General features: G+C 40.5%; 1 protein-coding gene across 1 annotated transcript; it reads right to left on the bottom strand.

The window, feature by feature from the left end:
• Nucleotides 1–7,175: 7,175 nt before the first annotated feature.
• TMEM203 (transmembrane protein 203) lies at nucleotides 7,176–42,586 on the bottom strand. Its single transcript, XM_044057791.1, has 2 exons — nucleotides 42,337–42,586; nucleotides 7,176–8,236 (listed from the first exon to the last, which is right to left on the bottom strand). The coding sequence occupies exon 2, from the start codon at nucleotides 8,126–8,128 to the stop codon at nucleotides 7,721–7,723; it is 408 nt and encodes a 135-aa protein (XP_043913726.1). The 5' UTR covers nucleotides 8,129–8,236; nucleotides 42,337–42,586; the 3' UTR covers nucleotides 7,176–7,720.
• Nucleotides 42,587–72,089: the final 29,503 nt, after the last annotated feature.

The raw sequence follows: 72,089 nt of genomic DNA on the forward strand, positions 1-72,089 counted from the left end.
GGTGGCTCTTGATGCAGAGAAAGCACCTGACAGAGTAGACTGGGACTTTGTGAACAGGGCAATGGAAGCATTTGCTTTCCCTGATACAATTATAAGGTTGATTAGGAGTATATGTGAAGTAGATAGAGTCCTCTCTGAAAACCTACTCGAGTAGAGGAACTAGGCAGGTTTGTCTGCTTTTACCTAGGTTTGCATTATATTTAGAACCATTGGCAAAGAAAATAAGGGACTCAGAAATTCAAGGATACAACTGGTATGGTAGTCAGGAAAAGCTGGCTCCATTTCCAGATATTATTTAATACATGTCAAAACCAGAAAGGGACATTACAGTGTTGTGGAACATTTTAACAGTTTCATATCTTTTAGGGGTACAAATGTTTGAAGCTAAAACAAAGGTAATAGTGGTAAACTATATACCCACACACAAACTGGTCCAACAAGATTCATATTTATGGGTTCATGATAAAAATTAAGTACTTCATGGATTAGAAATGACTCTGTTGTGGCAGCTAGGGATATGTGGGAAGAGACTAAACAGAAGAGAATACAAAAACTGAGAAACTGGAAGCTTTGTTATATGGATATGGATACAGATGCTAAGATACAAGCAATTAAAATGGTTTTTAGTCCCTTTAGTCTTATACACAGGTCAGGCATATTTTTATCAACCAAAGGAGAAGCTATGGATAGCAATTAAAAAAAAAAAAAAAAAAAAAAAAGTAGTTGAAGGATTTTATCTGGGAAGGAATGACAGCAAGGGTCAAGTGGGATAAGCCGATTATCTAATTTGAGGGTAGAGCAACTAAACTCTTACACACAGCACAAGCAGAAAACTATAATTCAAAGTGGAAAGGAATGATGATGATACAAGGAGAAAGATCAACTAATAAGGAGAGATTGGGATCTTGGATACAGACTTTTAAGGATAACAACAAAATTCGTTCAGAGTATTATATTCATAAAACAGCAGGGAGTATTGGAAAAACTAAACCAGCACGAGAATGAAGAAAAGAGTCTGCCAATAGGGATGACTGGTTAGGGATACAGATAACAGGCAAGAAGGGCTGGAATGTATTGGAGAAACTAGCAAAGAAACCAAGGTATTGGTAGCAAATAACTAGAAAAAGAAAGGTAATATAATGGGAAGAGGCCAAAAATGTATTTGCACTGCAGGTTAGATATTACTTTCCCTATTAAGGAGTGATAACAGGGTATAGGCAAAAAGAAAGAAATAAGGGGGGAGGGCCCTAAATGAAAAAAACAGCACTGGTAGAGTTCTTAACAAAATCTAGAACAGAAGCTGCCATTAGTAAAGCATATAAAATATTGCATGATAATTATAAGAATCAATCAGAGGAGGGCTTGGGAAAGAGACTGTATAAGCAATTCAGAGAGACAATGGGAAGATATCTCTCAAATATGCAACAAAGTCTAGAAGACTTGGGTATTTTTACACCCTAGGTGGATAGCAAATGTTGGAAGTGTGATGGGCAAGAAAGAGGTGGCTGGGAACATTTTTCGGGAGTGTGATGAGCTGGCATACTTTAGGGATTCCTTGCGGACTGCTCTGTCAGAGATGCTGGGTGAGCGGGGACTGGATTGACTGAGGAGATTTTTATAGGTAGGTTCATAGGTAGGTACTAGGCTATTGGCCCCAAGGCCTATATAAGCCTAGCCAAAAATGTACCCTGGCTTTCGCCACCCAAGAAAATTATTTTCCTGTGCCCCTGTCGAGCAGAGCCACAGAAGTGATCCCCGGTGTGAATTTCCTATCTCCCAGCTATAATACAGAATCGGAATTGTCCAGACATAGTAAAGCCTTGCCGAATCTAATTATGATGGCTGCCAAAAAGGCAATTACGAGAAAAATAGAAATCAAAATCTAGACCAACTTTACTAGAAGTAGTAAGTATAGTAACAGAGATAAAACTGGAACTGGGATCTTTAGAAAAGGGAAGGAGCAAACTACATAGGAAAAAAATGGGAACTGTGGGAATAATATATGCAGAGAAGGAAAGTGGTTTAAGAGGCAGGATTGACTGGATAGATTATAAGTGCTGTATAATATCTGCAACTAAAGTTGTCATTTTGTTTGTTTTTCACTTATATAAATATAAGATTGTTAAATTATCACATATGACATAGACCAAGATGTTTACTGAAAAAAAATATACTATAACAATGATGATCCAGAAGGAAGACTAAGAAAATACTGGTGTCACTGATGGATCTTGATGAAGAAAAAGCATCTAACAGAGTAAGCTGGGATTTTATGACTATGGCAATGGAAGCATTTGCATTGTAAGGTTAATTAGATGGATATACGAGGGATCGGAGGCAAAATTCCAAGTGGGAGGGTTCCTGTCTGATAAGTTGGGTCTGAACAGAGGAACTTGGCAGAATGTCCTTTTTCCCTTTTGTTATCTGCATTATATTTAGAATCACATAAGGGACTCAGAAATTCAAGGCTGTAACTGGTATGGTGTTCAAAAAAGTTAGATTTATTTGCAGATATTATATGGTACCTGATGGAACCAGAAAAGAACATCTTAGTGTTGTGGAGCATTCTGAGAGAGTTCTGTTTTTCTTCCCCAGGATATAAAACTAAGATAAATGTGGGTATTGCTGAACCAGATCACATGCGTACATAGGTTATAGCTGCAGCCTTTGTTTTATGGGGACATAAGTGTTTAGGAGCATGAATTAAAAAGGATTATATTTTGGCAGCTAAGGATATGTGGGAACAGATTAAACAAAAGATAAGACAAACAAAGCTCTTGCCTATCGATTTGCATTTTCAGTAAAAAAAAAAAAAAACTTTAGTCCCTATAATTTTATACACAGATCAGGCATATTTGTTATCAGCCAGAGGAGAAGACATGGATAGTAACAAAATGAAGGATTTTACCTGGGAGGGGAAGAGAGCACTAGTACTATGAGATTTAGGATTACTTGGCTTGAGGGTTTATTTTTGAGCTACACAGTTAAGGCATTTATAACACAAGTAGAAAGCTAAAATTCAAAGTGGAAAAAGCTGATGATGAAGCTGTGTGTGTGTGTGAGTGAGAGAGAGAGAGATTCAATAAATAAGGAAAGAATGGAATTCTGGATGCAGAACCTTTAGGAGAACAACAGTCAAAGAATATTTATAAAGCAGCAGAAAGTACACCAAGAACTAAGCCAACACAGGAATGAAGGAAGATTCTGCCAATATGTATGACTGCAATTAGTGGTACAGAGAACTGGCAAGTGGGGGTTGGAATTTTGTGGAGGAGGCTGGCAAAGGAACAAATAAGACAGGGAAAGGTAACAGAATGGGAAAAGGCCATGAAGACATTTGGCTTGCAGGCTAGTAACTGCCTTCCTTATCAGGGTCTGATAGAATATAGACAAAGAGAAAGGCATAGGGAAATCCTAAATAAAAAAAAAAAAAAAAGATCTGCACTGGTTGAGTTTTTAACTGAATCTAGAACAGAAGCTGCTGTTAAAAAGGGATACAAGACACTGCAAAATAACCATAGGAATCAATTGGAAAAGGAGAACAGAAGGATTGTGAATTGCATAACTAATCTCAATTCCCAAAGAAACAATGGGAGGACATATGTATGACTCCCACATATACAACACAATTTAGCAGATTTAGGATTTTTGCCTGGAAGTGTTTGCTTAGATACTTTTATACCCAAGCAGACTCCACAGAATTTTCTCTCAGGTAGAGGGTAAATGCTGGAGGTATAATGGGGAAGAAAGAGATACTAAGAGCAAATGTTCTCAGAGTGTGTAAAGGGTTGGCAGACTTGAAAATTCCGTACAGATTAGTATGTCAGGAATACTGGGCAAACAAATGAATGTAATGGAGGAAATTATTATTTATTTATTTTTTTAACTGGGCTACAGGATCTGAATTGCCTAGACATAATAATGCCTTGCTAGGTTTAATTCTGGTGGCTGCCAAAAAAACAATTACTGGAAAATGGAAGTCAAATTCTAAATCAAATACACTTGTAGTCAATACTGTAATAGATACAAGAAAAAGTAGGATCTTAAATCTTTAGAAAAGGGAAGTACATTACATAGAAAAAAATGGAAACTGTGGGGGCAATACATGCAGAAAAATGTTTTTGAGGATGAATTTAAGAGAAGGCAGCAAGTGAACAATTTATGTAAAGCTGCTTTGATTACGCACGTATAACGTTTGTGAGAACTTTTTAACATGGTTTAACTAATATAAAAGTGCAAGTCTGTCTATGTCAGTACTGATAATTCAATCATCTTCATTCGGCTGTTCCCATTAGGGGTCGTCACAGCGGATCGTCTGTTACCATTTCTTCCTGTCCTCTGCATTTTGCTCTGTCACACCAACCACCTGCATGTCCTCTCTCACCACATCCATAAACCTTATCTTAGGCCTTCCTCTTTTCTGGTTACCTGGTAGTTTCATCCTTAGCATCTTTTTCCCCAATATACTCAGCATCCCTCCTCAGCACATGTCCAAACCAACATAATCTTGCCTCTCTGGCCTTGTCTCCAAACCTTCCAACCTGGGCTGACCCCTCTAATATACTTACTCCCAATCCTGTCCACCCTCGTCACACCCAGTGCAAATCTTAACATCTTAACTCTGCCACATCCAGCTCAAACTCCTGCCTTTTTGTCAATGCCACCATCTCCAACCCATATAACATAGCTGGTCTCGCTACCCTCTTGTAGACCTTCCCTTTCACTCTTACTGGTACTAGTCTGTCACAAATCACTCCTGACACTTCTCCACCCATTCCATCCTGCCTGTACTCTCTTTACCTCTCTTCCACACTCACAGTTACTCTGAACTATTGATCCCAAGTATTTAAACTCATCCACCTTCACCACCTCTACTCCTTGCATCCTCACCATTTCTCTATCCTCCCTCTCATTCACACACATATATTCCGTCTTAGTCCTGCTGACCCTCATTCCTCTTCTCTCTAGAGCATATCTCCATCTCTCCAGGGTCGTCTCCACTTGTTCCCTACTCTCACTACAGATCACAATGTCATCTGCAATCATCATAGCCCACGGGGACTCCTGTCTGATCTCGTCTGTCAACCTGTCCATCACCACTGTAAATAAAAAAGGGCTCAGAGCTGATCCTTGATGTAACCCCACCTTAAACACAGTCACTCCCACCGCAGACCTCACCGCTGTCACACTACCCTCATACATATCTTGTACCACTCTTACATACTTCTCTGACACTCTTGACTTCCTCATACAATACAACAACTCCTCTCTATGCACCCTGTCATATGCAACTCCTTCTGACCTTCTCTGTACTTCAACACCACTCTCAGAGCAAACATCACATCTGTAGTGCTCTTTCCCGGCATGAAACCATACTGCTGATCACTAATCATCACGTCTCTTCTTAATTCAATAAAGTATTTAAATAAGAATGTGTTTACCTCACAGACAAGGGGGTACAGGGTTTGATTCTCACTAAGGGGAGGTTGGCTAGGGTTAAAACAGTTCACAATGGCAGCTAGCCTAGTACTTACCAATGAACCTGTATGCACTGCTTCCTAACTATCCATTCATATACACACAGCTAATTAGAGAATCACAGTTTTGTCCTAATTCCCATTTTTATTTCACACAAAAGATTTAAAGGAATTACATTATAACTGGGATCACACAAACAGTATCAGCGCTGTACGAGTATTGTATTATGTACGTTATATTATATGCCAGTATGAATGTCCCCTCCACTATATGCGGTTTCTTGCTGAATAAAGGAAACCCTCTTTGCTACCATCTTAAGAACATTCGAGCAATGCCTAATGCCTGCTCTTTTCCCAAGTAAATCTAGTACTGTCCCTTTAGAGGGCAGCCTCTTGAACACCACCACCCGTAATCTTATCCAGAGACGCAAGGTAATAAAATTTCCATCTTGGCACTGAAATACTAACTGAAGCAAGAAAAAAATTCAAAAATATGCCAAAACCTGTGGAAGAGAAATTCTGAAAGCTTCTACTTCACTTCCGTTGAGTTATGCCAGACCAATAAAATGCATCTAACATGTAGTATATTACAATACAAATTAAAGGAGCCAGATAAACATCTGGTGCAGTTGCAGTATGTCCATGGCAGCAGTAACATAGGTTTAGTACTGCCCCAAAGTCAAAGAGGGCCATTTTTTTTTTAAGTTGGGGGGGGGGGGCTGTAGTGATAACTGGGAGCAACTTTCCATGAGGAATAGAACGGTCTGGAAGGAAACAGACACCAAAGTGAAGAGGAGGTATGTCAACTGAACCAGAACAGAGCTGCAGCACTGCAGGCCTACTCTGGTAGACGATCACATGCAACTACGACCACACAAGAGCCCGCATTCTATGAGGTAGCAAGAAAAAAAAAACATTCTGGCACCTACAGTACGACAGCTGCCATCTTTCTGATGCAGGCGGCCCCCTCTAACTAAAGAGAAAAAGCCTGCAAAGGGGTTAAGCAACACACATGACAGCCACAGGCAGAGGAAAACGGAAGAGTTAAATTGCTAGAAGTTGATTTTATTTACAATAAAAGATGCTGGATATCTTGATTTGGAGTTTCTTCTTGCAGACTTAGAAAACAATAACATCCCAAAACAGGAGAAAAAGCAAACCAACAAAAATCCTTTACCTATTGTTGCTAACTTCTTAGCAAGAAAAAAAAGAGTTTATATATACATATCTAGCACTATAACCTCTTAGCTGGGCTGAAAGTCTTGCAGGAAACCTGGGCTACATCACCCACGGATTTTCTAATTAGACTGCTGAATGCGGATACAAAATTAGAAAACTACCACCTGCATAGACATTACACTTTCTACATACAAAAACACACACAAAAAGATAATGTATAAAAAACTGACAATAACAAAGGCAAAGAATTCAACTGAACATGCACATCACTTCCTTGACGGTTAAAAGAAATAAGCACAAATATAGGACAGGAAAAAATTAGCATACAGTTAAGAAGACTATTCCCTTTGTGATGCATAAAATCACACAGTCATGATGCCAGCACTGCAGAAAGAAAAGGTTGTAGTGTTGTGACTGTAATGCTGTTGAACTCCTGTATGAAATTACCTACTTCTAGAATGTGCTTAAATTAAGATTTACTTTTTCACAGCACATTTTCAAAGTAACCATTTGCAGATATGAAATTGGTAGCTTGAAGTTCTTTAATATTTACATTAAAAAACAAAAATATGCAAACATATTTAAGATAACATTTGGAAAATGTATGTCCTTTAGATACAGTTCATGAAGTACTTTCATGTCAAATCTTAACAATGCACTACTTGACTTTGTGCCTCTTCTTTCTAGTACTGTCAGTTCAGCATTAGAACCATTCAAGTCTTACTCTTTCAGTAACTTGGTGACTTGTCCAATAATAGAGAGAGAGAAGTAGATCTTGCACCTAGTTCTTTATAACCTGGTTTATACGAGGAAATTCCATACCTCCAAAGTTTTCTTACAAGTACCGATATAAGTACTCCAGTAGTATTTAAGTTCCAATTGCATTTGCTCTCAAAGGTCCAAATCACACTTCTCAAACTCACAGGAAAAAAAGAGACCGGGATTACAGCCGGAATTTCCTCAATTGTAGCTATACAACCGTTCTCATGCTGTATGGATGTTTGCATCATCACATACTAGTTCGTAAAAACAAGGTTGTTCAACCCCACGTCAGAGACATTAATTCAGTTTACTCTGCATGCTCGGATTACAAGCAGCTGAAGCAGGATGAATATAGGGGACACAATAAGTCCATACCACAATTCTTTGGCCTGCTCGACCAGTTTCTGACAAAGAAGCATCTCAAATACAAATTTTAGACTGAGGACTGTAAGGATCCAAAACAGACGTAACACAGCAAGGCGCTTCTCACTGTCCCTGAAAAGACGGATTGATACAATTGTGGTAAAGTAAGTACTAACGCCATCTGCAGCAAACAGAGGGGTAAAGACATACCACCACTCCAAAGTGGAGACAAAGTTATCAACTTTCAGGGCTAAAAGAACAGAGAACAGCAAGAGAGAGAACAAATGTACAAACATTTCAAAGGGGGCAAAACCGAGCCACTGAACCAGTTCTCGCTGGGAAAACATCTTCAGATGATGCAGATGTTGTCAACACTACCAAAATATGTCTTCAGCTTCTCACAGTGCAGAACATGATTCAGTGTAGGGCAAGGCAGGAGCAATATCAACTGTAACCTGCAGACAGAAGTGAAAACAAATAAGTTACTAGAAATGCCTGATGTTTAAACCAGTGTCAAACAAATTTCATAATGCATTTTAAAATTCATACAGGGAGACCCGTCTTGGTAAGTATCTTCTCAAGGTGGACTCTTGTTTTAACAAATCTCACCAAGACGACACTGATATACAGACCATTTTATACAGAATAAATAACTGACAGTATGATAAAAACGACAACAGCTGAATGTGCAAGTCTCACAATAAAAAAGTGCACAGTCTTGGTATTTGCATTATTGCCAGGATTAATTAAAAAAAAAAAAAAAAAAAAAAAAAAAAAAAATTGATACGCAAAGCTATGAACACATCATCATAGACCTAATAAACAAGGATATAGGGAATCTCCAAGCTCTGGATCCCACACAGTTTGGTTTTGTGAAGGGTAGATCATGCCTGCTCAACTTGGTCGACTTCTTATATTTTATTTATTCCAATTTGATGACCAGGGAGGGTCCACTGGGCTTGGGGGGCCCATTTTCAGTGGAGGCCCGGGGAAGAAAAGCTCCACAACACAAAGTTTACTTACACGAATTGCTTCAAAGACCGTTTGCATTACAAACAGATTGCATTAAAAAAAAAAAAAAAAAAAAAAAAAAAAAACACACAATTACAGTTGAGTCAGTCACCAGAGCTGTGGATGAAGGCAAGGTGGTTCATACAGCCTACCTTAATCTGGCCAAGGCTTATACCATTCCCCAATTCAGGAATCACAGAAAAACTCAATAAAGCTAGGCATCAACTCCTACATCACTAAGTGGGTTGCAAACTGGCTCACAGAACCCACAGTGTGAAAGTAGCCGATTCCAAGTCAGACTGCCGACTAGTCACGAGTGGAGTCCCACAAGGTTCAGTCCTGGGCCCTCAGTCCTCTCCTGTTTGGTATTTACTTCTCTGAAGTCCAGGCCAACATGAAGGGACTCTAGCTGACAAAGACTATTGCAAGTTGGGAGCTATTATTAACTCCCCAAGTGATGTTGATATCTTACAGAAGAGCCTCAATGATACCAACGACTGGCGTCAGAACCATGGCCTTAACCCAAATGCCAAAAAAATGATGTCATCACCCCTTTGGGAAAAACCCAGTTCCCATGAATTACCACATTGATGGTAATCCACTGAACACAGAAGGCATTATAAGAGATCTGGGAACACAGGCTGACAGCAACCTCTCTTTTGACCACCACATTGCCACTGTGGTCAGAAAGTCCTTCTATGTGGCACATCTAATTACTAAGGGTTTTGCATCCAGGAAGAAAAATAGGTAATTGTCTCCCTCATTAGGCCAATCAGAGTACAACACCCCATTTGGCATGTACCTCACTAGCCACCTGCAACAACTGGAGAGGCCGCAAAAGTACCTCACAAAGAGTATCCTAGGCCTTAAACACTTTTCCTATATGGACAGACTCAAAGAACTCCAACTATTCTCGGTCTCATATCGCCTACTTAGAGGCGATTTCTGTTTGACTTACAAAGCCATGTCTGACCCAGCTCTGTTAGAAATGCTACCTCTAAAGAAATCCCAATTCTGCCCCACCACATGCTCCAGAGCCCTCATTACCACAATTAACAGAACATGCTGGAGGGACATGTTCATAACCCAAAGACCGCCCATGCTATGGAATATGCTTCCCATACATGACCAGCAGTGCACCTCACTGACCCTCTTCAAGAGAGATCTTGATAAGTGGATGGGAAACAGAAAATTCACCCCAGGGATAACTCCAGTGGCTTTACTCGACAGAGGCACTGGGAAATAAGGTTGGGTGGCACAATATGAACAAACTAAACTTTTGTTGTTTTGTAGCTACGACTTTACTCGTTGCCTTTTTTGTGTGGTTCAAGGGTAATCCTATGGCTAGGCTTGTAAAGGGTTCAGGGCCATTAGCCTAGTACACACCTATGAACCTATAAAGTCTAGGGGATGCACGTGTTGAAGCCACTCCATCTTCAGAAACCACTGAACTTCCTCATGTGAGGTTTGGCCAGAAGGATTAGAATGGTGGAAGCCATGAACTCCAGAGCTCCGAGAAACTCCCTGGCTGTAATGGAAGCCAGGGGAAGAAGAGTTTGAAATAAGAAATTCGAGTTAAGGCCTTTAGAGGGGGCAGGAGATGACAGCATTGGCACCATCTGAATCCCGTAACCCAGAAAGACATGATCCTGAGAAGGAGTCAGGGGAAGACTTTTTAAAAGGTTTACCGTGAACCCCAGACTTTGAAGAGAAATGGTAAAACAAATATTTTGCAGAAGGATCTCTGGAGAGAATGCCTGAATCAGCAGGTCATCCAAATAAGAAAATATCTGGATCCCTTGACGGCTGCAAAAAGCAATCACAGGAGCAAGGCATATGGTGAACACCCTTGGAGCAGTAGAAAAGCCAAAGGGCAAAGCACAAAACTGAAAATGCCAGAAAGCAATAGAGAAATGCAAAAATCTCCTGAAGAGAAGATGGATCGGAAAATGGAGATAAGCACCCTTGAAATCCAGAAACACCAGAAGATCTGGAGGTAGCAAAAGGAAAAAAGGTCTGAAGGGACAACATCGAAAAGGAAGGCACCTTCAGAAAAAAGTGTTTAGATGAGAGAGGTCTAGAATCAGTTTCCATATATGTTTTCTGGGCACTAGAAGCATTCTTGAATAAAATCCCTTCTCCCTTTGGGACACAGGCACGTCTTGAATAGTACCCTGAGACAACAGATGTCGAAGAAAGAAAGAAAGAAGTTGTCCCCGAGGAGGTTGAGGAATGCCCATAAGAGGAGGACAGGAATTTCATACCAAGAACTACCCCTGAAGAATAATTGACAGAACCCAAGAATCTTGGGTGATCCGAAGCCAAACAAGAAGAGAAAGATGAAGGCAAAGAAAGAGGAATGTGGCTGGGAACAGGTGGATAGTCAGACAGCACTTGGTTTGTCAGGAAACAAAGGCTTCAGAATCTCTGCAGTCTGAGTGGCTTTAGCAGGAGGAGCCTATTTATCACCCTTTTTACCTTTGGAAGGAGGGCAAGATATCCTATGAACAAAGGCTGGCTTAGAAGGCTAGTTTCCCTGAAATTTAGGCACAGGAGAAACAAAGACATGTTTAAGCTCCTGTAAGTTCTTCCCCTTGTCTTGAAGGGAGACATGAACAAAGCAGCAGCTGCTTCCCCAAACAAGAGTTTAGTATCCGGAGGAGCATCCAGCAACTTAGTCTTAATATCATCGGGTAAAGGTTGAAGACTAAGCCAATCATACCTCCTCAGTACAGAACCAAAAGCAGCAGCCCTAGAAGTGGCATCCACTGCATCCTAACATCATATGATAGAATGACAAACTACTTGAGGAAGTCCCTAGCAGGGAAAGGGAAGAAGATTTACTCAGAGTCTGGAAGACAGCAAAAAAACTGACAAGTTTGAGAAAGAAGAGCAAACACATACCTAGATATATGGATCTGATAATTAATAGCCCTAAAAGCTAGGGTGGCAGAAGTAATAAAAACCTTCTTACCCAGCCTGTCCATGGTTTTGCTGTCCTTGTCAGAAGGCAGTAACTTGGACAAAGGAAGCAACTGAGACATCTTAGAAGTTAGACACCACAGAGGGGTCAGCAGCAGGAAATTTGAACAGAAAGGAACAGTCCTCAGGCACCATATAACACCTAGCAGACTTTTTGGGAGCAGGGGGCAGAGAATCAGGTGCTTTAGAGGCATTAGAAAAAATATCTAGTAAAGCAGCCAAGACAGGAGGAATAGACACAGATTTAGGAGAATCATCTGCAGTAACTCATACTACCGCTTATGGATATTGGAAACAAATCCCACCATCCTAGAGAGATTGTGGCGCCAAAGTAAGTTTCTGGACTATTACAGTCCTCCTCCTCAGACCCACAGTCTAAAGGATAAATAATCTGGGTAGAATAAGTAAGGAATTCATCAGAATCCAACTCTTCCTCAGAAGAATTGAATTCCCTGGGCCTTTTAGGTGAAGACCACCAAGGAAAAGCAGGAACCAAAACCCCTTGAGAATGCTTTAACGACAGTAAAGCATTAAATAACCCCCGAGTAAAGGCCTGCCGCTCACTTTGTGGATCCCTAGGAGTAGAAGAAACATATCTAGTTTTCTGTTTCTTTTGTAAGGGGACATCCATCCAAGAAAACTGAGTGGGTCCTGACTTGAGACGGCAGTCCACAATAGTAGTAGGAACTTCTTCCCCAAGAAAAAACTGTGGAACCCCCTTGACCCCTTGGAAACAAATCAACCATGGTTCCCCTTGAATGCTCGAAAAAGATGCCTGCAAAGCCTCGGACATACTGCCAGCCAGCACCTCTCCAGCCTCCAACCCGGATGCGGCAGAGGAGTCTCACAACACAAACAGGAGAGTTTCTAATAACCTGAGGAGAAACCCCCGGCAGAGGCTGGACAGCAGAAGAGTCTAGTCTTTACCTTTTTCCTCTCTGATGGCTGACTCTCAGGGCAGGAAGTTCCATCCATGGTATCTTTAGCAACCAGCTTAAGACTCTGGTTCTCAAGATACAAGGAAAAGGGAAGAAAGTCTACTAAGAAGGGTTTTTGGAACAAACACCTGACAAATAGAACAAGATATACAGTCGTGAGAAGGTCCGAGACAAAAAGGCATTTACTGTGGCAATCTTTATGGGGAATCTTACTGTTCCTGGATGACATTAACTCCCCAAACAGCACATGCGCACGCACACACACAAAAAGACAACTGGATACTTTTCTGCAACGGTGAGGACTTCAGCAAACAAGAGAAATCACTGGAATTCCAAAAGATGGAAAAAAAAATGGAGGCAGACAGATGGTTAAAAACAGTGTTTGAACTGGCGGCAAAGAAGTTCTGAGGATGGTATGCCTGAATGTCACTATTATGCCCTACTCTATGCGAGGAGTGTGTAGGTGACATTCAGAATACCTTAAAGCAATGGTAGACTTTGGCAGACTTGAGGGAATCCAATCAGTAAGGAATACAGCAGTGGTGAATCTAAGGACATCACAGAGTTCCTACTACATCCAATGGAAACACAGCTACTCCTACCCCATCTCAAATCATACAACCTGAACAGGGCTGCCTTCACTGTTGCCTTCCTAAAAATAATACAAAAATAGAAACACAATACTGTTGGAGGAGATTATAGATGGCAGCATGAAATTCAAATAGATCAAAAACTTGGGACACTGTAGAAATCATGTACTCCCTCAAATACACCTCAAAGAAATCCTGGCATCTACCTTCCTCTACAATATGGCTCTTTAATTTTGACAAATCTACAGACGACACTTGCATCTACACTAGAAAAATACAATAATGTGGCAAAATTTGCCACACGTTTACATTATAGGTTACACTATTGCACTTCCCTAAATTAACTGAACTGGCTTGAAATGCCTCTAACTCGCCTACACAAATGCCTAACCCTACCAGGGATCATTCAGCATTATGCACAATCAAGACAAAACATAATATTCAGTAGTCCAATAAATCAAGCAGGAGATGCTCATTACTCAATCTAGGTCACTGAAATATGGAACTCTGTCCAATGCTCTCAGAGATTAACCAAGAGGATCTCACCCAAACAAATGACTGGTGCCAGAAACACAGCCTCAGGCCGAATACGAAAAAATGCATCAACTCTTTTGGGGAGAGAGAGATGTCCCCACAAACTATCACATGAATAACAATGTTCTAAGCACGGAGTCAGTCGTGAGGGATTTAGGCACCCAGATTGACAGCAGCCCAACTTTTGACCACCATGTTGCTTCCACTGTACGGAAAGCTTTCTATATGGCCCACCTCTTAAGTAAGGGTATCTCACCCAGGGACAAGAAGTCATAACATCCCTGTATTCTTCCCTCATAAGGCCCATTATTGAGTACAATGCCCCATTTGGCATGTACCTTGCAAAGCACATGCAACAGCTGGAGAGACCACAGAGGTTCCTCAACAGGAGAATCCAGGGCCTCAAACATCTACCATACACAGACGGGCTGAAAGCCCTATGCCTCTACTCTGTTTCATACAGATTCCTCACAGGTGACCTCTGGCATACAAGGTGATCTTGGACTCTGCCTTGATGGGACTGCTGCATATCCGCAAGTCAAGCTCCACTTGAGTAACCTGCACACGTGGCCTCAACCTGGTCTGTGACATCAATAGGACTTCCTGGTGGGACAGATGTGTCCTAGAGCCTCATCCACCTATGGCATAAACTTCTTCTTGTCAAGCGGGGTACCTGTTTACCCCTTTTAAGCACAATCTAGATAACTGGATGGGAAATAGAAAATACACCCCTGGGATTCCACCAGTGTCCCTGCTGGACAGGGTCATCGGGTGCTGATTTGTCTACGCATAGGCTAAACTCTTGGCTAGGCTTATAAGGCCTCAGGGCCAAAAGTCTAGTAACTTTCTATGATCCCATGAAATTTCCCAGTTAAATTTATTGCACATCTTTCGGCTTATCCCGGTTAGGGGTCGCCACAGTGGAACTCCGGTCTGCTAATGGCTGGCAGTGGATTTTTACGGTGCCAAGTTGCCAGCCCAGCACCCAACCTTCAAAGAAGGTAGACCCATTCACGCACCTACCTGCATGTCTTCAGATGTCATTTGACTGTGGGGAGGGCACGCGGACTGCACACAGAAGGCACTGCAGCCGAGAATCGAACAGAAGAACCTCTTGCTGTGAGGTGACAACGCTAACCGCTGCACCACCGTGGCCCTTCCCCAGTTAAATTTATTACTAGGTTATATTAAATGTAACTTTCACTTTTAATCGCCCCCTCTCTCTACCTGAACAATTCTTGACTTTTCTGCCCATCACTATAATTCTTGAATGACTACTTTTATGTTTATTATTTATAAATATTTGAAGTCTTGATTATATTCAATTTTGGTTTTGCAACTGTGTACTTGTCATTTAGTAAGAAGTTACATTTGAAGTCTGTGGAGTTTGTCTATTTAGGCCTGCAATTAATCTTTTCCTGCCCAGTTACTCTTTCCAGGAAAACAAATGTTAATAAAAATGTTAATAAATACATAAAACACACAGACAGACAAAATAGTTACAGTTCATGTTTTGCTCTAATCTTCCTGATATCAATTTTCAGTTCTGTACAGATCCCATTGAAAATCTTTTAAAATACACGGACTAAGATTTGTTTTATCTTCCTTTGTTACAGATCTTACTTAGGTCGATCAGTTGCATAAGTATCTGTTGAAGTTGCAGAGGGAGTAGTGATACTGCAAGGAAATTTCAAGAGCTTGCATTGGAGTAAGGTCGTCTATCTGAAGTCCTTAACTTCAAAACAGTTAGGTGTAAGGAGTGTTTTGGGACTTTAAAAGGAGTAGTTCACTAAAAAATGGTTAATGGCAGATTTCAAAATCACAGATGATGATACTACTGGGGTGGTACATGAGGAGCCTATCATCAACCCCTTTCCCCCATTTTCTACATGGGGTCGAGGAATTGTGTTCACGGTCGCCATCTCTCTCGATTAAATACCACATTCCTGCCGTCAACACTCATGCTTGACTGTCGCAGATCTTCTTTCACACAATCCATCCACCTCTTTGCTGGACGTCCTAGCTTCCTCTTACCTTCTTCCCGTCTATCCCAAATCTTCTTCACCAGACTTTCTGCAAAACCACCATAATCTGTTCTTTTGATCTTTTCTGCAATTGGAGCTACTTTGGCTTCTGTTCTTATGTCCTCATTTCTTGGTCTGTCTCAGAGTCCATCTTACCACCCTTCTGAGGCACTCCATCACCTCTACCTTCTTCATCTGCTCTTCCTTTACTGCCCAGGCTTCTGTACCATGTAGGAGTATTGGTTGCACCACTGTCTTGTACACCTTACTTTTCAGCTTCTTTGGCATTCTTCTATCATAGACTATACCCGGCACTCTATGCCAGCTGGCTGCAGCCCCTTTAATTTTAGCTTTGACCTGTTCATTCAGACTTCCTTTCTCCTCAACCAACCCTCCCAGACACTTGAAGCTGTTTACCTGTTCCACTATCTTCCCTCTATCGTAACTCTCACCTTCTGATTTCTCCAGTTTGCTGCCATTACCACTGTCTTATCTGTGCTTCATTTCATCCCATGTGCCTTCAGTTTTGCATTCCATTGCTCTCTACTTTGCTGGAGAGCTTGCACAGAGTCTGCCTGTAATGCCACATCATCCGCATACAGCAACTTTGATCTGTCCCCTCCAACCTGTTTGTTAATGTAGTCCATCACCAGTATGAACAGCAGTGGGCTCAGAGGTGACCCCTAGTGTATACCTACTCTCACTGGGAACCCCTCTGTGAGGCTGAACACTGTTTGTACTTGAGTCACTGGGTCCTTGTACACAGTCTGCACTAATTTCATCAATGTTTCTGGGACTTTGAACCACTGCAGTACTGCTCAGATCGGCTATCTTGGCACCATATCATATGCATTATCCAAGTCTAGGAATGCCCAGATGGTCTCTTTCCTCATCTCTAGCTTCTTCTCAACTATCTGCCTCACTGCAAACATCAGGTCAGTTGTGCTGCATCCTGACCTGAATCCGAACTGCTCATCTCCCATATTACATTTTACTACTCGCGTATCCATTTATTAATCAACCTCTCTAGAACTTTCATACAATGTGATAGGAGTTTAATTCCTCTGTACTTCCCACAGTTGTGGATGTGACCTTTGCACTTGTATAATGGCACGAGTATGCTTATTCTTCAGTCATCTGGGCTGCGCCTTTCTCTCCACACTGCTAGGAGTACCCTCAGGAGCCATTTCTCCCCTATCTCACCCAGCACCTTTTGATATCTGCTGTGACCTCATCGGAGCCTGCCTTCCCTGACTTCATTTTCCTTAGTGCTACAGTTCAAGGGTAGACTTCTCGCATTGTAGGCTGTTTCTGCAGCAGTACAGCTTCTGTGCGGGTTTCTTTATTCAGAAGCTGCTGGAAATACTCCTTCCATATGCCTTTGATGTTTTGTGGACTGGTGAGCAGGCTCTTGCTGGCATCCCTTATGAAGGGTGTGTGTCTGACTATCTTTATCTTTCGGTCTTTGCCTTGCAACAGGATATAGATTCTTTAGGCCACCTTATGATTCACTTTCCAGAAGTGACTTTGTTGGCAAGGAATAGGTCTAGAGTGCTCCTATGGGATGGTCAACTACTTCTTATAGTGAATTAATTATCAAGTCCAGGAATCTTTAGGTAGAGCCAACCTGAGGTAGAAGTGCACAAAGTTATTAACATATACATATAAATCAATCATCATAAAACTTATTTTTCATTTTGGGTTGCTCTAAGTACACTTAAGAATCACTCAGGATTGCCTGGGGATATGGAGGGTGTCCTACAGTGGCAACAGATCAGACAATTTACTATAAAAAGACTTCTGGCACAGAGAAAGGAACTCATGATATAAAATCACTTTTGTAGTGTGCTATATGTTGTACTTTTATTTGCCATATTGCCAAGTCCATTTGATAGTTTCTGCCTAAAAATGCACTATGGGGACAGCAATGGTTAAGGCTAGTAAGCAGAAGCCATGGAAAATGAAGTGCAGGTCACCTTTAGTGAAGCAGGTAGGTCTGTTTACCACTTGCCCAAAACTACACTACAACACACCATATTATTTGAAACTAACCCTCACCCCGATGTATATACTAACTCCATAATCACAAGTTTCCCCACATTGGAAGTGTTTATTTGCCTGGGGAAAACTACATGGTGCAGTATTTTCAGTTTTGTTATTTCCGTCTCAGCAAAATGACATTCGGCTTTATGGGAATTTGGTCATTTAAAGTAGACGTTTACCACCTCTTCCCTTGCAAACATATTCTGGATATCCTTAGTATGTCGCTAACTACTTGGCTTTTAAAGGCAATTAATTTTTGTTATATTTAAAAAGCATTTGTGGTGAAGGTAGGATTCCACTCGGGACCATAGCCTTACCTGCATCCGAGACATGCATAGTGAGACAGAAGTTTCTCTGCAGGTCTTTCAGGGCTGAGCACTGAAAGTCTCAATAGGTCATATTCATATGTCTACAGTGGGGACTGAAGAGACCTTGCAACATTGTGGATACCACTGACTGACATACAACTACTGCAACCCTGTTAATGTTTAATATGCAAGTGTGGAGCAATCAATTACCAGAACATTTCTATATGGACTCTGGGATTTGCTGCCAATGGTAGGTTTACAGTCTGCACAGCTTGGTGACTCATTAATATTTGTGAGGTTAATAACTTTGTGTTACAAGACATCTGTGGAGACTATCTTCCTGATTCTAGGAGACTTAAGTGACTTTCTGCTAGCCGTATGGTGCTCACAGATTATCACTTTTGACGCGAGGATGGTCTCCGTGTTGTGTAGATAGATGTTGTCAGAAATCTATCATGCATGCCTAGTAATACTTAAAGGTCTGAAATAACGGACACAAGTTGATTGGTCTTCCTTGTCGACCAAGTTTCTTACAGTGTGTCAACAGGGCTGCCAAACACAGTTAGTAGCTTAGCTAACAGATGCAAGGTTTATAATAATCATTCAAAAGCACTAGCATCAGTTGTAGTACTTAAACCTACATACAGCACAACAGCCAGTGACAGCTTCCTTGTACTTTGTTGCAAGATGAGCAGTCTAGGACAAAGCAACATTAAATTGAATTTGCTTTGTGACAGAAGGTAAAGTAGATAAACAACTAGCAGAAAATGACCTATGCTATTTAAAATAAAATGACAGTATTCTACTTTCCTGGTTTAAATGAAATCCCATAAGCAGAACACATGGCAAGAGGACTGTTGCACAGTTCTGTGCAGCTCAGCCAAATATAACCTTCTAATATATTTAATGTTTATTATTTTAAAAAGTCTACTTGATCTGTGACCTTTGTCCCAGGACAGGTTTGGTTTTGGAAGAATTCCGGAACTAAGAAGTTAAGACCTTCAGATTGTATCACCAACAATGTGCACAAAAACAAAAAACTGAAACCAGAAGTTAAGTTACATTACAAGTAAGGATGTTTATCAAGAAAATGAGTGACCAATTCTTGTAAAACACAGAAAGAAAAGCAGTTGTTTCAGCAATTTCAGTGGGAAAAAATAAGAGCATTTTTTAAAATAAAAAAAAACACAAGCTACTGCCATTACAACTGAACAGGACAATGAAATAGTGATACCTCCCTCTTCATGTGGGACTGTCCCTATTTGACCAAATGTGCCTTGCAAGAAACCATGAAAGATGCACTTTTAGGACAAACAGTGCTGTCTAACCTTTCAATATCTGTTGCATAAAACTATGATTCCGGATTTTAAATAATATAATTTGAAACAAAAGGAACGACTGACATTCAGCCTACTACTACTACTACCAGTAAGATGGAGACAAGGTGATCATTGCAAAACCTGGGCTCTGCTCCACTACTAGTAGGAACTCGCAGGAAGTTCACACAGTTATTTGGAGATTGTTCCTATACTGGCAAAGCTAATGCATAACAGAGAAGAAAAAAAAGTCTTGGGAAAAGTGCTTTGCAAACCCGATGTTCCTGCAGTGGCATACCTGATGCATAAGAAAGAAGAACAAACTGCAGTGGAAAGCTGGAGTGTCCCGTCTGGTAAGTATGCCATGTAAGTATGCCATGATGCGAAAGCATAACATGGGGGCCAGCAGATATAGCAGTGGTCCCATCCACACTACAGCAAAGGATGGCTATGGAAGGTGCTTAATTTTCACAGAAAATAAAGCTAGGGCTTCAAAACAATTACGCACCATATTGCAAGAATAATTATGTATAAAAAATTAAATGACTGTTTACCAGGAATTGAGATGATCTTTGCTACTCACTCTAACCACCTAGATGAGATAAATATGCAGAACAATAAGACAAAAAATAACTTGATCGGGCTGAAGTGAAACTAGAGCAGCATGAATTGAAACCAGTAGAAAAGGAAGTTGAAGAAAGATATTTTAAGATTCACTAGCATACCGGAGAGTCTTGAAGGAACTGATCCTGTTGCCTTCATGAATGCGTAGGTCTATCACAGCATCTTTGGTCTTAACTTTCTACAACTTGTACTAGCGCAATACGAAAGAATATTAACAGAATTCGGGAAGGGGGGGGCAGCAATTTGTGATAATGACAATATGCAACCATGTGTAGGGGAGGGCACTTTTTTTGCTGGCTATTAAGGTGTGAAAGCAACTGAACTGGAGAATCAGCTGCTCTTTTCTAGACTAATTTTCAGGTATTTCAGGAATTACCTTTTTATCACCAGTGGAGGGCACAGGGAGTTGTTAAACCAGCCAGTTTTATCTTCTGTTCCCCAAGGCAACGTTTAAAAACGGAATAATTCTTTCAAAGTTGTTGTTGGTCTGGTAGCCCATTAAATGCTGAATAGCTAACAGGCAGCAGCTTTCTAAGTAGATAAGATGCAGAGGGGGCTGGAGTACATGACTGAATGTCTCCCCCCTTGTATTAAACATTTTGCTGAAGGAGTGCGACAGACTCATTGGATACAGGAAAGGTATACAAGTTTACTTTCCTGATTTACTGGCCGATTATATCTGTGTACTTGTGCCATCCATTCTCCTTTTCTGTTGTCTTATTTGTTCCCACCTCCTTAGGAAGGGAATTTGGGTAGGCTCATGGGTTGACCACCCCCTGCTATGCAGGCTTACTGGATTAGTTAAAATTTTAAAAAGGAAATAACCAGGCTGGTGCAGACTGGAGCTGTCAATATGCTGAATACTTGAAAGAATATTAAAACAGGATACCAGAGCCTGGAAGAGAAACACAGTCATCTCCCCTGTACTTACTTTTTTTTTTTTTTAACTGTCTTTCAAGTTAATCTGGTATCAGAAAATTACAGATTGCCTGCCCTTAAATCATGAAGCTCCAGCTATCTGTTATAGCAACACTGACAGTAAAAATACTGTTTTGCAGCTACTCATTTTCTCATGTTAATAGTCACTGTATACAATTTTCATAGGACGTCTTCCAAGGTGGCTGCACAATGATCAACAGCATAATTTCAACATTCCCAGTGTAAAAACAGAAACTGACAAAATTCAGTTACTGGCTAAAATGGAAAACTGCCTGGATGCAGGCAAGGAAGAAATATGGAGAATCTGACAGAAAAAAAAAAAACAACAAGAAAAGGTGAAGAAAAAATTACTGGATGGAAAAGATCTTGCAGCTGTTCAGTTCAAGCTTCAGCTCTGGTTCAATAGATGCCTTCCAGTAATTTAGAGGAAAAATAAATCAAATGTACTCAGAGGTGATTAAAATAAATGAAACACTAAAAGAATATATAAACACAAATAAAAGCCTGGAAAAAAAGATTAAAGAAACTTTAACTGGCTATTCAGATGAACTGATAAAACTGCAAAAGTCAGAGGCTGAAATGAAGAAAAGGCTGGCTGGCTAAGAGGCATCTCAAGAAGAGCAGTTTCAAAAAAATAATAGCTTTAGAAGACAGAGTGAACAGAGAAAACTTGTGATTTTCTGCTGTACCAGTGAAACTGGAAGGAGCAGACTATTAATTTTATGGAAGCACAAATACACAAGTGGACTGGGCACACAGAGTGTATGCTCCAGAGCTGGCCATAGGAAACCAGCCAAGACCTTTATTAGCAAAGATGCGCTCATACCAGCGGAAAGAGATGATCCAAAAAAAACTGTGGTAGAAGGGAAACTATTAATAATTGGAGACATTAAGTTTGTGGAAAGTGACTACTCCCTGAACACCAGGCAGAAGAGAAGCAAATTTATCCCTGGAGTCAGGGGAATACTAAAAGGCAGGTGAGAGACTCGAGCTGCTGTATCCAAGGTTCCCCCCCCGGAGGATCAGACATTTTTCATGCAAAACAGGCTAAGGAGAAAATAACATTTACCCAGCAAAGTGAGCCAGCAAGCAGAAGGGCACTGTGCTTCTCCTTTGTCTGATAATAAAGCTCAAGAGAGACACTTTGCCAGAGAAACTTTTTCCAATATTCCAAAATAAAAAAAAATTACACGAGAGGAAAAAAAGCACAGGAACTGGCTAGAAGAATCAGGAGTACCTTGGATTTGAACCAGAGTTTAGTACTGAAAGACAGAAATGATCAGGAAGATGACCAGCAACACTGAAATTAGTGCATACAGGTGAGATTATAAAGCAATCAATCACATTTGTGAAATATGACCTTGCAAATAAAAGTTGCACAGGAAAAAAATGGACTTTTGTTTATTTTGTTAAACTTGTCAGTGGACTATAAAGAAAATACATCATAATGTGTCTTCAATTTTTAGGACGACTCTAAAGAGAAAAAATTAGTTAATATAATGTGACCTTAGGCTGCTGGGTGCAAAAAATGCATTTAGTAGTAGTTCTAAGATGATAATTTTCCCTTGGTTTTACAACTGTGGATGCCTAGATTAGTGTCCTTGGCTTAAGCTATAAATATGTTTTGTACACAAACAGGCCTCCAAATAAGACAAAATGATGAAAGCTATGTAAAATGTTGCGTTTCTTGCATTAGCAAAGAAATTAACTTTTCTTCCATTAGCAAATGTTCACAGTGAGAGACAAAGTCTACAGCTGAAAGCAGTTAGAGGAATTCTCTACATTCTGTTCTAAATTACATTTAGAGAGATTCTTTCATGCATTTGCAAGTTGTTAAGCTATTTTCTCCCTCTTTGCTGACATTTACATGGAGACAAGCTCAGGTGCAAGCAATTGATTTTGAGAGTTCTGAGCATTTATTTGCTGAGGGAAATGTGAACTGAAAAGTACAATGACAAACAGTTCAGTGAAAAATAAAGTTTGAAATTATGGGAAGTGAATAAGAGACAGAAGCCTCAACAGCAGCCTTAATACTGTAATACATACAATGGAACAGCACACAATTTGGTTTTACTTAAAGGTAAACAGTGCACATTTTTAGGGCTAAAAGGCAACATTTTCTGAAAGTATAGAATACAGAGCAATCTGTGTAAATAGCAACTCAGGCTGTAACATGCACGTTCGCATGGGAAACTTTAGATTATCTTATGCCTGTGGGTGTAGATGCCGATTTGGGGCGGTTTTTCCTATCTGGAAGATAAAACTTCATTTGCTGAAAATGTACATAGTTTTGTGCATTGGATGTAAATTACTAGGGGATGGTGGTGTTCTGAGAATGTATTTTTTTGTTCAATGGTTTTTATTAAAGGAAAAACTCTTGAGAAATGTAGCACAGGTTCAAATGGAGATAAGAAAGAATTGTTTGAAAGATCAGCCTACTAACATTTGTATGTGCACGCACGACAAAAGTCTGAAATACAGACTAAATAAAACTACATGTACTATACATGAGAAAGTACCATAATAGCTTCTCTATCCATTATAACTTGGAATGTAAACGGCCTTACAGGTATATACAAAAATGGAAAGAGTACTGAATTGTATTAAGAAATGCAGAATGCAAACAGTAATGCTGAATGAGAAATCTGGAAAGAAGTGAGCATGTGAATTTGATAAAGAATTTCAAGCTGGATATACAGCAAATTATCAGGGACAAAGGAAAAAGGGGAGTAATAATACTGCGTTTAATGGGCTCCAATAGTGACAGAAGAGGAAAACAAATGCAATAATCGTAAACTCATGGTAGTAAGGTGCTACTGGTATGGGAGATGAGATTATTCTGGCATGTACTTGTAGTCCATCAAAAACTGGCATCATGGAGCTTAAGAACATTTCTTCCAAAATTATCCACTTTCAGCAGGAAAAATTAAAAATAAATGGGCACTCTGGGACTTTATTTGCAATAGTGAGGATGTATCAGGAGGACCTACAAGGGAAAATATAAGAGTGTAGAGTTCGGAACAAAATTTTATGAAAATATTTGCTAGGGAATATGTAAATTCAGTAGTATGAACTCTGACAGAATTTACATGTTATTCCCCAAGGTACAACTCATCTAGACTGGACAAGGTTATATTTCATAGGAACATTTGCATTTAAGTGAAAGCTTCCCTAAACATCTAGTAACTATTACACATTACGTGGCAATAAAAAACATAATAAAATGCAGGGTTGTTTTTGTGTCTTTCGGCTTTTCCTTGTTAGGGGTCGCCACAGCGGAACTCCGGTCCGCTAATGATTGGCAGTGGATTTTTACATGCAGAGTTGCCAGCCCTGATGCCCAACCTTCAATTAAGGCATGCCCATTCACGCATGTCTCCACACACAAGACGCTCCAACTGGGAATTGAACAGGACAACTTCTTACTGTGAGGCGACAACGCTACCGCGGCACCACTAATGAAGTAAAAATGAAAAATAAAAATGGGGCTCAATACAAGTTTTAATGAGGGGAATACAAGTGTTAATAATGCTTTTGATGCTGAATATGTTAACAGCAATGGTGTGAACCTCCATTTAGGGGTTGCCCTCAAGAGGTCAGGGAGAATACATAATCAGAAAGACCAAAACTCCAATGTGACTGGGAACAACCAAGTGACTTTTTCCAATCAATACCGCAACCAGGGGAGGACCAGAGGGGCGAGATGGCAATTGAAGTGGCTAATGAGTTTAATGATGAGAATGATATGCAAGCTGTGTGCCAAATTACTTACAACAAACACTAGGATTTTAAAATGTATAATTCAGGTGGTCATTCTGTCACCAAAGAATGGGCCAGTTTGTTTCAAAAAGGCTTGAATTTTGTCCCAAGACAGAATGGGAATTTAGAAAGGGCCCTACTAAATCTTAAAAACTTTTCAATTTGCCCTTAAAGGTGAGGAATTGACATATACACTAGTGTTGTTAACCCACCTCTACATCCTGTTGTATACCTATATGAGATGTGAGAGTACGACATCAGAAATTTATTTCATAAAAAGGTGGATGTGGCACCGAATCTTAGTGACGAAGAAACCAGACTCGTAAAGAACACTGTAAACAACAACGCTATTAGGTTTATGAAACCCGACGGGGGGGGGGGGTCTAGTTGTGATGGTTCAGGAATTGTATGTAGACAAAATGTTAACATTTTTGTTCAGTGATGACTATGAGGAGGTATCCCTAAATGAGCTAAACATTGCCTATAGACAAATAGATTATATTGTAACAAATCATTTAACACTATCAAAGTACTAACAGTGAATTACATTTCCTCACAAAGACCAGCCCTAGGATACCCACTATCTTCGGGATACCGAAAATTCAAAAGATTGTGGTAGACCCCCCTCACTTAGACCCACTGTGGATGCTAAAGCATCTAAAACTTTCACAATGATGAAATTTGTGGATTTTCAATTAAAAGGGACCTTAGATAAATTCCAACATATATTAAACAATTCATGGGATTGTTTAAGGAAAATTAAGAGGGAAATGTACTCTGATGATCTTATTTTTGTTACCATCGATGTGAAGGACCTTTTTAGTGTCATCACCATGATAGTGGAGTTGAACTATTTTATGAATTTCTGTCAGAATACAACCTTTGAGCACACACCGATTCTAATGCTGAGGGTATTAATGGAAATGATCCTAGAGAACAACTTTATTATATTTGACAATCAACTGTTAAGAAAAAAACTGGGGTAGCAATGGGGGCTGCATGAACCCCCATTTTTGCCAACATGGGAAACTACTACCATTTTCCATTCTGACCTGTTCCAATTTTGTAAGTTCTATGGTCAATACCTAGATGATATTCTAATCTTTTGGGAGGGTACACGGGAACAGTTGGATGACTTGTGTGTTCCTACATTCTAGTACCCCCTTTTTGAGGTTCACCATGGAGACACGTGAACAGATGGTGCACTTTTTGGATATTTCTATACACAAAGATAGAACTTATCAGGATTTCACATAGACATTGCATAGGAAACCTACCTATTCTAACATACTGTAACACAGTGTGCACACCCCATTCAATCAAAAAAGATAATTAGTAAAAGGTCAATGTGTACTGTTAGCCCATATGATTAGTGATATCAACACATTTGAGAAAGAAAGGGACATTCTGAGAGATATGTTGGTCAAGAGGTGTTATCCACTTATGTTTATTGACCCAACATTAGATGGGGTTACCAGGAAGAGAGTAAGTGGACATTTTTATCCCCTATTAGAAACAGATGAACAAGAGACAAGTGTAGAAAATACAACTCTAGTTGTTAATACTTCAAAGCCGTACACAAATACTATAGTATTAACCTTCAACCTACAGTTTTATGACATTAAGGAGATTAATAAGAACTGGGCTGTATTTGGGATGGAAAATGAACATCAGAAAAAAGTGGGAGAAAGACCGGTAATTACATATAAAAAAAAGACGTGCCTGAAGAGCTTACTAGAGAGAAGTAAAGAGAACATCCACAACACAAGTGGGATGAGAAAATGTGGGCACAGTCCACAATGTCACCTAACTCGAGGGAGAAATTGTTCATATCCTGGGATTTGGTGATATCAGGTTAAAACACAAATGTAGTTGTTATAGTAAAAATATAGTTTATACAGCTGTATGTCAAAGCTGTGGACATTTTTACATAGGTAAGACTATTAATGCATTTAGGAGAAGAATCTACCAGCATGGGTATGACATTCAAAAAGGTAATATGAACAATGCCTTGGCGAAACATATATTAGAACATCCCGGGCATCAATTAAAGCTTTCAGTCCTTGATCGGCATCGATTTATGCTTGGAACATAGAGAATTAATGTGGCAGTTGAGAGTTAACATCTCCCAACCCCCTGGATTTAATTATATGGTGTCTATTTCTAGTATTTTGAAAGTAAAAGCAGGATACCATTTATAATTTAAAAACAATTCATTTTTTATCTTACTTCAAGTTTTTAATTATTATGTATGAAGGTTTATATGTGAGTTTGTAAGAAAGTATTTTAAGGGGTGTATTGCAGCTTGCAAATATTTCAGGCATATCATATTAAAGCATACATTTTTATTCACAGAGTTGTGTGTGTCAAAAATTAGCTAAACAGGTACAAGGCAAAATACAACACACCTTTAAGAAGCACTTTAGATTGTTACTTGAGGTTAGTTATGTGATTGAGTTCTTACCACTTTTTTTATTCTGAAGTCGTCAAAAGGTTTATTACAGACAAAAGTGCTCAAAGTTTGAAGTCTAGTCATCATGGTGTCTTCTTTGTGCTGTTTAAAAATGAAACGCTGGCTTTTCCCCCCATCTACCTATTTAAAAAGAGAGGAATTTAAAGGTATGGACAATGGAAATTACTCAGCACTTATTAGGGAAGATAGAAATGTCTTCAGAAGAAATAGCTAAGCAATGGGATAAAATGAAAATGGATTTTAAAAACAGGAGAGACATAAGAGAGAAAGAGCTATAGTCAAGTAATAGGAATTATTTAGGAGACTGACAAAAGGTTAAAGTCTTGCTGAACAAGGGGGATATCACAGAACAAGAAGTGCACCTGCAGAGAGCTAAAGACAAAATAAAGGGATTACATGAGTATTATGCATGAATTTAGAAAGCCTGCTGTTAAATTATTTTCGATAATCCTACAGCACAAAAACTTTTAGTACAGGGACTAAAGCAACAGAAAGTAGAAAGGGTAGTTGCCAATTTAGGAAGCCTATGCCAAGAAAAATAACTAGAGTCTATTGAATTACTGGAGGTACTCTGGAAAGGTTATGAAAATTTTATAAAGCAGAAGAATACAGAAAATGACTGTGTATAAATGAAATATTTATGGAAGTAGAGGAAGATGAGGCTCAACAACTAAGAAATAAGACAGCAGTGGATGAGATTAAAATGGTGATGCAGGAGTCTCCATGAAGAAATGGTATTCCTGTGGAAGTTAGAATGGAAGAAAGTGAAACATCTGGGAGATGATTTTATTTAATTGTACTTCAAAGGAAAGCATTAGTATTTTGGAAAAAGCTGTGGTGGCTGTAATACCCAGACACAGTAATGACCCATTAGATTCAGCCTCGCAAACCAGTTTCAATTTTAAACCATGATTATACAGTATTTATGCCTACACTATCTAAAAGAATGGCAAAGGTTTGCCAAAATTGAAAGATATGAATCAATGTGGTTTTGTAGAGGGGAGTCAAACATCTGACAATAATAGAAAATGCAATGATTCAGAGGAAAGCAAAATGTTGTTGGCGGGTCTTAATGAATAGAAAGCATTCAAAAGAGTAAGCTTATGAGTAAGGCAATGGAAGCATTTGCATTCCCCAATACAATAAGATTAATTAAGAGGCTATCTAAAGGATCAGTGTCAAAAATTAAATGCGGGGGGAGGTCCTCTGTTATAAGCTGGGTTTGAACAGAGGAACTAGGCAGGGGTGTCTTCTTTCCCCTTCAATTACTTTATACATGCAGTTACTGGCAAAGAAAATAAAGAGTCTCAAAAACTCAAGAACACAACTGATATGGTAATCAAGTAAGATTTGGTTATATTATGTTGTACTAGATAAAAACAAAAAATGACATCTTGGTAATGTGGAACATTTTGAAACAGTTTCAAGTCTTTTCACGCTATAAAATTAATGAAGATAAAAAAGGCTAGATTTATAAATTATATACCCACTCATGACTGTTCAACAATACCCATATTTATAGGGACATGAAAAGAGGACGCATTTAGGATTATGTATTAAAAAGGCTTCTGTTATGGCAGCTAAAGATACTTGGGAATAGACTAAACAAAAGATTGTATGACGCTCTTCCTTACAGCTATAGATATAAGAGGGAAGCAGTGAAAATGTTAGAGTACCTTTAAAAATATGCCTTCTGTATGTAAAACTAATCAACCAAAGGAACACTATGGACAACAATTAATAAAGACTTAAAGGAATCTACCTGGCTGGGAAAGAGGGCAACAGGTAAGTGGGATAAGTTGATCCTCCCGACAGAAAAATGTGGTTGAAGAACTATTATAGTGGTACACAGTTAAGGCTCATACCCGTAACCCAAACGGAAGAATATGACTCAAAGTGGAAAGAGATGGTGATGAAGCAGGGAACTATCATTTTGGATGCTGATCCTCAAGGAAAATCACCACCACCACGACACAGATTATTATATATTTATGAAGTTGCAGAATGTATTGAAGAACTAAGCCAACCCATGAATGCAGAAAAGAGATTTTGCCAATAGGGATGACTGCAAGTAGGGGTACAAAAAAATAGGCAAAAGGGGGCTGTACTTAACTGGAGAAAACTGGCAAAGGAACCAAGGTATTGAGAGCAAATAACTAGAGGGGAAAAAGTAATACAAGCAGTACAAGGTTAAAGAGGTTTGGACTGCAGGTTAGAGAGACTGCCCTCCTATCAGGGATTGAAATAGGAGATAAGCAATAGAAAGGGATAGAGGAGTGATAAGTGAAAGACCTACTCTGGCAAAGTTTTTACTTGAATCTAGTACAGGAGCTGCTGTTAAAAAGTGGATAATTAGTAAGTTATATAAAACAGTGCATGATAACTAAAAGAATCAGAGGAAGTTAGGAAAGATTGTCTGCCTTCCATAAGGATCAATGGGAGGACATATGTATGGCTCAGAAGTATGCAAGAAAGTCTAGGTGGTTTAGGATTTTCACTCTGAAGTGTATGCATAGACATTTTATACCCAGAGCAAACTTCAAAGAATTTTTCCTCAGGTAAACAGTAAATGTTGGAGGTGTGATGGGGAAGAAACAGGTAACCGACATGTCATTGGGACTGTAATGAATTGGCAGACTTAAAAGTCCCTGCAGAGTATTCTGTCAGAAATATTGGGGAAGCAAATGGCTGAAACTAAGGAAATTATTTCTTTTGAGCTGGGACAAAGGATCTGAACTGCCTAGACGTAGAATCAAAATTTAAAACAACTGCATTAAAAGTACTGAACACTGCAGAAGAAATACAAAAGTGAAAGAGGTATCTTTAAAAGTAAAGAGAAGGAGCAAATTACAAAACAAATGGAATTTGTGAGAATACATGCAGAATAATGTTCAGGAGTGAGGTTTAAGGGAAAGCAGAAACGGAGTGATTTTCGTAACACTGGATTGAAATACTTGTTATAAAAAAGAAAACACGTAATGTATAATGTGTACAAAAGGAAAAAAATGTTAATATGGTTTGTCTTCTTTTCTATTAATATATCTGTGCCTCCTATATTGTTTTAAGACTGACATTTTAATAAGAATGTTAAAAAAATGTTCTTAAAACTGATAGATGTTTATGACGGGGGAATATGTACTCCAAATAGGCTTTAATAACAAACAACACAAGCATGAATTCCTTGGGGTGGGGGTGGTTCTGGAGCAGTCTACGGGGACGGCAAGGAGGCAGAAGAAAAACGGATTTAAATTTCAATGGGTAATCACAGTGTGTGCTCCTTGTACAGTAAAGCTCTACAGATTCAAAATTGAAGAAACTCCTTCTTGGAAGCTTGCAAGAGATTGACTGGTTACAGTTTTAATGCACTTGTTAAATGGTATGATTACATGCTTACTAGAGATTCAGGTTGACACAGTCTTGTCAAGAAATTACACTGAAAAAGATGTTATGTACTCATCATAACGTTCCATCTGAGTAGTTGTACTTCATTTGTCTTCAACCTGTGGCATACGGATCCGTATCGCATCCGAGCCGGAAAATATTACTAGCATCAGCTCAGAGCTCCAGACTCCTCCCCTTACTCATAATGCACTTCCCAACTGCCTTCCATCCCCAGACCGAGTTTGCTGAGCTTACTTCGAACCCGACCTACTAACATATTTGTGATCTATACTGCAGCCTGTAGGCTGAACATGCACCAAGGTCCGGGAGGAGGGAGGGAGGGACGGTTGAAGACAAATGAAGTACAACTACTCAGATAGAACGTTATGGCGAGTACATAACTTCTTTATCTGAAGTAGTTTACTTCATTTGGTCTTCAACCTGTAGGACAGAGTCCCCAGCTACTAAACTCCTGGGTGGCCCTCATGGAAGAATATTCCGGAGCACCGCAGAGCCAAAGGATGCTCTCCTTCTATAAGTCAAATCCAATTTGTAATAAGAAATAAACGTACGAGATGAGGACCAAGTAGCTGCAGAGCAAATGTCATCCAAAGACACTAGACCAAAAAGCTGCCGACGTAGATATGGACCTAGTGGAATGAGCTTTAACCTGACCTAGAGGAGATATGCCTTTGTCCTTACAGACCTGCCGGATGCATGAAGAAATCCATCTACCTAAAGTAACCTTGGAAATAGGTTTGCCCAAAAGGGTCTAAAGAACGAAACAAACAATTGATCAGATTTACGAAGATTTTTTGTCCCGTCTAAATAGAACCGTAACGGTCTATGAACATCCACAACATGTGTAGCTTGTATTCCATCCTGTTGGTAAAATTGGGAAAAACACAGGCAAATCTATAGTCCGATTGATATTAACTGGTGACGCCACCTTAGGAAGAAAAGATGGGCTGGTTCGAAGGGAAACTCTGTTTTTATGAAAAATCAAGTACGGAAATTTGATGGACAAGGCCTGTAATTCCGAAACCTTTCTAGCAGAGGTAATGGCGACCAGAAAAGCTGTTTTCCATGACAGAAATTTTAGATCTGCAGTTGCGGCAGGCTCAAAAGGCAGAGCGACCAGAGCTTGGAGAACCATAGTAAGGTCCCACGGGGGGGACATGATCTTTGACCCGGGGGGGGGGGCATAGCAAAAAGGTGCCTTTGATAAAGACTTTACACAGTCTAGAAGATGCCAAGGATGCAGAATTCTTGTGCACATGAATATGAGAAATGGCAGCCAAATGAACTTTGATAGCAGAAGAACTAGCTCCATGCTGGAAAATATCAGCCAGGAAATCAAGAACAGTGGAAATGGGAGCCGTGAAAGTATCTAAACTCCTATGAGAGGCCCAGAAAGAAAAACATTTCCTCTTGCTGCGATAAACCTTTCTGGTTGAAGACTTATGAGCAGCTACCAAAATAGACTTTACTGAAGAGGAAAGTCCGGGAGTCCTAGCAATCATGGGAACTGGAGCAGCCAAGCCATGAGCTTCAGGCTGTCCAGACTGGGATGAGGCACCCCCGATGGGTGTGAGATCAGATCCTGAATGGGATCTAGGATCCAAGGTGGAGCCAGAAGGCGAGACCAAAGGAAGGTAAACCATACCAGACGAGGCCAGAATGGGGCAATGAGGATCACCTTGCTCCCCAGTCGACAGGCTTTCTGCAGAAAACTCAGAATGAGGGGAACTGGAGGGCAAGCATACAGAAGACCGGGAGGCCAAGCATGAACTAGAGCGTCTCTGGGGAACTCCTCCGGCAGGGGGTTCAGAGCAAAAAACCTGCTGCACTTCACGTTGGAAGGGGATGCGAAGAGATCGCAGCAAGGTTGACCCCACTCTCTGAAGATCTGATCCGCTACTGACAGATTCACAGACCACGCGTAAGGCATCAGAATGGTCTGACAGCCTGTCCGCTAGAATGTTGGACAATCCCGGAATGTGCGTTGTGATGAGAAAGCGACCAGTGGAGATCGCCCATTCCCACACTCTCATGGCCTCGCGACAAAGGGGGTAAGATCTGGTCCCTCCTTGTTTGTTGATATACCAGACTGACATGTCTGACTGAATGGCGATGAAGAGGAAGAAAGGCATGAAGGGCCTGCAACGCTAGAAGGACCGCCCTCATCTCTAGGACAGTGATGTGCAAGCTGGTCTCTATGGGGGACCACAGGCCTTGGACTGTCCTGCACGAACAATGTCCTCCCATCTGAGTTGGGAGGCATCTGTGGTCACTGTGGTTTGGACTGGAACAAAGGGTCGTCCCTCCAAAATGTCTGGAGAGCTCATCCACCATATGAGGGACGACCGACACACTTGACTTAGGTGGATGGGATAGGTTAGTGGTAATTCCAACAGGGACCACTGAACCACTACAGTCCACTGAAGATTCTGCATCTTTAGCCGAGCACATGCAAGAAGAGTTATGGTCGCCGCCATCGAGCCTAGAGCCCTCAACATTGACTCCCGAGGCGTGAATGGTAAATCAGGGAGACATGCATCCCGAGGTTTTGAACCCTCTCTGAGGTCAGGAACACTTTGCACTGGTGTGCGTCTATCCTGGCACCAATGTAGTCTATTACCTGTACAGGCTCTAGTAGAGATTTGGATGTGTTGATTGTGATACCCACACTCAGGGCAAGTATCAGAACGTAATCCCTGGTTTGGGAAAGTAGATGCCTGGTGGGAACAGTGAGGAGCCAATCGTCCAGGTAGACCTGAATCCCCTCAGGTGAGCCGCTACAACCACCATCACTTTGGTAAACACCCTGGGGGCTGTGGTGAGACCAAATGGTAGGGCTCGAAATTGATTATGATTGGCCCTTAGCCAGAAGCGGAGGAACCTCCTGGAGCTTCTGTGCATTTTTATGTGATAGTAAGCATCCTGGAGATCTGACGAGCACATCCAGTCGCTCTCTTGCAGGTATGGCATGGACTGTAGTGTGACCATCCGGAATTTCTCTTTGGCAACTGACAGGTTCAGGGTAGAGACGTCCAGAATGGGCCTCAAGTCCCCCATTTTCTTTGGCACCAAAAAGAACCTGGAGTTAAAGCCCGATCCAAACTGATCTGGGGGGACGGTTTTGATGGCTCGTTTTCCTAGCAGCTTGGAAATTTCCTGTGCTGCTGCCTCCCCCTTTGTAAGGGTGGAACGTCCAGGAGGTGTTTGGGAGATATGGGGCAACCCACGAAGGGGATAGAATATCCTCTGGATATTATTTGAAGCACCCAGCGGTCCATTGTTATAGACTCCCATGCTGCTAGGTGCAAGGACAATCGTCCCCTGACTGTCTCCAAAGTAGAGCAGCCGGGCAACCCCTCAGGGTTGCTGCCCGGGTCTGAGAATGGTTCGAGACCCGAAGTTTCATGGACCCCCACGGCCTCTGGGCCGGCGTCCATTCTGTCCCCCTCTGCCTCTAGGGGAAGAAGAGCCCCAAGTGTCCCGGGAATACTGAGACTCCCGGAACTACATCTTCTTTTGCCCTCTCTGGTTCAGGAAAAAGACCTTTGAGGGTTAAAGAAGCAGATCCCGACGGCAGACAGTGTCTTCCTGTCCTTCTCACTCTGGACTAGTGTCTCCTTAATGGTCTTACTGAAAAGTGTTGAGTCGTCATTAGGGGCAGTGGCAAAGGATGCCTTAAAGGGTTCAGTAAATTGGCACAACCGGAGCCAGGCATTATGCCTCATGGACTCACCGGACCCAGCAGCCCTAGCCGCTCCTTCCATAGCATGGGAGAGGAGGCACATGGATATATTTGATACCACTTTCAGAGTGGCCATTTTCGCGGAGAATGAAGTCTTGTCCTCCTGCGACTTGAACTTGGGTGGAGACTCCTCCAGCTCCTTTACTAGGTCGCATTGGAGTCTAGTGACATGGGCCAAGTAATTCAGTACCCTGATCGAAAAGGTAGCTGAAGCATACACCCGTTTCCCTAGGCGGTCCATCATCCGTGACTCTCGGTCAGGAGGGTGGAATGAGGAACTTTCCTGAGATAGTTCCCTCTCCGGGGCTGCTGCTACCACCATGGTGCCACTGGGGAGTCCTTGTTCCAGGAAGGCCTGTCAATAGGGTGACAAACCCTTATTGTGGCACTTGGGGATCAGCTCCACGGTATCTGGTTCCTTCCACGCCCGTGAGGTGATCAAATCCACTAAAGAATCCGTGAGAGGGAACACAGGAAGTAGACAGGCCCATGCCGAAAGCATCCAGGAACAGAGACTCAGAGGAGGGCTTGGGGGTAGACCAACCTCCCATCTGGTGCAGGATCTCCATGATGTCGCCAAAGAAGACATCCTCGGGAGGTGATCTTACTGAGCCCTCCCCCTCACCTAAATCTGTGTCCTCGGTTAGGGACTCAGGGAAGTCCAAGTGCCTCCTCTTGCACATATGCTTACGAGGCACATCTCCAGTGGGGCTCTCAGGGGAGCGCTAGAAAGCCATCTGCTCCTCCAGTTGAACCGTCTGGAGCTCATTGGGCATGGGCTGTCCCTCCGGTAAGACAATGGGGACCATAGACAGAGCCAAAGGGGACTGGGCTGAGTCCGAGGGGGCGGTCAGGGGTCTCGATCCGATGGAGAGGACCCTACCACATCGAATGCCAAAGGAGAGTGGACCTCCTGGGAAGCTAATAAGGAGGCCGGTCTCCCCGGGTCCGTGAGAATCGGAGGTGGACCAGTAGAGGACAGAGCTCTGGCCTGGCCAGACAACGAGAGAGCCAATGGAAAAGGTTCCACTCCCTCAGATACAACACCCAGGCTCCAGCTCCAGGAGAGTCTTGGATTCGACCTGCTCCAGGCAGCTGTCGAGGAAACAAGGACTGTCTGCGCCGAACCCCTGACCAAGGCCAACCTTGGATCCAAGAACTCCTCAGCCAAAGGTCAGTTCAGGGAAGGAGAAATGGGTTGAAAAAAAAAAAAAAAAAAAGAAGCGAGCTCCCCCCTCCAGAGGGAGGGGGGCTGGCAAGGCTCCCATCTGGATCTGTGTACGGATAAAGCACATCATCTTATCCAGATACATGCCCAATAAGGAGTGGGTCGATCGTGACAAGGCCACGGACTCCGAACTGGCAGGTCAGGAACAGTGGCCCGGGAGACTGGACGTGCCTCCTCCAGCTCTGGGGAGAACCTTGAAGACTGGAGCAGAGGGGAGTCACAGATCCTTGCTGATTTGCTCGGGGAAGCGAGGTTCGGGGACCTCTTCCTCTTTTCCTTAGTCTTACTCTCTCTTGCGTTCTCTACCTCTCCTCTGCTCCACTACCACAGGCTTAGATGCAAGAGTTTGAGTCCCAGCCTGGGAGGGAGGGGAGGCCAGAGGAAGAGAAGCGGGATAGGCAGTCACAGCAGCCGCTGTGACTGAAGCCGAAGATGAGGAAGGAAAATCAGTAGCAGGCAGAAGACCTTTGAGGGCCAACTTGGCCTTACCCACACAAATGGAGCAATCCACACTAAGGTGGGCCACACCTAAGCACAACACACACAGTGTGGCCATCCATGGTGAGAGTTTATGGCCACACTCTGTGCAGCGCTTAAAGACAAGCTTTTCAGCCATCCTACAAGACAAGAAAGAAGCCTTAAAAACAGGCAAAAACTTTCTTCCTTTAGGCTAACAGACACACACCCACTCACCACACTAGACTAGAGACAACACTAAAGGAGGGGGGGGGCACCACAGACAAACTACTCTTACTAAACAAACATACACGACACCAAAGCGATGGGACACCAACTTAACTTGGCTAAAAGAAATAGGATTTTTTTTAAGATTTGTAGTAAGTCACCCACTGCTAGCCGGAGCTCTGAACACATGATGTGTAACAAATCGCAGCAAACGAGATCTGGGGATGGAAGGCAGTGGTGTATTATGGGTAAGGGGAGGAGTCTGGAGCTCAAAGCTAATGCTAGTAATAATTGCCAGCTCAGATCCGTATCCCACAGGTTGAAGACCAAATGAAGTAAACTACTTAAGATCTGTACTTTAGCAATATAAAAGGACAAGAAATGCGCATAGTTTTTAAGAATTCCTTAATTGCTTGATTTTTTGGGAAAACCAACAAATCTTTCTGCAGATAAATATCAAAGTAAAGGGGTAATTCAGTACAGATACGGCATTCATAGTTTCAAGGAATGTAAATCGAGTTACCAACCAGATTAAGAAAGCGCACATTTTTTTCCATATACAAGAAAGACTAAATCTCTACTAGTATGTTTGCAGATGAACCAAATATTGGAGCCTGAACATAAACTATGAAAGCTTGGTAACTTGACATTGTTTTTCTTTTCCTCCAATATAGAAAAGTCATAATGTTAAATAGGAGAGGATCTTCTTTTAATGTCAAATGGGTCTGGCAATATAAGGAGGTATGATGTGTCTTTCCTCCAATATAGAAAAGTCATAATGTTAAATAGGAGAGGATCTTCTTTTAATGTCAAATGGGTCTGGCAATATAAGGAGGTATGATGCGTCAAAATCCTGGGCAGTCTGCTGAATAGAGAACAGACTCATTAACCTGCATCTGTCAGAGCTACCATAACTTAAGGTGCTGAAATTAATAAGGGAAGGCTCATATGTTGGGAGAGAATTACCATAGTGGTGGTGGGGGATGACTGAAAGTTAGTTTTTGAACCAGATGAGGTTCACAATGGTCCAGGGAGATTCTGCACTCCCTATTTGGGCACATTAATTGGCAGGTGTCTGCCAACATTTGAGCTGGTCACAAACAAGGCACTTCACCTGAACAATCAAATATGTTTTCTTCACCTAGATTTCATACTTACAAAAATGATAAATTATTTAAAAAAATCTGTATATAATGAGTGCAGAGTATACTCACCCAGTGTTGTCAGATCACATGGTCTACAAATTACTTCTGGATAGGTTGAGAGAATTTTTTACTATAAAAGAAGGGAGTTTATACAGCAAATTACCAAGTTGTTTCAGAGAGGCAGGTAGCATGTCTAGACAATACTGTTGCAAATTCAACTGCCCGAAAAGTAGTATTAGTTAGGGTGGCTAATGTCTTACATTGGGTAAAGGGTATGTTAATCAAATGTTAAACAGAGTTACCTTCAGCAGGAACTACTGCAGACACAGTGTAATATTTTATGGGGATAGCGCAGGGCAGCAACACACATGAAACGTGTTAGGGAGAGAAAAGAACATCTCACAAAATATAAAACAGATCATTAAAACTGAAAGATATGTAGATTTCCCCTTCCAGCCAAACATTTCTGGACCTCTGAATGAGGCAGCAAATTGATAAAAGAATGCTACACAAAATAGAGTTAGAATTGTGTCAAGTTTTAGAGGCGCCAAAGGAGATTCTGGCAACCTTTGCCTATTGTTTAATTAATCTACACTATGAAAAGAAGACGAGTAAAGCTGCAGTGAATGAAGTTCAACATTACTTTGCACCCTTGTCTTGCTGAAATAATAGTCTATGGTGTTAAAGACATTACAGTGGAGGAGGTAGCAGATGCTATGAAGTGCCTAAAGAAAGCTAGAACCCTGAGAGAGGTGGGCTGCCTTCAAAGCTTATTAAGTTAAAGCTCCCATTCAATACTTATGAATGAGGTGGACAGATGTTAATTAGGAACCTTGCAACAATGATTAATTGAACCCTGAGGGAAAGGAGGGAAAGAAGGGAGGAAAAAAAAAAAAAAAAAAAAAAAAAAAAAAAAAGGCCAATATTACCGTTAATCTTTAGCAAGACAAGGACCTTTCCCTGAGAGCTTCCTACCAGCATATTTCAATTTTAAATCAGGATTACAAGCAATTTTCAAAAAGACTGACTGGGACAATCTCCCTCCTTATTCCTCTGGATCAAACTGGATCTAGCCCAGAGAAGTTCTTCTACATGTAAACTGATAAATTCAAAGCCAGACTGGAATGTGCGGACAGAACTCATGCATGAAGTAAGCAACGACATTGTGTTAAAGCTGTGTGCGTGCATGTGTGAAAACTCAGTGATATTCTGCAGTAGTCAGTGACATTCTGCAATATGCAGGACAGCTGAGAGTTGTGCACAGCATAACTACCATCATACCTTGGCTTAAATGCCTGAAATAATCCAACTATTTTTAAAGAAACTGAACACACTGTTCATACCATTTTTAAAAATGAACTGCAACAAGTGTGAGGCTGCCAGCAGCTCAGCCCAGACACAACCTGCTGCACCATTGCCAAACGTAGCTTTAACTCCTTGAGAAGTAGAGCCTTATAAAAATAGTAAAACACCCAATGCAACATTGATTAGATGGTGATATAGTACTTGAGGGCCTCACCAGATGTGCAGTGGCAAGCCCCGCCCAAAACCCACCCCCGTACTGTTTTGTAATCGGGCACTAATGAATATGTATTCCCTCGAAGAATCCTAATACACCGTCCAGCTTTTAGTACGTGTCTTGTGTTGTCTTAGAGAACAATAGTTTGTTCCTTATTTTAATATAAACAAAGAAACGTATATTTATTAAATAAGACATATTTCAGAAACTTTTTGTTCATGCATCTGGCTGTCTGAAAGTCTATTTTCTTTTAAATTAAACGGTAAACGACATGGTCGCTTTTTAAGCTAATGATTTAATCGTGAGATACATTTTTTTGCTCAAAATAAAGTATATAAGCTCACTTCTTATTCTTGTCCTGACCTAGGGATACCACCAGTTTTCCTTTAGGGTGGGCAGTCCCTTATTTGGGCAGGTGTGTCCTTGTCGGGGAGAGTGATATGAAAATGGCAAGTGTCCTTTTTTTCCTAAGTTCCCTTTTAGTCGACTAAAGCTATTATTTTTGTATTTGAATTGCTTAACCAACTAAAATTCTAAAAAAAAAAAAAAAAAAAAAAAAAAAAAGTGGGCTTTTTCTTTAGCAAAAAAGCTATTATTTTTGTATCTGAAACACTTCAAAATGTAACAAGCAACTAAAATTCTTAAAGAGTGTGCTTTTATTTTTAGCAAAAATAAGTCCATTTGTTTGCATTGTTTGAATACCATGTCAATCATGGCTCATTACATATGCAGACCTGGTAGTCAATCATTCGTGACATGCCCACTTCTGCACAAAACGCAACGCGAGGCCTTCAAGTACAATATTGCCGATTAAATGCATTCACATTCTGTTTTGTAATCTAATGTGCTTTTTATCCTACCACGACTGAAACCCAGGAAGAAAAATAAAGCAAGTCTCTGAAAAAGCCTGCATGCTTCAGTATTTCCAGTTCTACAATGTCACATTAAGTCAACAGTGTTATGCTGGGGGCAGTGTTTCAGAAAAATAAGTCTCAGAATACTAACAGAAGCCCTGCCTCGATAGTTTCAGCCAGGAAATAAATTTCCTCAAAGTAAACACACAAAACAGTTGCTGCTGTGATGCATCATACTGCTATTGCAACATATGCAAAACAAAATCACAACGCTTAAAAAAAATGTAACATCACTTTAAGAAGCACAAAGGGTTTGGTCTGAATTTGCAACAATGGTTACAAACAAGTGTTGACCAGGAACATTCTGTCATGTGTCATACATACCTCAGGGTACCCAATAACTCTTTCAAAGCAATTTTGGGTTACCTTCTGAAAAGCTAAAGATTTTGTTTTATGAGCAGGAGGTAAGCTGGGGAAAAATTACACTGCACTCTTAGCTCTCTCAATAATACTGGAGGAACAGGATGTGGTATTAGTTAAAGATATTGCAATGAAGACAGCAGATGCTATGGGGTGCCTAAAGAAGCTAAAACCCTGAGTCTGGATGGTCTCCCAGTCAAGGCTTATGAAAGAGCAGAGTAAGAAAAAATTTGTGATCGTAACTAACTGAATCCTATGAAATCTCACTCAAGTCATGCAGACAGAGGTGATGACCTTATCAACAGACAAGGGGGTGTAGGACTACAGGATTATGAATGGCATGCAAAGTGCTCAATTCTACATTACTTAATATTTGGTGAATATCTCATCTAGAAAACATTGGTTTTGAACTTTGTATGAAAGGACTGGAAAGATGATGCAAGCTACAGGTGAGAAGCAAAGAGGTAATTAGGGACAGTGATAGTCTGAACAGCCTTAAAACCAACATTAACTAGGCATGTATAAAGAGATGCAGCTAACTGAGATGGGGAGAGAGTCCCTATAAAAAGGTCCCACTGTAGAAGGGAAGATATTGGACAGTCAAGTGCTTTGGTTACTGCAGTCTACCCCTAAAACAGTGTCCTGAGACACACTCCCAGCAAGAAAGCCCATCATGTGGACAGTTTTACAGCTCTTTACAATATGGAAACAGTAATCAAGAAAACATTTGATACTTTCTAAATTAATGTTTTCTACGTTCTGCTGTAGCACCGCAGAAAAGAAAAAATAGCCTCACTTGATTAAATCGCTGGTTGACATCAAAATCTCAGAAAAATTAGCCTCAACTGATTAAATCATTGGCTGACACCAGAAAGGGGCTACAGGAAATACAGTTGTGAATATTCTTTACAAAATGCTTACAGATGGGAGGGGGGACCAGAAACATTCAGGTTAATATAGGAAAAGAAACTAGTACTCCACCGGAAATATGGTGCATATTACCCTTTAGCACTTAGAGCTGCAATCATATTTGGATACTTTTGATTTTTTTTTAAGCCTGTTAGTGACACTCTAAATATTTTTACACTCCCTACTAGGTTTGCTAGCATATTTCCATCTCCTCAAAATGAGTCTTGACAGTGTAAAAATTTTTTTGGACATGCGCAAAACTGCAGATCTTTAGGTACGACTTGAATCAGGATATGGTCCAATATGAACATCATCGGTCTACCAATGATGCCGACTGTTGATGGGTTCAAAAGAATGTGTACTAGGCAATGCCAAATCATGACGGGTCTGTTAATTAAAAATAAATATATAAATAAAAACATCATCAGGAAATGGAAAAAAGCATTACCCCCTTATCTGCAGGAAACAACTGAGAGCAAGAAAAGTATCTGAAAATCGAGGAAAACAGAAGCGGCTCCTGTCTAAATGGACTTTTTAGCACTTCAAATAGAACTTACAGTATACAGTACAATAAACAGAAAGATTGGGTTTATGCTTACAGAAGCAAGTCACTTCAGCAGTGAACCAGAGCGTGCAATACAGATGACTTTCTTGGGCACAACATAAGACTTGGGTATCTAGTTAGAAACCGTGGCATGTAAATTTTTGACTGACCAAACTGGGTAACTCCATGTGACTATTGCTTCTTGCTTTACTACAGCATATGTTAAATGTTACTTACTCTTTACTTGAATTTTTTTTTGTATTAATGACTGTTAGCTTAAAATCCAAGTGATTTTAAAATGATATAATAACCGCATCCAAAACAAAACCTAGACTAAAAAACACAAGCATTTACTTTTAAAACCTAAAGAGCCAACATTAACGACAACCTTAAAATTCACGATGATTTTTTTGAAAACGTCTTCTCATTTTCATTATTAACGGTTTCAGAATCGCAACACACATGGGAAAGAGTAGGAGATGCTAGCAAACCTAGAATGTCTACGCTTTAACATTTTGGACTCACAGGAAAATTCCAGTTATACAGCTAAAGTAAAACACTACTTACTTCCTCCTTCACCAACTTCAAAACACCCAAAAAAAAGCACTTTGAGCACTCTCACTTGACTTTTAAATCACCCCTCGAATTCACTAGCCTTAAATGAAAAACGTTAATAAGTAAGTTAAATAACAGCAGACTATTTACTATAGAATGGCAGGCGTACAGTCGTGAAACCAACCAAGATACCGTCAAGTAATTCTGATGGCGTCGTGAAAAGCCGTATGGCTAGATTCATTTGGCTGAAGGGACTTACTGCAAGGGAAGCTAGACTGCTGCCTGGATTCCCTTGCTTGGAAAGGACATAGTTATTTAAAAAAACTGAGATAGTCTGGTGTAAATTCATACTTCTCAAGTGTACAGATTTTAGCAAATGTCCAGATTTTTGCCTTATATTTTTCGTCCGTTTTTCATAAAATTGCGCTTTCTGGCAAATTAGTGGTAGATTAAAGACTGAAGTTAGAAAATAATGAAGGCATTTGAGTTTCAGACTTCAAATCCATCATAAAATTAATTCTAACACAAATTCTATTATAGCAATTTTTTAAAGTCGTGTCCCTATTTTTGACCCCTTACCCCCCCCCCCCCCATTATGTCAGGCTTTGTCCAGTTGCGCTAAGAGTTTGAAAGGTATGTCGTGATGTTATATGCAAATGAGGCATGATTGACTGCCATGCCGGTTTGACAGTGACATCATGCATACATTGGTCCTGTTTTGTGTTAGTCTGTCGCCACTAGTGCTTTAATATTTTGTTTTTTAGCTACCCGTGTTCATAGCAAGTCTTAGGCATAGGCCAACTAGGCGGCAGCCTGGGGCGCTTTTCCAATATTTATTTGGTGTAGGTAGACCAGCATGGGGGCACCGGGTGGTGTGGTGGGGGGTGTTGTGCAGCCCTTTTGCCTAGGGCACCAGTTGACCTAAGGCGGCTCCTGCCAATGTTATAGCTCTTATGTAGGTATTGCGTTTTTACTGTTATCTTTTTAACAAAGACTGTAAGGCAGGGAACTGTTTTGATGCAGTCAGCTCACTGAATAGGGCTGAAAACTGGCCAACAGACACTACCAACAGTTGCATATTGGAACATTATGGTTATAAATTTTGTATGTACAATGTGTTTATTTTAAGCTCTATTAATTGAGCTTAGAGCGCAACTGTTGATGCTGTCCTGAATTTTGTCACTCATACCTCGCAGCTGTCCAGATTTTTTTCCTGGTATTTTTGGTTTGTTCTTCATAAAATTTGCAGTTTTCTGGCAACACACTGAGGATTACTCATTAAATAAAGACATATATTTTAGTTCTGGACAACATACCCTTCAAAAAACACAAGCTAACACAAACCCTGTTAGTCTAGCAACTTTCTAAGTGTTTTACAACACAATTAAAAGTCTGTCCCCACAGTGCAGAACAGGAAATTTACTCTTTTCCTCAATGTAGTGTGATCTCAGAGTTGGTATATTTAATTCGCAGAGAGTATGGGGGGTGCATGGGGGGCTTGCTCCCCTGCAGATACATAAAAAAATGCTTTCAATTATAGTCCTGTTTCTTTAGCATTAGGTAATGGTAGTCCCCCTTGAACTAACACGCTGAATACCCAATGAATATCCATCAGGCTTGTGAAGACATCACCAGGAATATTTATTCCTTATTGAACACATCACCAGGACTTGAGAGGGGGGTTTAGGCAGGACTTACTAGTGTGCATCCGAGGGGTACTGTTCTACAACAATGCCACAAAACCTGTTATTTTATCAACTTTCTTATTTTGTAAGAGCAATATTTAAAAAAATGTCCTTATGTTTGGGCCTTTACCCCACTTTTATTTATGGCTCAAGAGGTTGAGAGGTATGGATATAATACATATGAATGACAGGGTCCTTTCAGAGCATGGAATCTAGATTTTTTAATACGGTAGACTGTAGGAGGAAAGGGCTAATTTTTAGGGAATATATTTTAACTTTTTTATAAACATGTTACAATCTTTTTATAGGAATAATTGCTAACCTATTTTTCATGTAAAACAGAGTAAATTATATTGTGTAAAACACCAATTCAGAAAAAGGATTCTAGCTTGCACTTTATAAAATTACTCCTGTTCACATAAAAGAGTGACTGAAGTTAATATTTCATGTAAAAAAATATGTAGTTGTTAAACAAAGCAGGGGCAGGAGAATAACAGTTTGTAAAAGAAGGTGATTATTGTGAGGGAAAGGATTTTCTCTCATAGAATATATATAAGTTGGCTTTTGGAAGTACACTATTAGGTCCCTTCAATACAGATATCTTTGGCCGAAGGGACCTAGTCCTTTCAGCAAAAAGACTCTAGCCTGTTCTCCCTGAGATGGCTAAATTTGAGTGGAGAAAAGGGCCTTCTTTCTGGGAAAAGATTCAAGCTCTTTGGTGTACAGTGGAAGGAATGACCAGACTTCTGTATTTCAAAATGTTACATTCTAGTGGAGGAAAGGGCTTTTCTTCTGGGAATAGCTTCTAGTCCCCTTTGGTATACACTGGCAAGAATAATGATTTTTTTTTTTTTTTTCAGAAAAGAGCTGCACTACATTACTTTGGCTGAGCATAAAATTAGGTCCCTTCAACACAGATTGCCGTGGCTAAAGGACCTAGGTCCCTTCAGCCAAGGGAATCTAGCCTGCTCTAAATTATAGCAGAGCAAAGGACAGTCTTTTTTGAGAAAGGATTCAACACCTTCGTTGTATAGTGGCAGCAATGATCATTTTTAATGAGTCCACTAGCATGTTCTCTACAACATAGAATAGGACCTTCTTTATTGAAACAGATTCTGTAATCTCTGGTGTACAGAGGCAAGAATGGCCATTTTTTTTGGAAAGAGCTGCAATACATTCTTTTGACTGAGCATAATTTCAGGCTCCTTCAACACAGATTGCTATGGCTGAAGGACCCAAGTCCTCTCTGCCAAGGAGCTCTAGAGTGCTCTATATGGCTTTTCCCGGTTAGGGGTCGCCACAGCGAAACTCCAGTCCGCTCATGATTGGCAGTGGATTTTACGGTGCTGAGTTGCCAGCCTGACACCCAAGCTTCAACGAAGGCACGCCCATTCACGCTCGCACCTACCTGCATGTCTTTAACGTCACTTGACTGGGGAGGACATGCAGACTCCACACAGAAGGCCCTCCAGCCGAGAATCGAACGGGAGAACCTCTTGCTGTGAGGTGACAAAGCTAACCGCTGCACCACAGCGGCTTCATAAAAATGCTAAATTCAAGTGGAGGAAAGGACTGTCTTTCTGGAAGTAAATTCTATCCCATCTGATGTACAGTAGCAGGAATGACTATTCTTTTAGTAAATAAATGCACTACATTCATTTCGCTGATCATAATTTCAACCCCATTCAACACAGATTGTCATGGCTGAAGGACCCTCGCCCTTTCAGCCAAGGTAATATAGCCTGCTGTCTGTGAAAATGCTAAATTCTAGTGGAGAAAAGGACCGTCTTTCTAGGAACAAAGCCCCTTTACTGTAGAGTGGCAGCATTGATCCTTTTTAATGAGTCCTCTAGCCTGTTTTCTATGACATGGGTAAATTCTAGTTGGGAAAAAGGACCTTCTTTATTGAAATATATTCTATCACTTGTGGTGTATAGAGGCAGGAATGACAATTTTTCTTTAAGAAAATGTACTACATTTTTTTTGGTTGAGCAAAATTTCAGGTCCCTTCAACACAGAATGCCATGGCTGAAGGTCCCTAATCCTTTCAGCCGAAGGAATATAGCCTGCTGTATGTGAAAATGCTAAATTCTAGTGGAGAAAAGGACAGTCTTTTTGGGAATAGATTCTAACCTCTCTGGTGTACAGAGGCAGGAATTACCTTTTTTTTTTTTTTTTTTTTTTTTAAGGAAAAAAGCTGCACTAAAATCTTTTGGTTGAGCATAATTTCAGATCCCTTTAACACAGATTGCCATGACTGAAGGACCCTGGTCCTTTCAGCCAAGGGAATATAGCCTGGTGTATGCAAAAATATTAAATTCTAGTGGAGGAAAGGACTGTCTTCCTGGGAATAGATTCTAGTCCCTTTAATCTTCAGCAGCAGGAATGACCATTTTCATTGAATCCTCTATTCTGTTATCTATGACATGGCTAAATTCTAGTGGGGAAAAGGACTTTCTGTTTTGGAATAGATTCTATCACCTCTGATGTACAGAGGGAGGAATGGCTATTCTTTAGGAAAGAGCTGAACTACATTCTTTTGGTTGAGCATAATTTCTGGTCCTTCAACACAGATTTCCATGTCTGAAGGGCCCAGGTCCTTTCAGCCAAGGGAATCTAGCTAGCTCTATGTGAAAATGCTAAATTCTAGTGGAGGAAAGGACTGTCTTTCTGGGAATATGTTATATCCCCTTTGGTGTACAGTGGCAGGAATTACCCTTTTTATTGAATCCTCTAGCCTGTTTCCTATGAAATTGATTAATTCTACTGGGTAAAATGACCCTCTTTGTTGGAATAGATTCACATACAAGAATGACCATTTTTTGTTAGGAAAAAATTGCACTACATTCTTTTGGCTGAGCAAAATTTCAGATCCTTCAACACAGACTGCCACAGCTGAAGGTCCCAGGTCCTCTCAGCCAAGGGAAACTAGCATGCTGTATGTGAAAATGTTAAATTCTAGTGGAGGAAACGACTATCTTTCTGGGAATAGTTTCTAGCCCCCTTAGTGTATGGTCACAGGAATGACCCTTATTATTGAGTCCTCTGGACTGCTCTCTATGAAACAGCTAAATTCTAGTTGGGAAAAGGGCATTTTTATTGGAATACATTCTATCACCTCTGGTGTACACTGGCAGGAATTACCTTTTTTTTTTGGAAATAGATGAACTACATTCATTTGGTTAAGCATAATTTCAGGTCCCTTCATCACAGATTGCCATAGCTGAAGAACCCTGGTCCTTTCAGGCAGAGGAATATAGCCTGCTGCATGTAGAAATGCAAATTCTACAGGAGGAAAGAACCGTCCTTCTGGGAATAGATTCTAGCCTCTTTAGTGTAGACTGGCAGGAATGACCCTTTTTAATGAGTCCTTTAGCCTGCCCTATATGACATGGGTAAATCTTATTGGGGAAAAGGACCTTCTTTATTGAAATACATTTTATCACCCCTGGTGTACAGAGGCAGGAATGACCATTTTAGGAAAAAGATGCACTACATTCTTGATGGTTGAGCATAATTTTAGGGCCCTTCAACACAGAATGCCATCCCTGAAGGACCCAGGTCCTTTCAGCCAAGGAAGTCTAGCCTGCTCTATGTGAAAATGGTAAATTTTAGTGGAGGAAAGGACTGTCTTTCTGGGAATAAATTGTAGCTCCTCTGGAGTACAGTGGCAGGAATGACTATTCTTTTTGAAAACAGATGCACTACATTTGTTTTGCTGAGCATAATGTTAGGTTCCTTCAGCACAGATTACCACAGCTGAAGGTCCCCGTTCCTTTCAGCTAAGGGAATATAACCTGCTGTATGTGAAAATGCTCCTTTCCCCACACATTTCACTCATACTACCTCTCTGGGCTGCTCTACCCCCCGCCTCTCCTATTCCCACTTCTGCCAAACTTATCTGTTTACTGATTGCTGTTTTCAGAGATTCTCCATGGGTGTTGCCCTGCTCCGTTCGCCCTCGCTATGCTCCCCTACCCTACCCCCATTTTCACACCCCCCAAATCAATTACATTTATATAATCCAATCCATCCCCTTCCTATTCTGCCCATCCACGCACAAACCATTTCCTGCCTAGACTCAAACCCAGCTTTTCACCACACATAATTGCAATACATCACTTCCTACTTCCAAACTCCTTCCCCTCACATACTCTAATTATGCTACCCCTTCTCTTTACCACACCACTTCTTACTCTCCTCTCTGTATTAACCTCCTATCACTGCCTCTTACCGCACCCTCATATTTGCTCTCCTACCTCAAGCATCTCTAAAACACTTCTTTCTACATCCTCCTTTGGTATTTCACCATCCCTCTTTACCTTTTCCATTAACTGTCTTCATAAACCAACCATATGTCAAAATTACCCACTCATCAGCAAATCCAGATCTAAACTCTATAACTATCTCCAGCTATTTTCTCCACTCAGTTTTTAGTAACAACTTACTCCTCTCTGGTGACATTCACCACAAGCCAGCCCTCCTCTCCTCCTCTCACAGCCAATACCCCACAAGACCCCCTCCACCTCCCACTCCTCTCATGCTTCACTCCATCCTCTTCCTCCCAACCAATACTCTTCCTTAAGCAAACACGTAGCTATCTACTCACTAAATATCTAAAGCCTCACTAACAAAAGCACTGAACTACACTCATGGATATCCCATATCTACCCCCTCACATTCTATCCCTATCTGAAACCTGGCTCAAACCTCACATTACGAATAGTGAAATTCACCCTCCAGGCTATAAAATCAACTGCTCAGACAGATTCCCAAAAAAGGGGGTGGTGTAGCCATCCTGTACTCAGATGTTCTAAATCTATCACCTGTCACCATCCCTATCCCTGACTTCCACTCAGCTGAACTAATCATCCTAAATTGTCACCTTAACCCACACAAGAAATTTGCTGTCGCTTCCATTTATATCCCCCTGGAAACAATACCCCCACCCTAGAAAACATCCTATCCTGGTTTTCCCATAACATATACTATGAAATCCTCATCCTTGGTGATGTCAATATAGATTGATCCAAACATTCAATTGACTGTCCACTATTTAGTATAAAACTTCATGGATCCCATCAACTGATAACATCCCCCACCCGCTTCCATAAAACCTCATCATCCGGCTCTACTGTAGACTGGATTCTCACTAACTCCCCCAACCTCTACCATAGCCTAACTACCCTACCAAACTCCCTAAATGATCATCTTCCCATCTCTATTCTAAGGCACTCTAACCAAACACCCAAATCACACCTTTATAGAGACTGTCGTAAACTTACTAACTTTAATATCTCTCAGTTCAACTGTATACTGTCTAATATCGACTGGAACATCCTTAGCCAAATCCATCTTGATGACACAATAAGTAAATTCAATAGCATCTTTCTGAACTCCTTCAACTCCCTCGCCCCCTCCAGGAGAATTAGAATCAAACCATATTATGCTCCCTGACTTTCCAAAGATACTAAATTCCTTATGCACAAAAGAGATAGTGCTTGGAAAACTTGGATTAAAAAAAAGAACTATCCCTGCTCCACAATTATAGAGAACTAAGGAATCTTGTCAAGAAGCAAATCAATAAGGACAAAAAAATCCTACTACAATTCTGCCCAACTCAATGGCAAATCCAGCCCACGTACGTTCTAGTCAACTCTAAACAATATTCTTTCTCCAGGTCACCCTTCCAACCCCTCCCCCTTCCCTAATAAATCACCTCTAGAGACTGTGACCCTCCTCAACAAACATTTCATTGACATGATCCAAAAATTCAGTTTCCCTTTGAAAACTTGAAATGCACATTGTCGAAAGACAATTGTGCGGAAGTATGCTTTCAAGTGTTCAGATACCCAAATAAAAATGCAGCGAATGTGCAATGAGCGAATGCATATGGACATTCGCTCATTGCAGATTCAGCATTTTGGGTGCGGAGTGCAATATATTGGGGATCGGGAAGTGGACCCTTTCCCCACTGTAGTGCACCCTCGGAGTTAGAATAATAAAGTAGGGGGTGTGGGGGGTGCAGGGGGGCTTGCCCCCCTACATTACAATCTGTATTTGTAATTGTAGTTCAAAAATCAGTGAATCTGGTTTTCGATTTGCTGATTTTCAAACAGTGGTGCAGTTCGGAATGACGGTTTTCGTTTGCACAAAGGGCCATTCGGATAATTGATTTTCAACTATTCAAAGGTAAACCAAAAATTCACACCCTCCAACTGTAGCCCTACTTCTCCCCCTATTCCTAACCCACTCAACTAATGCCTCTTCCCCTTTAACCCTGTTCCCACTTCCTGCATCATATCAGTTCTTCTGAAACTTAAACCCTGGTCACCCTCCACAGATAATCTCATCTCTACCTTCCTTAAACTAGCTGCTGAATCCATAGCCTATCCTGCATCTATTCCCATCAATAGATCAATCCGAGAAGCTACAGTTCCTCTCATCTGGAAATACTTTTTCACCATCCCCCAGCATAAAGGAGGAAACTCAACTGACCCATCTAACTACAGACCCATCACCATTCTATCCCCCTCTCTAAAATACTCAAAAAAATTATTCATTCTCAGCTTCTTAACTATCTCCTACAATATAACCTTCTCACTCCCACTCAGCATGGTTTCCGTCCTAACCAAATCACTACTACTGCCCTCCTATCTTTTACCCATACTATTGCTGGGGCCCGTGACAACAATCATCTCATATCCTGTCTCTTTCTGGACCTTTCCAAACCTTTGGATACGGTCTCTCACCCTATAATGCTATCTAAACTTCCTAATCTCAACCTATCTGCTACCTCCCTAGCCTAGTTCTCTAGCTATCTCTCCTTTAGGCAGCAATCAGTCAGATGGCTCTCATCCTGCTCTCCCTATATTCCAGTCCCAGTCGGTGTTCCACAAGGTTCCATCTTGGGTCCCCTCCTGTTTAACATTTTCACTAATGAACTCTATAGATCCTGTTAACAGTCTTCCCTCATCCAGTATACAGACGACGTGACCGTTATCTCTACCTCTACCAATATCTCCAAACTTCTCACCCTAACTCAAAACACTCTCCTATCCACTGTACTCATCCTTAACCCAAAAAAAGGCCAAACTCTTGGGTCTTCTTCCCCCATTCCCTCTCTCGTCATAAATTCACCTTCTGTATTACATCCTCCAATAACACTATCATGAAGCCCGAACCCCACACAAAGCTCCTAGGTGTTATCATTGATGATGAACTTAAGTTTAACCATCACATACTCCAATGTATAAAAAAACACCAGAAACTAGGATTACTATATTGAAACAAAAAATTCCTAAACCCCAGTATCAGACTCTCCCTGGCACAATCACTTTTCCTCCCCTCCTTTCTATAAGCTGCTCCAGCTATAATTAATATACAGTCCACAACCTTGATCAAACATACTACAAAGGAGCTAGATTCATCATGAACTTTCCTTACAATTCTCACCACTGCCTAGCATTAAATGCTCTCCAATGGCCTGAACTTCCCCAACAACTCCTTTTATCTCAATTTCAAATATTACACAATATCCTATGCAAACCATCTTCCTGCCTTGCTGTATCCTCCATTATATCCACCTACTCCTTGGACCCTACGCACCAGCAACTTCTGGAAATATACCATCCAAAGAAAAATGTGGGAAAACTTCTGTATAAATGCTTTGTAGCCCAAACTTGGAACAGACTTCCTGTACACATTCATTCAATTACCCACCCACTTCACTTTAAGAAAGAACTTAAACAGCACCTTCTCAACTCTAAAACTTGCCCGTGCCATCACCCCACCTAATCTCTTTCTTCTCCCTTGTTACATAGTCCCACCACTTACAAATTTACAATACTCTCTCTCTATTTTTAACTATTAACCTTCTAGGTATTCACCTGGTAAGCTTATCCTTCCAAAAACTGAAGTCTAGAATATTGCAATGTTCTTATTTTTTTATATCTCGTTGTATGATTTGCTACATGCTGATGCACTATGTATTTTTTTCAAACTGTCTACTTATTCTCTGTTATACTTCAAATTTTTGTACTATATTGAAGTGTGAATTATTATATACTGTAAATGGTTTGAGTGGGAATTTTTAATTTGAAATGTCTTTGTAATCTGGAGCTTTTCTCCTTGGGTCTCCACTGAAAATGGGCTTCTGGCCCAGTTGGAGCAACCCGGTTAACAAATGTCAATAAATAAGTAAAATAAATAAATAAAATGCTAAATTCCAGTGGAGGAAAAGACTGTTTTTCTGGGAATAGATTCTAGTCATTTTAGTGTACAGTGGCAGGAATGACCTCTTTACTGAATACTTTAGCCTGTTCTCTATGACATGGCTAAATTCCAGTGCTGCAAATGACCTTCTTTATTGGAACAGATTCTATCACCTCTGGTGTACAGAGGCAGGAGTGACTTTTTTTTTTGAGGACAGAGCTGCACTAAAGTATTTTTGTTGAGCATAATTTCAAGTCCTTCAACACAGAATGCCATGTCTGAAGGACCCAGTTGCTTTCAGCCAAGGGAATCTGGCCTGCTGAATGCAAAAATGCTAAATTCTAGTGGAGGAAAGGACTGCCTTTGTGGGAATAGATTCCAGCCCCTGTTGTGTACAATGGCAGGAATGACCATTCTTTTTGGAAATAGATGCACTACATTCATTTGGCTTATAATTTCAGGTCCTTTCAGCATGGAATGCCATGGCAAAAATGCACAAAAAGACCTTAGCCAAGAGTACATATAGGTAGAAAATTCTGCTTCAATGAATAAAGCAAACCCAACACTTTCTTTACTTGGAATCATTCTTTTTACCCAAAATATACCAGATTCTAAAGAGTTTGTTAATATACATACAAGATATTTTGCTAATGAGAATAAAATGTGCTAACCCTTCCTTTACCAAGAATGTTACCCTTTTATGACAAATACACTTTCTTCTAAATCAAAATTGCCTGTCTTCTAGAAAATAGGGTCTAGCTTGAATTTTATAAATATAAAACTTTCCAGCTGATGGAGAGAGTCCAGTCAGTAAAAAACAAAAAACAGTGTTTTATTGAATAGTAAAGATCCTTTACATCAAAAACAAGGTTAAGGGATTAGCTTGGGCTACTGAAGAAGGTGAATTTGTAGTGGGAGAAATTAGTCTCCTTCATATAACACATTTGACCTTGATTTTTACAAGCACACCAGGAGTTTTTTTCAGTCAATGGAATCTAGCATTGTCTTGAGCAGAAGGCTAAACTAAATTCAATAAATACACATTTGTTCACCAGATAGATCCATTAGGCAAACAGTTTTTAGTGGTGACCTGGAAACAATTTCTGGTTAATTGACTTGCTCATGGTCAGAAAGTGGGCAAATGAGGGTTGAGTGAATCCAATCTTATAACACAGGGAAAAAAATAATTTTGAAGAAGGAGGTAAACTAGATTATTTTGGGTAAAGGGGCCTAGTTCTTTATGCCAAAAGAATGCATCCTGTTTTTTTTAAGTGGGCTGTTCTGATTAAAATTAGAATAACTGTCACCTTTATGCTCATTTTGTCAGTCTTTTTAAATTATCCCATAGAGTCATCCCCATCCAGCAAGCTGGTTAACCTGGCTATGGCCTTTGACACCATCCCCCATACTGGTATCATACTGAAGTAAAATTCTTTTAAAAATGAACCCACATGTGGTAGAATGGATAGTAAACTGGATACAGGGAGAACCCACACAGTGTGAATTGCAGGTGCCTCATAAAAAAGGACAAAGTTGCCAGTTGTGTCCCTCACGGCTCACTGTTGGGACCTCTCCTTTTCCGTACATTCTTCTCAGATCTCTAAGCAGACCTCTGGCTAACATAGTCTGTAGATGACTGCAGACTGGGGGCTGCTAAGTCACCCCCTGACCCCAAACCCTTCAAAATAAACTCTTCCTACAGAACTCTTTCTGTACTAAAAATGGGCTCAAACTTAATGCTAAAAATATAGTATAATCAATTTTAGTAGAAAACCCTTCCCTCACTGCACTATATAGACAACACGCTACAAAACAAAAATTGTACTCAGGGACCTAGGAACTTGGATTGATAATTTCCTCTCTTTTGACCATCATGTCATAAAGGTTGTCAGGAAATCCTTTTATTTAGCCCAGCCCAGCTAACAGACCAAGGAATATCACTGAGGTTTAAAGAAGTAATCACTCCCTTATAATTAGCGCTGATCAGACCAACTATCAAGGACACTGCCCCCTTTGGAATGTATTTCACTAAACATATCAATTAGAAAGACCCCAATGGTTCCCACTTAAAAAGATCACAGGTGTAAAGTCCATGAGCTATCAAGAGAGACTGGAAACTATATCTTATTATTAGTGTCTTATAGATTTTGAGGGGAAATCTCTGTCTCATCTACTACTCTATTAGTGGCTCTGTTCTCCTGAATCTTCTTTATGTCTGCAAGTTCAATATCTCTACCAGTAATACGAGCAGAGACCTAAATCTTCATAAAACATGGTGGAGTGACAGGTTTATAATCCAGCACTTCTGGAATAAACTTTCTCTGCACAATAAGTAGAATGACAAAATATCCTCCTTTAAACATAACCTAAACAACTTGAGGAGTATCCACAAATTTACTCCAAGATTGACAGGTATAGGCTTTCTTAAGAAAGGAGTTGTGGCCTGAAGGAACCACTGGCAAGTGGTAGATGTGATAAGATTAGTAGCCTTTTAATATATATATATATATATATATATATATATATATATATATATATATATACAAATCATACACTGTTGCATCTTTGTGTTATCAACAAAGAGGTTGATACTGTTCTCTGTTCCCTCTTCCAGTTCCTCAGTCTTGATCTGACCTGACCAACCAGTCTTCCTATCAGCCTTCTGTGTGGGACAGTGTCAAATGACTTACTGATGTCCAAGTACAGTTTGTCTACTAGTACTCTCCTTTCAAGCTCATCTGTAATCCCATTGTAAAAGTGGATCATGGTTGGCTGGCACCTCCTGGCTATAGACCTATGTTAAACGATAGCAATGTCTAGGACAGCAATTAACAATGTCCCCAACCTTCCCTCAACATTCTATTTATGACTTTCACTGTCACTGCAGTTAAGCCAAAGGTCTGTACTTGTCTGGATTTTTCTTCTACCTCTTTGTGAAAATGTACCACTGTTGCTATTTTCCAGTCCTCAGACACATGTAAACTACTCTGTGATCTCACTTCCTTGTTTATGTATGTATGTATTTGTTATTTATTTATTGTGGTGGTACCATACTTGCGGTCTTCCAATCCTCAGGCACATGTATTCTAGTCAGTGTTTTTTCTTCATTCCCTTTTAAACAAGAGTTCCATATTTGCTATATTCCAATCCTCTAGCACATCTGCATTAGCCAGGAATAACTACAAGTGCCCATTATGGAGTCTACTAATATAATGGACATATTTCAGAGGACTGTCAGTCAGCCCAGCTAGCTTTTTCTGCTTAGAAGTCTCTATGGGCAGCCAGTTCCATCTCCATCTCTGCTCAATCCTTGCCTGTGCCTTAAGTTTTTACTATTATGTCTTTCCTCCCTCTAGCATGGCACTTTCCCCTTGCTTTCATTTGTGAAGACTGAACTGAAGTATTCATTTAGTACTTCTGTTTTTCCAAGTTTTCTGTGATCTCCTTCCCATCTTTGATCATCATGGCCAAATCTGATCCTCCTTTGTGCTATGCCAGTAGTAAGATCATCTTATCTTTCTTTTTTACAGATCTTTAGTAAACATATTTTGTGATAGGTGCACATATAATAACATTTCCATAATGCAAAACACATCTGTGTTTTAACAATTTTCATTCACTCCAACATTATATAACTCGCTTACTTCCTGCCTTCCATTAAATTTTATTCCTTCTTCAGAACATTATTCTGCATGTATTGCTTAGTAACTATTGGTTAGTCTTTCTAAGGTCCTTCTTTCTATGTAAGTCGAAACGTAGTTGTCTTTGTACATCTAGTTGATGCAGCATATATTCTGCCTTATTGCCATAATTAGGGAAGAAAACTGGAAAGTCTATGGATTTATTTAAATTTGATTCTGAACATACTTTTGGTAGAAAGGACTTTTTTTTTTCGAAGAGACACTCTATCTTTGTGGAGCAGCATATAGGGGGGCTTGACAGACAATACATGTAACTCTGAAATTCTCCTAGCTGAAGTGATAGCTACTAAAAGAACCGTCTTCCAGGTTAGAAACTTCATATCACATGATGATGCAGGTTCAAAATGGGGGGAGAATCATGCGGGTTAACACAAAATTCAGGTCCCATGGTGCTAGAGGTGGTTTAATGGGCAGTCTTAATAGAATGGTACCCCTCAGGAAGGCTTTGTAAAGTCTGTGGAACATCATGTTCGGCCCCGGTTCACCTATATGGAAGTTTGAGATCACTGCTAATTGAACACGTATAGTAGCTGCAGCCACCCCATCATGAAATAGTTTTGCTAAGAACTCCAGTATGGAAGATATAGAGGCACAGAAAGGGACAATATGATTTTCCAAGGTGCAGAAGGAAAATCTCTTCCATTTACTGATCTACAATTTTCTGGTCAAAGCCTTATGAGAAGAAATCAAGATATGCTTCACTGAAGGGGAAAGGTCAGATAGCCTGGCTATGCTTGGAATCGGAGCATCCAGACTGTCAATTTGTGGGTTTGAAGAGATGAATGGAGCATTCCCAATGAATGAGTCAGAAATTTGGAATGGGGTCTAGAATCCAAGGCTCCTCCTGGAGATGAGGCCAAAGGAAGGGGGACCAGATTTGACATGCCAGTAAGGGGTGACAAGTATCAATGTCCTTCCCAAAAGGCTGGCTTTCTGAAGAACTCTGGGTATCAATGGGAAGGGAGGAAAGGCATAGAGGAGACCCGAGGGCCTATCGTGTACAAGTGCATCCCTTGGTGATTCCCCCCAGAGGGAGGATTAGGGCAAGGTAGCTGCTGCATTTGCTGTTCATGGATGTGGCAAAAAGGTCGCAGCAAGGCTGGCCCCATTTTTGGAAAATCATTTCTGCTATGTCTTGTTTTAGGGACCACTCATGAGGCATTAGAATCACTCTGCTGAGTCTGTCTGCTATCATGCTGGATTTCCCCGAGATGTGCATTGCTATCAGAAAGCATTGGGAAGAGGTCACCCATTGCCATACTCTCAGGGCCTCCCGGCAAAGGGGGTAAGATCTGGTTCCTCCTTGTTTATATACCACATGACCAACATATTGTCTATTTGTATTGCAATGGTTCCTAGCAGAAGAGAATGTTGGAATGCCTGCAACGCTAAAAGCACCGCTCTCATCTCTAGGACATTGATATGCAAGTGGGCCTCATGATTCTGCCAAGTGCCTTGGACTGTCCTTCCCTGATAATGCCTCCCCCCACCCTATCTAGGAAGCATCTGTGGTCACTGTGGATAAAGGCTGTGGAAGAACAAAGAGTCAACCTAAGGACACATGAGTGGAGTGAAGCCACCAACGAAGGTCTTTCCTGCAAGATTCTGTTATCATGATTTGGTGAGACATGGGTAGTTCCTGTATGGACCAATGAGTGAACAGCAGCCACTGTAGAATCCTCGTGTGGAGCCTCACCATTGGAATCATGTTTATTGCTGCTGCCATGGTGCCTAGCACTTTCAGAACTGTTCTTGCTTAGACTTTCCTTTTGAAAAGAAGGTTTACAACCTGACGCCAAAGGGCTTGTACTCTTTCTGGGCAGGCATTACTATAATTTTTGAAGTATCTAAGTCTGCTTCTATAAAAATGATATGGTGAGATGGCAATAAGGCAGATTTTTCATAATTTATTGTGATCCCTAAATGAGAGCAGAGTTTCAATGTGGTGTCTCTTGCTTTTATTAGTAGATGCTCAGTGGTGGGGGTTAGGAGCCAGTCATCTAGGTACGGAAACACTCAATATCCTAGGCATCTCAGGTGAGCCGTAACTACTGCCATACACTTGGTGAACACTCTGGGGGCTGTAGTGAGACCAAAGGGCAGAGCTCGAAACTGGTAGTGGCTGGCTCCCAGCCAAAAGCGCAAATGACTTCTGGATCACCTGTTCATTTTTATGTGGTAGTATGCATCCGGGATGTCTTTTCCCAGAAAAAGGAGTACTGACTGCAGTGTTACCTTCCGGAACTTTAACTTTCTTACTGCTTTGGTCAATCTGCTGAGATCCAGGATGGGTCTCCAGTCCCCTGTTTTGTTTGGAACTAAAAAGAACCTTGAGTAAGTTCCGGATCTTATTTGGTCTGCAGGGACTGTCTGGATGACTCTTTTCTCTAGCAACTTCTGTATTTCTAGGGTTGCCTGTTCCCTTTGAGTGGTTGGAATGTCTGGGATGCTTTTTATGTCTGGGGCGGGAAAAGAAAAGAGTATGGAGTAATCTCTGGATATGATGCTTTGTACCCATTTGTCTTTTATTTGTAGCCAGGCTTCTGGGTACAAAGATAAGTGACCCCCGACTGCCTCCAGAGATGGAAAAGTGGGCCTCCTTTCAGGAGGCACTGAAAGGGCCTACCAAGGAAAGATTCCCTGTCACCCTAGTTTTGCAGACCCCCTCTGCCACATGGCCAGCATCTTCCATTATTGCTTCCCCCTCTGCCCCGGGGGAAAAAATCACAACGTTTCCTGGAAAACTCTCTGGGATTTTTGAAACCACATTTTTCCTCCCTTTTGACTGTTTGCATAAGGTCTAGAAGGTATGGAAAAACTGACTCCTATGGCAGAGAGAGTTTTTCTTTCCTGTTCACACCTGGTTAGTGTGTCTTTGACTTTAGGCCCGAATAAGGATGAGTCATCGAAGAGAGCGTTAACAAAGGAAGAGTTAAAAGGCTCCTCAAAGTTACACAAGCGCATCCAGGAATGCCTCTTTAGTGAAATTCCTGAACCCGTTGCCCCACTCGCTTCATCAGCTACATAGGAAATGAGTTTCATAGAGGTGTTTACCACTGAATTCAAGGTGGAAAGCTGGGAGAAAACTTTATCTGATACCCAGCAGCTACTGAACCCTGGAGAGTATCTCCTAGCTCCTTCAGGAGATCTCTCTGCAATCTAGTAAAATGTGTAAGATAATTCAGGGACCTGAGTGCAAAGGTCACTGAAGTAAAGGTGCGCTTTCCATATCTGTCCATCGTATAAGATTCTTTGTTTGGAGGATGGACAGAAGAGGACGTCTCTGACAGTTCCTTCTTGGTGGCCACTGTCACCACCATAACATCTTCTGGAACACTTTTCGTAAGGACATTTTTATTAGTGGGGGAAGTAATGAATTTATTTGGCCTCCGAGGGACAGGCTCCACTGAGTCTGGGGACTCCCACGCCTTTCGACAAACTATGTCCATGAGTTCATCGAAAGGCGGAGACACCTAAGTAGTGGAAGACGAGACCTGAAAGCCTTCAGGTAGACAGACTCCTCCTCAGAAGGGTTGATGGCGTCCAGCCACCTCTCTGCTTAAGTATTTCTCTGCTTTCCTAGATGTTTTTTGCTTTACTTTCTTTGTGAAATAGTCTTTTCTTTTTCTTTCAGCTGTTCCCATTAGGGGTCGCCACAGCGGATCATCTGTTTCCATTTCTTCCTGTTCTCTGCATCATGCTCTGTCACACCAACCACCTGCATGTCCCCTCCTCACCACATCCATAAACAGTCTAGTTTCTTAAAAAAATCCGTCAGTGGTAACCTATAATGCATTAGTATGTACAATAGTTCATCATCTAACAATTCTCTAATCTTATCATTCACAAATGTTAACTTTATGTCTAACTGATATGATTTAACATTTCTATGTGGTGGCAAGTCCTTAAGGCATTCAACAAGTACTGTCAAATCTTTTCAGAACACTCATGCCTTTAATTGTTTCCCACTGTGCAGCACACTTGATAAAATAGCCTCTAACATAACATAAAGAGGAGTTTAGGGCATATGGTGCATGAAGAATCTACCTTTAGCCATTAATATTAAACATATGTTTTCATGGTAAAACAATTGTTCTCTAGTCTTCATGACTGCAGAATGGCAATTCACTGCTCAAATCAATTGTGTTTCCCCTTTTTGCAATGCACTTATTATAAAGAACATAGCAGTTTTATTGTTTTCATGTGTCTTGACAACCTCTGCAACACGTGTATATTAAAATCTCATGGTAAACTAACCATAAAAGGGCTACCTTCTGTGACCTACTATACAGAGGCACAGTCAACTAATCTAAAAGGGTGGCGAAAGCCAAACACACTCTGGCTAGGCTTATAAATGCCCTAGGGCAGATAGCCTAGTATCAGCCTATGAACCTATGGATGAGTCTTCAAATTAGCAGGCATTTTCCTCCTTGCACTTTTGGTCATTCAGATTGTTTTACATTGAACTGGACAATCCTAAAAGAAATTAAAATAAATAAAATATATGTTAACCACCACAGTAAATAAGGTGAAGCGCCAAATGGCGCTTTAACCAATTAGTGATATTTCCTGTCCTAGGAACACTACAGAGATGTCATGTTGCATCCTGGTCTGAATCCAGACTGCTTACCTCTCTTCTAGCTTTCTACTACTCTGCATATTTGTTTAATAAATCACCTTCTAGAGCACTTTTATGCAGTGTAAAAGGAGTTTCATACCTTTATACTACTTACAGTTGTGAACATCCCTTCTGTTCTTGTACACTGCTAATAGAATGCTTATTCTACAGACATCTAGGATACGCTTCTTCCTCCATTCTGCTATGATTCTCCTTAGGGCCATGCCTTCACTAACTCACACAGCAACTTTAGCATCTTTATTAAACTATCACTTAAGACATAAGCAAACATACATTAACAGAAAAGAAGCAAACCATTTTAACATTTTCCATAATTTCTGCCATCCTTAAACCTCACTTCTCATCCTGAACATTATTATGCATGTATTATTCCCACAATTTCCATTTATTTGTGTAATTTGCTCAACCCCTTTTCTAAATATCCAATTTTATCTATTAATTTGCTCATCCCCCGTTTCTAAATTTCCTATTTTATCTAGTTCATAAAATTCAATACCTCAAATACAGTTGGTGTAGACTTAGAATTCCATTTTCTAATAATTGCTTTTTTGGAAGCCAACAGAAATAAACTTAATAAGCCCTTACTATGTCTAGGCAATTCAGATCCTGTATCCCAGCTCAAAAGAATCATTTCCTTCGTTACAGCCATTTGTTCACCCAGTTTTTCTGAAAGAATACTCTGTAAGGAATTTTTAAAATCTATCAGCTCATTACATTCCCAAAACACACATGTTCCCAGTTACCTCTTCCTTCTCTACTACACCTTCAACATTTGCTATCTACCTGAGGAAAACTTCTTTGAAGTCTACTTGGGGTATAAAAATATCTTTGCTAACACTTCTAAGCAACGATCCTGAACCTTCTGGACTCGGTTGGATATTTGCGAGCCACACATATGTCTTGTCATTGTTTTCTTGTAAATTGCTTGTACAGTCTCTCTTTCTAAACTTTTTTAACCTCCTCTGATTGATTCTTATAGTTATCATGCAATATTTTATATGCCTTAGGAAACAAGGGTAAAAACAACCTCTACATACCTGGTACCTGTGTCCCAGTGAAAGCAAACTTCAAATAACAACAGGAAAACTGACTCAGGTATGGCCGAAGACCCCAGAATAAAATGTCTTCGGCCATACCTGAGTCAGCTTTTCTGTTGCTATTTTATATGCCTTACTAATTATCTCTTTAACAGCTGCTTCTATTCTTGATCCAACTAAAAACTCTACCAAAGCAGGTCTTTCACTTCAAATACCCCCATTCCTTTCTATATTCCAGTACTCCGATAGCAAGGCTTGGTAGCAAAGCCAGTCTTTAATCTGCAATCTAAATGTCTTCCTGGCTTCATCCCACTCTATTACCTTAACTGCTTTAGTTATTTGCTCCATATATCTTGGTTCCTTTGCTAGGTTTACCCAGTAGATTCCAGCCCCCTCTTGCCTATTTTCTGAAGCCATATTTGCATTCATCCCTGCTGGCAAAATCTCTTTTCTCCATTCTCATGTTGGCTTACTTCTTAGAATGCTTTCTACTACTTTATGAATATTTTTTTTGTTGTGTCTTTCGGCTTTTTCCGGTTAGGGGTCGCCACAGTGGAACTCCGGTCTGCTAATGATTGGCAGTTGACTTTTACGTGCCGAGTTACCAGCCCTGACGCACAACCTTCAATGAAGGTATGCCCATTCACGCATGTCTCCACCCAGAAGACGCTCTAGCTGAGAATCGAACCGGACAGCGTCTTACTGTGAGGCGACAACGCTACCAGAGGACCACCACCGCGGATACTACTTTATGAATATAACATTCTGTATAGTTATTATTCTGCTTAAGCATCTGATCCAAACTTCTACTCTATCTCTCTTTATTTCTTGAACCTCCCCCTTGCTTCATCATCATTTCCTCCCATTCTAAATTATCACCTTCTACTTGTGTTAAGTATATGAGCCTTAATTGTGTAGCTGTAAAATATCCATTCAAATCAAGTAAACTTAAACTACCTTGTTCTATTGGAAGGATCAGCTTATCCCACTTAAGTCTTGCCTGCTTTCCCTTGCAGATAAATTCCTTCAATTGTCTTATTAATTATTGTCCATAACTTCTCCTCAGGTTGATAAAAGTATGCCTGACTTGTATACAAGACTAAAGGGACTTAAAATATTTTCACTGCTTGCATCTTACTATCCATATCCATGAACAAGAGTTTCCAGGTTCTCAGTTTTTGCTTTATCTTTTTACTCTAATATCATATATACTTAGCTGCCATAAATGAAGCCTTTTTAATCCAAATACTTCATTTTATCATGTCCCCATAAATGTGGGTATTGCTGAATCAAATCATGTGTGGGTACATAATTTACAGCTATAGTCTTTCATAGGTTCATACTAGGCTATCTGCCCTAGGGCATTTATAAGCCTAGCCAGAGTATGTTTGGCTTTCGCCACCCATTTTAAATTAATTTTGCTATGCCCTTTTTTGAGGTTAGTATACTGTGCCTCTGTCTAACAGTGACACAGAAGTGATACCCGGGGTAAACCTACGATCTACTATCCACTCATCAAGATTCCTCTTGAAGAGAGTCAATGAGGGACTCTGCCTAACCTGGACTGGGATTTTATTCCAGAGTGAAGGGAGCCTCTGGGTTATGAATCTGTCCCTCCAGCATGTCCTATTTATTTCAGTGCTGAGGTTCAAGTCTCTCGAGCGTGTAGCTCAATGGGATTTGGATTTTTTGAGGTGCAGCATGTCCCTTAATTCCGTGTTGGACATGGCTTTATACGTTAGGCACAGGTCGCCTCTGAGCAGGCGGTATGCCACTGAGTAGAGCTGGAGTTTCTTTAACCGGGCAGCATATGGCATCTGTTTGAGCCCTTTGATCCTCTTGATGAGGTACTTTTGGGGTCTTTCCAGTTGCTGCAGGTGTTTGGTAAGGTACATCCCAAAAGGGGCATTGTACTCGATTATGGGCCTGATGAGGGATGAGTAAAGAGGCACAATGACCTCCCCTAATCTAGATGTGAATCCCTTCATGATTAGGTGGGTTATATAAAATGTTTTTCTAACCACTTTGGCCACGTGGTTGTCAAATGAGAGATTGCTATCAACTTGGGTCCCCAGGTCCCTAATTAATTCTTCTGTACTTAATGGATTACCACCTATGTGGTAATTTGTGGGTACTTTGTTTTTGCCAAAGGGGATGACTATACACTTTTTGGCGTTTAGCTTGAGGCCACGGCTCTGGCACCAGTTGTCTGTTTCTATGAGGCCCTTTTGGTGGATGCTTGTGTCGGCTGGAGAGTCGATTATGGCGCCCAGTTTGCAGTCATCTGCGAACTTGGTCAGCCACAGTCCTTCTGTGTTGGCCTGTACCTCCGAGAAATATATACCGAATAAGAGAGGTCCCAGGACTGAGCCTTGTGGGACGCCACTTGTAACTGGTTTGGAGTCTGACATGGCTCCAGCAATTCTAAGCATGTGGGTTCTGTCCCTTAGCCAGTTTGCAACCCATCTAGTGACATAGGGGTTTATATTTAAGCTGGTCAGCTTATCTATAATGCCCGAGTGGGGTATTGTATTGAAGGCTTTTGCGAGGTCCAGGTAGGCTGTGTGGACCACCTTCCCTTCATCAATGGCCTTGGTGACTGTTTCAAAGAAGTCGACCAGGTTTAAGAGGCAGGATCTGCCCTTAACAAAACCGAACTGGGTAGGATCCAGTGTCTGTAGGTCCTCAATATCTTTATTTATGAGTTCCATGATGATCCTTTCCATAGCTTTGCAGACCAAGCTAGTCAGGCTTATGGGGCGATAGTTTCCAGGGTCCGTTGAGGCACCACCTTTGTGGAGAGGGACCACTGTTGCTGTACGCCACTCTTTGGGTACATACCCTGTAGTAAGGCTGAGACTGAACATTAGTTTTATGTTTGGGTTTAGCTCTTCTTGGAGTTCATGTAGGACGCAGCCCGGGACACCATCTGGTCCCATTGATGCTGTGTTTTTTGCTTTGGAGAGGGCGGCTCTTACCTGAGCATCTGAGATGTCAGGGGGGGCAGCACTCTGCTGGGATAGATATTTGCCCTTTTGGTGGGGGGAGTTTGCGCTGAACCTGTCAGCTAGGATGTTGGCAATGTCTGTGGACGTGGTGTATTTTTTCTCATTTTGGACTAATTCTGAGCATATCTGGGAATTCCCACCCAGGTTCCTAACATAACTAAAGAAAGCCTTGTGATTATCCTTAGTGTCCTGTGCAATTTTTCTCTCGAAGCTGGCCTTAGACGATTTTATGAGTGCCCTTAGTTTTTTGCTAATACTGATCAGAGATGCCTTCCCTTTTTGGGATTTTGCTCTATCATGTAGTAGCTTCTTCCTTCTATTGTATAGTTTGTTTATGGCTGGGGTCCACCAGACAGGACGTCTGCCTTTGGAGGATTGAGTCTTGGTTTTATCTGGGATTGCATGATCCATGCATTCCTGAAGGTGTTCATAGAATGCATTTATAAAGGATTCTGCGGTCTGGGCCGTATTTTCCACAGGCCCGGGAGCTTTGAAGGATTCCACCTCGGTTTTGAGGAGTGTGAAATTTGCTTTAGAGAAGTTTTTCACTGTGGTTTTCTGGGCAGGGGGTGGGGTCGGGATGTGAATATCCAGTGAGATCAGTTTATGGTCTGATCTTACCAGTGAGGGATACACTTCTGGTCTGGAGCATAGAGTCCCCATGTTGGAGATGATCAGGTCCAGTATGTTTTCCCTCTTGTGGGAGTGGTAACAAGTTGTTCCATAGCATTTGAGTTTATGAATTCTAGGAACCTTTGGGCTAGGGTGTTGGAGCTAGAGTAATGCTCCCAGTCTATGTTTGGGTAGTTGAAGTCGCCCAATATAATGGTGTTTGGAGAGAACTTCATATTTTCCAGTGTTCTCAGGAAGGCCGAGTGGGGTTCCTGGGTTTGGGAGGGTGGTCTGTAGCAGGCTATAAACTGGAAGGCAGTTTTACCCACTGTTAGTTGCACATGGATAGTCTCTGATGCTTTGTGCTTTGCCACCAACCTGGAGGTGTGGGTATCTTTGATGAATATCGATACTCCCCCTCCTTTTGTGGTTTTGTCCAAGTTTTGGGGCCGAAAAGCATGGTATGAGGTATAACCTGGTAGTGCTGGGGTGCTCTCGGGAGCCCTGAACCAGGTTTCTGTTACTGCACAGATATCGATATTCTCCATGCTAAGGAGAGTTTCAAGTGCGTGCATCTTGAAGTTTAGACTTCTGGCGTTGAGTAGCATTACTCTTAGTTTCTTTCTTAATTTACCGCGGATACTACTTTATGAATATAACATTCTGTATAGCTATTATTCTGCTTAAGCATCTGCATCCAAACTTCAACTCTATCTCTCTTTATTTCTTGAACTTCACCCGAGGTAAATTAAATTTTACAGCTACACAATTAAGGCTCATATACTTAACACAAAGTACCTTCTTTCTTTGTTTTATCTTCATTAATTTTACATCCTGAAAATATCTGAAACTAGCTCAAAATCTTCCACAACACTGGAATGTCCTTTTCTGGATTTATTAAGTACAAAATAATATCATCTGCAAATAAGGCCAACTTTTACTGATTACCATAACATTTATATCCTTGTATTTCTGAGTCCCTTACTTTATTTGCCAATGGTTCTAAATATAAAGCAAATAACAAATGGAAATAAGGACACCCCTGCCTGGTTCCTTTGTTCAAACACGAACCGACTATAATTCTTGTCTCCGATCTTTCATATATCCTTCTAATTAGCCTTATTACTGTATCAGGGCATGTGAATGCTTCCAATGTCCTACTCAAAATTCCAGCTTACTCTGTCGAATCCTTTGTCTGCATCAAGACCCACCAACAACAAAGGTAGTTTCTTTCATTCTGCTTTCCTCTGGATCATTAATGTCAGGTGTTTGCCTCCCCTCCACAAAACCATACTGATTGATATCAATTTTGGCAACACCTTTGCCATCCTTTTAGGTACTATAGACAAACACGTTATAATTGTGGTTTAAAATTGAAATGGCTTTATATGAAGTTGGGCCTGAAATGTCTTTGCTGTCTTTAGGTAATGCAGCCACCACAGCTTTCTTTCAAGACACTGGTGCTTCCCTTCCTTTTAAAATGCTGTTAAACCAAATTTTCCACATCCTTATCACTTTCTTTCTAATGTCCACAGACATACCATCTGTTCCTGGAGACTTTCCTGAAGATTGATTATACATCACTATTTTCACACTCATCTCCTATCTTAATGGCTAGTTATTGAGCCTTGTCCATCTCTAATCTTGACAAAAACAAGTCTTCCATAAATGTTTTCATTTGTACTTTTTCTTGATTTCCACATTTCTCTGTTTTATATACATTTTCACAAAATTCTGGAATATGTCTAAAACCTCTACAGGATCTCTGGTTATTCATTTATTGCTTTGTTATAGTTCCCTAAGCTTGACAACAACCCCTTTAACTTTCTGTTGCCTAACTCGCTGTGCTAAAACTTTGTGTTCTCTGGAGTCATTATCACAAAATAGTTGGTTAATAGCAATATTTCTGAACTCATGCATGTTATCCAGATATTCCCTTATTTTCTCTTTTGCATTCTCATTTGCTCCCTTCTTGTTCTGTGAGATTCCCTTAATTCTGCAGTACTTTAACCCTTGTCAGTCCATCTAAATAATTTCTATTACTACTTAAACATATCTCTTTCCATTTTATTTCTACCCTTATTTTAAAAATCCATTTCTATTTTAGAAACAGAGCCTGGGCGACCACGGTGGTGCAGCGGTTAGTGTTGCCACCTCACAGCAAGAGGTTCTCCGGTTCGATTCTTGGCTGGGAAGCCTTCTGTGCAGAGTCTGCATGTCCCCCCTGTGGTCGTGTGGGTTTCCTCCAGGTGCTCCGGTTTCCTCCCACATCCTAAAGACATGCTGTAGGTTGATTGGACACTCTAAATTTGGCCCTAGATGTAAATGTGTGCATGTGTGTGCCTTCTGTGGAAGGTTGGGCGCCAGGCTGGCAACTCGACACCATAAAACTCCACTGCCGATCATGAGCAGACACGTGATCTGCTGTGCTGACCCCTAACCGGGAAAAGCCAAAAGAAGAATAATTTTAGAAACAGAGCCAGCTGGGCAGTCCGAGTGAGTCAGAAGGAACATACTCCACTTGTGGAGAATACCAGATGTCCAATTCACCCAGACTGCACAGCCTGCTCTGGTTATTGGTTTATTTTCTGTGCAGTTTTTCCCTTGATGTTCATTGTACTTGTATTCAATTTCCATTTTTTTGTCCCAGTCACTAGCTACAACTTCTGAACATATTTCTACCTTCCCTTATAACTCTTGAATAATTTTCTCTACCCATTCCTTATATTCCTCTTTTTTTAATAGATAGGTAGGGAAGCACCAGTGTCTTATTTTTACTTTATTACTATGCATTTTAAATTAGTTTTTATTGATATGTGATCTGAAATAGTTATTGTGTGTCAAAGCTTTCAATGAAATGCATATGTTCTGTTATTGTACCTTGGTGAATAATATGTAAATTTTGTCAGAGAGCCTACTACTGCATTGACAAATTCTGTACCAAATATTTTCATAAATGTCTTCAGAAATCTATCCTATGTTGTTATATTGTCCCTTCCAGGTGCCCCAACACATCCTCGCAAATCAAATTCCAGTCCACACCTCTATGTAATATTCTCTACTGAAATCTGATTATTTCTCCCACAACTTTATTAAGCTCCATAATAGCAGTTTTCAGTGGAATATAAATACATGCCATTATAATCCTCCTCCCTTGCCAGTAGCCCCTTACTACTACAAATCTACGATTTTTTTTGTCTTTTTTCTTCTATTGACGCCTCTTTAGCAATTAGCATAATTATCCATATCCCTGAGTTTCTGCTGAATATCCATTCTGAAATGTTCTCTGTCATATTCACATGCTCAATTCTTTCCAAATGTCTCTCCTGAAGCACTGTAGTTCACACTCTGCATTTCTTAATATATTTCAGTACTCTTTCCTTTCTACCTGTAAGGCCATTCATGTTCCAGGATAATATGTATAGCCATCACAATAAAAAGGTATTGTTTTGACATATTATTTATGACAGTTATTTCCATACCTCTCAACCTCCTAGTGCAAGAAATCTGGACACAGCCAAAAATAATGGGGGGACAAAGGCCCCAAAACAGGGACAGATTTTAGATATTACTCTTATAAACTTAGAAAGTTAGTAGAATAACTGGTTTTGTGATACCATGTATTTTCTATAGGACATGAAGTCTGAAACTCAAATGTCTATCATTATTTAGTGACTTCCATCCCCAGTGATTTACCAGAAAGACACACATTTAATGAGGAATAGACCCAAAATATTAGGTGAACATCTGTATATGCTGCGAAAATCTAGACAGTTGAGAGGTATGGTTATTTTTAATGTGTATTTCCAGCTTTTGTGTTACATACATACACTAATGTTTGGCAGGCTGATCTTTTGTACACTTGTTAGTTCTCTTCTCTGTTTGATCCTGTCACATTTTTCAAAACGTTTTGTCTTAATAAATACCCTCAAACAAAAAAACTAAATACATTTTCAAAACACCCCATCCCCTATTAACTTGGAACAAACATGTAAAACTATATACATCCTCAAAAGTTGACATTTAACTCTCCAGAAGGGAACAATTGCCACAATGTGATAGCTGCACCTACAAGAAGTATCTAACCTATAATTAAGATTACCCATGCTAAAGCACATGCTACAGTCTGTGCTCCCACTTACACTGACTGCTGTCTGTTCTTTTATCTCTCTTCCCTGCCCAGACATGTAAAACAGCTTGTATGCTTTCAGAAAACATAAACTTCAGCTCGAAGAAAAAGTGCACTTGCTATCTTTAAATAAAATTAAATTGTATACTGTTCTGTTAAATGCATTAAAGTATTAAGGCTGCTATGGAGGTTGTTGCCCCCTATTCACTTCCCATAAATTCAGACTTTTTCACTGAATTGCTTGTCATTGCACCTTTAAATTTTGCATTTCCCTCAGTAAAGACTACTCAGAATTCTCAAGATTAACTGTTTGCACCTGCAAGCAACTTGCTTCCATGGAAATATACTTAGCAGTGTCTTTGTTAATTTCACTCAGAAAAAGCACAGCTGCCCTCTGCTGCAGGCATCCCATCTGCATCAAACATTTGCTAGTAAACAACAAGCTAATATCTTTGCAGTTCTAAGAAGCTTAGCATTTCCGTGACTTTCACCATTTTATTTTTAAAACGTACTTACAAAAACACCTGCTCACAGCTTAAGCCAAAGGTAGAAATCTAGACATTCACCTTGAAAGAAAATATCCTAATTCTACATATGATATAATCAGTGCACTTTTATACCACACCCAGCAGCCCAACATCTCAGCATGTTAATGTTAAACTTTCCTTTCTCCAGCCTTTCTTCTTTTGTTATACTGTAAAACCTACATTTCTTACAACTAAAAAGTACTTGTTTACTTTTATATCTTTAACTCATACGCTCACTGAAAAGACTCCCTACATATAAACTACCCCTGACTACACAAAACTATTTTACTATATAACATTCAGCTTATATCATGAAATGTTTTATATAAATAATAAGAACAAAAATAGTTTGACTTGCATTTACTTTTCTCCATCTTAGTGTCCTTCTAAACATTAACAATATAAAGTGGGGTATATGCTTTACAGTCCACCCACAAGTTTAAGTCAACAAAAGTCAAGTGTTTTTTAACTACATTTTCTTGCAAAACCATATTAAACAAATGTGACAGATGCTTTATAGTCTTACATTTACTCACTAATTTTTGTGTTGCTGGTCTTCCTATTCAACTCCATCTCCCAACACCAGTCTCTGGTTCAAGTCCAATGTACTGTTAGTCAACTCTTGTGCATCTTTCTGTCTCTTAAGCATTTTAATTTGGAACATTGGAAAAGGTTTCACTGTCAAAGTCTATGATCCTTACTGTCGGAAGAATGAGAAGCAGAGTCTCCTTCTGTTTGCTGACTCACGTTTGGTTGGATAAACTTTTTAATTTCCTCCTTAGCCTGTTCTACATAAAGAAATTATTTTGATCCTCCAGGAAAAATACTTTAAAGACAGCTGGATATAGCACCTTGAATCTCACACCTGCCTCTTGACATTCTTGAATACTGGGATAAATTTGCTTCCCTTCTGTCAAGTATACAGTGAATAACCATTTTTTACAAACAATATGCTGTCTCCAATTTTTAATACTTTGCTCTTCTGCCAGTTTTGTCAGGATCAAGTCTTTCTACTGGTATGATTGGATGTTTACTAATATATGTCTTGGCTGCTTTCTGATGGCCAAATCTGGAGTATACACTAGATGTGAACTTTCAATTAACAAATCCTACTTTGGAATCCCAGTCCAGTTGCTTACTTGTGATTTAATAAAATTATTATTGTCTGTTTCTTCCATCTTCTCTGTTACATTCATGTCAGCCTATGATTGCTGCACTTATATCAGTTCATCTGAATAGCTATAAAAAGCTTCTTTCATTTTTTGTTGAGTTAATATAGTATTTCAATGTTTCATTTATTTTAATCACCTCTGAGTATGTTTGTTCTATTTTTCCTCTAAATTACTGGAAGCCCTTGCTTGAACCAAAGGTAAAGGTTGAACAGCTACAGAATCATTCTCAGACAGTGTTTACTCTTCACCTTTACTAGTTGATGGGTCCTCAAAAATGCATGTGACACTTACAGCATCTGGGCATAGAAAAAAATTTAATTCCACTGATTTCACGCCACATTTAGTACCATCTCAGATGGACTGGAAAGGGAAGGATTTCCAGGGGCATTTCTTGCTGCCACAGTCATGGATTCATTAGTGGCTCCTGCCACCTTCCATTCCCTTTAAAAAATTGGCATACACCCCTCCCAAGAACGAAACCTCTGCTTCAGGATGATACTGTAAAACTCCCTTCAGCAACGTCTTGTAGATGCACTTTCATGTGCAGTATACAGCCCTGGCTTTATCCATTTAGGGCAGACAGACATATTATAACATTTCGGCATTGGCACAATTCACTGGTTATTCATTCTGGCTCTGAGGCACATGATCCTGGCAAAGAATGCCTATGCACTAGTTCCAACAACTTTTAGACCTGCTAATGTGGCTTGTTATTGGGAAGAAGACCAGAAAGTTACTTCCTGCCACTGTCATGCTGTCTCTCTCTCTCTTTGATCACATGCCCTCAAGTCCTTCTAGAAATCAAGACTGATTCAGGCTAATCTATGGGAACTTTCAACTATGGACTGCAGCTTTGCTCTTTGCTTAATATGGACTTCTTCAGATTAGGCTTAGTCACTGTGTCTTCCAGAACAGCCACAACTTGCAATCCTGTTTCCCTGGACAGATCTCTCACAGACCTGTAGAAAACCCAACTAAAATTACCACTAGACTTGTACATGGGCCTCCCCATTTAGAAATGGTAAACAAGAGAATGCCCAG

The sequence above is a fragment of the Protopterus annectens genome, chromosome 16.part0 (assembly GCF_019279795.1).
Source record: "Protopterus annectens isolate FY-2018-M chromosome 16.part0, PAN1.0, whole genome shotgun sequence".
NCBI lineage: Eukaryota > Metazoa > Chordata > Ceratodontiformes > Protopteridae > Protopterus > Protopterus annectens.

Excerpts from the sequence above, each read along its gene's own strand:
- TMEM203 (XM_044057791.1), bottom strand. The coding sequence starts at position 8,128 with ATGTTTTCCCAGCGAGAACTGGTTCAGTGGCTCGGTTTTGCCCCCTTT.